The sequence below is a fragment of the Armigeres subalbatus genome, chromosome 1 (assembly GCF_024139115.2).
Source record: "Armigeres subalbatus isolate Guangzhou_Male chromosome 1, GZ_Asu_2, whole genome shotgun sequence".
Taxonomy (NCBI): domain Eukaryota; kingdom Metazoa; phylum Arthropoda; class Insecta; order Diptera; family Culicidae; genus Armigeres; species Armigeres subalbatus.
The window spans coordinates 153,320,702-153,389,199 of NC_085139.1; the positions used below are offsets into that span (position 1 = coordinate 153,320,702).

The window sequence follows — 68,498 nt, forward strand, 5'->3', positions numbered from 1 at the left end:
ACTCTGAAATTGCTTAACCTTTCCGAAGCCACGATCGAAGAAAAGGGTTTAATGATGACAACGATGACACAATCGGGATTTTCATACAGCTGGACTGTGCGCTACCATAAAACTTACTCCAGAAATGGATTTGATGTATCGTTGGTCCTGTCGGTCACATGAGTAGAAAGTAATTTTAAGGAATTTGGTCCAAATTTCAAACTATGGCCGCCACAGTGAGTGAAAAGTTTTCTCCAAGGATTGCATCGAGGACAACCAATCGGACAGCGGGAAGCCCACGATTCCCACCTCGTTGGTTGAGTATCGCATCCGAGCGACTGTATCTGCACATTGAAAAACTGCCGCCGGAGTTGGCCCAAGTGGTAAACACTGTCACTTTCCAGGGACTGCACCCGGCCCCATCCCTACCTGAGAAGACAGTTCGTAACAGCGCCATTCCCGATCATTTGTAGAGGAAAGGATCGCACGTATCGAATTGCTCTGCAGGTATCGTTCTCATCTGTCACTTGTGAGCCCAAGCAGGGAGATCTGGATCGTTGGTTATTTCAGATAATAGGAGTACGACATATTTTATTACTAAAATTCAAAAATACTCTGTTTATTAATAATTGAATTCACTGAAATGCCATGGTGATCTATTTTTTTAGGTACAGTATTTAAGCTTCTAAAACAGAAATCGTCTAAATAAATCCCTATCATCCTCAAGGATCAAAACCTTAATGCATGGTTTCCCAAACTGTGGATCCCGACCCCCAGGGGGGTCGCGCAGAACAAATATTAATTGCAGCTCGAATGCCGAACCTTTTGATCGTGTTTTTCAGGAACATTATTTCAAGTTCAAACCGCATTTTATTTTAAATATCCATCACCACGCTATTTTATTCAAACATTTATGCCTAAAAGCTGTCCCCTAATGTAGTAAAATAAAAACGCTAACATTTTGACAAACAATACCATGTTCGTCATTTTTTGCATTTGTACAGGTAACGTGAATATTTTGTATGTGGAAGAAGCCGAAACAGATGACATTCTGATTCAATTAATGCCTAATACTACTTGGTAAAATGCCTTTTTTATAGGTGGGTCGCGAGACATATATAATTTTGCTAGGTGGGTCGCATACCCAAAAGTTTTGGAAGCTCTGCCTTAATGTATTCAAAGATTGTATTAAGGATTTATATCAAAATTATATTTTTGAGAAATATCTGAGAGGTGAGGTGAAACGGGCACGTTCCCACACGTGGACGTGGACCATATTGTTGTTTGATACATCAACAGACGACTCAGGTCCTAACGATGTTTATTCTAATTAATACTAATAAAAGTCATGATAATGAAAACATTGTTAAAACCTGGGGCAACCTCGTTGGCGGTGGTTGATTTCTAGAAGTTGTGCCTACCTCCTTTCTGCTCATAATCTTCTGTATTGTGGTCAGCACTTATAAATAAATAATGTGGGGGGCATACGAGAATTGAAATAATATTTGAAAGAAATAAGTGCCCAGATCAGGTGTCCGCCGGGCGAGGACAAATAAATCAACGGATATACCTATATAATAGTTTGATTGAATCGTTTTATTTTAATCCAGGAATTTCGTTTTTGAAGCCTTGCTTAATGTAATATCCTAAACTTAGGGAAGATCCATTAATTACGTAACGCAAAAATTGGCCACTCCCTCTCCCCATGTCACACTTTTGTATGAAGCATCTGAAAATTTATGGATTGTCACATTTCGAGCAACCCTCCCCTCCTCAAAGTGTTACGTAATTTATGGATGCTGCCTTATAATAATATCAAATCTATCTTCGAAATATCGCAAGAGAGGTTATAACTAAATATGTTTGTGGTATAACTCTGCGTTGTATTTTGTCGACTTTCTGTGCCGCTAGGTTTTATTTTCTAAGCATAAGATAATAAGGAGCTTGTTTCCAGCATCGCATAACGCAAGACGGGGTGTAAACTCTGCGTTTTACAGTATATTGTGGGCAGCTCCCGATTCGGTGTATTGCTGATTTGCTGCACTGTCGCGTGAGGCATGGTTGTCACGTGTTTCCCTTATGTTACCGACAGGGTAGTCAGGTACCTTTTTCGTTTTCAAGTGAAATTTTGAAGGTCGTCAAGGCGGTGGAGGGGCATCGCCCATGGGTGCCATGTGGCGGCGGTGTGGTGATAACTGTTCCGGGGCAGTTGGGATTAGGTTTTGACATTTATTAAAATGTTTATCATATGATTATTTGTATATGTACTTCATTCATCATTTGTGTTCACCATTTTTTTTTTCAAAACCTAATAACCAATAGGATTCATTCGTTCAGAAAATCGTTGTATTAACTAAATTTTCAAATGGCTATATCTCATAATCTCAACCGATTTTGTCACTTGTCATAAGACGAGTTTGTACAATCCCATTTAATTCCACCACTTAATTGTACCTTGACAGATACGTATTTCGACCTCAACAGTAAGGTCATCTTCAGTGTCTCGTACTTGACTCGACTTAGGTGCCCGCCAGAGTAGACGCGACGTGCGATGCGACGCGACTCACGTAAAAGAATAACAATCATTATCAACAGGCTGTCAAATTGCACTGTCGCGTTTCGAGGGGGAGGGGGTTTCGAAAAACCCAGAAAAATTGCTTACGTAATAAGTGTACGACCCCGAGATATACTCATATTTCATTACCAAAAATAATATCTATTCATAAAGTGATGATAAAAATATTGGAATTATACATAAAAGACATCACCTGGAACATAAGAACACATTTTGAGCATCCCTACTATCCATACGATGATAATTCTGTGCCTGATGGAACCACTTTATATTACCGCCATCGGGGGTGACAATGCATGGGTATGTGGGTATGTGGGATGAGAATAGGTCATCGCTCTCACCGGCAGCCTGGAGGTCGGATAGCAAAATGGTTCAAGGTATCTACACACTCAGTTTTTTATTTTGCAGCTCGGCAAAAATCCGCACAGCCGTCTTCCCAGCAAAATAAAAACTGATATCTCGGCAAAAATGACGTTTGTTAGCTGATTTTCGGCAAATTATTTGCTGATTTTCAGCAATTTTGACAGAAATCTCGGCAAAAAACATGTTTGCTGGGGCACGGCTGTGCGAAACTCGGTAAAAGTTTAGTAAAAAATTAAGTGTGTAGGTCTCAGATACATTTAATCTATTCTACAAGCATTTTAAGTACTTGAAACAGTGACCCATTATCATCCCCATTTGACCCGTTGTCACCCCCGACGACGGTACAGGATATATGAGTCTTCAGAAAATGTTTTCAAGCATGTTGTCTTCCGTGAACTTGTTAAAATAAATGAAAACTATATACGAAGCATGTGTGATAATAAATTATGATGTTCTAGGATCTCAAAACTGTCCTGGAATTTGAATCAAACGGCACACCAAGTCAACCAAGGCTTCCATGATATTCCCCGTTGCGGTATCAACCCAATTATGTCCTCCGAATATTTGTCTTTAACTTGCATCTCAATTCCAGGCATATGAGATATTGTAAGATCTCCAAATTGTCTTCGAGTTTGAGTAAAATGGTCTATCGAATCAACCAAGGCGTCCATAATGTCCCCCTGCCGCGGTATCAACCCAATTATGTCCTCTGAATATTTGTCTTGTACTTACCTTTCAAAAGCAGGCATATAAGATGTTATAAGATCTCCAAATTGTCCTGGAGTTTAAGTCAAATGGTCTACCGAATCAACCAAGGCTTCCATGACGTCTTTAGCCACGATATCAACGCAATTATGTCCACTAAGGGCCGATTTCTTCACCTCCGCTTAGTGCCTAAACCAGGTTTAGGCATATGGGTAAGCACCGCTTAAGAGTTAAGCCCCAAACGCAATACAACGGAACGGCGACGGAAACGGAAAATTTGACAGTTAGCCCATATATTTTCTGTCAAATTTGCCGTTTCCGTCGCCGTTCCGTTATATTGCGTTTGGGGCTTTAAGCGGAGGTGAAGAAATTGGCGCTAAGTGTATTTAGATTTCTTACCAAATTAACCCCGACTTGCATGATGTCCTTAGCAACGTTATCACTCCAATTGTGTTCTCCTAGTATTTATGTTTTACTTGCGATCCTCCGAATTGCCCTAGAGCAGGAATCAAACAGTCAATCAAATCAGCCTTGCCTGGAACTATCTCTCCCGCGAAGGTGTGTTTCCATTTGCGTCATCCGAGCTCATGTACAAACTTTGTTCATGAAAATGACATGTTCCAAGTCCCTCAAAATGCCATGTGTCCTAGCAAAAGTGTGCAGCCAATCGCGTCCTCCAAGCCCATGCACATGTTTTGTACATGAAGATGCGAGATGCGATACTCGGAGGATATAATTGGATTGATACCGTGGCTGGAGACATGATGGAAGCCTTGGTTGATTCGGTAGATCATTTGATTCACACTCAATGACAATGTGGAGATCTTACAACATCTCATATGCCTCTACTTGAGACGCAAGTGAAATACAAATACTCGGAGGACATAATTGGGTGTACACCAGGGTTTTGCCTTTCTCGTATACTAAGTATACGGTAAAGGCTATATGATCGCTCCAAAAACAAACTTTTTATAGAAGGCCCGGAGACCCATAGTGTTATATACCAATCGACTCAGTTCGACGAATTGAGGTGATGTCTGTGTGTGTGTGTGTGTGTGTGTGTGTGTGTGTGTGTGTGTGTGTGTGTGTGTGTGTGTGTTTTTTTTTTTTTTTTCTTCCTAAACAATGGAGGGGGAATCTGCTCAACAGACATCCTGGGTTGACCAGGAAGTGCTGGGTTAGGGGCCACCTCCAATGAGGGAGGCAGGACTGCATCCCCGACCAGCTAAACCGTTTCCATTGCCGCCAAGCCCATCGTCCCTTCGGTACAACCCAGAAAGTAATGCTTCAAAGGGGGCCAGTGCATAACGCACCCTCGAGGTTAGCTGTGTCCTTGCAGCATCGAACATCGTGACTCGCTTTTTAGAAGAACACCATGGTATCGTCCAGCGCATTGCCGGCTTTCCAGGTGGCCTTACCGCCCTATGTCACTCGGAAGGTGGGCAGGGTCGACTTCGCGCCTGCTTCCCTCTGCACGACTGGTATCAAGAATGATGATGCCGCGTGCACCTAAATTGACCTTTCTGCGATAGGGCCTATTCGCCAGCACACAGAGGACTTGCCGACGCGGTGCCTACGCCTGCCCCAGCCTTGACGAGGACCCTTTCCGTCCTCGGGCCTGGAACCCACCTGGTTGACCGACGCCGCGAAGCGACGATACCATGTTGTTTTCACGCGGCCACTTGTTCGATAAAGGATCGAGTTCGACCACAGGGCACCGGTATGACCCATGAAGCCGACTCCGAACCCTTGGACCACCTATTTTGCGCCTGAACTAGCCATCCCTCGAGTCCACGCGCCACCTTCTGTGTAGCTCCGAGACGATTTGGACGATAGCCGATAAAACGGCGTTCCAGCCAACTTCATCTTTACACATCCTCCGAACTAGGGTTGTCCGGTAGTGTCCAGACCATGTGGCAAGCATGTGGTCACGCATTGTGCGAAAACGCGGGCACACTTTGAACAACACGTGTTCCGCCGTTTCCTCTAAACCAACACACACCGGACACTGCCAGGCGAAGGCCGAGTGTCCGAACCGGTGTAGGTACTGTCTGAAGCAACCATGGCCTGTAAGGACCTGGGTCAGGTGGAAAGTGATTTCCATGGCGCCTCTTGACCCACGTACCTATCTCCGGTATCAACCTATGTGTCCATCTACCCTTAGTGGAACTGTCCCACGCACGCCGCCATTTGACCATTGTGAGGCCAACCTGACAGTCCTGCGGATGCCTCTCGTGCCGCGCATTTCAAAGCACCGTATGTTCACCGATAACGATGTCAATAGGCATCATACCGGTGATGACGCAGAGTGCATCGTGCGACACGGTACGGTACGCGCTCGCAACTCTTAGGCACATGAGCCTATACGTACTTTCTAACTTCGTTCTGTAGCAGTTAATACGCAGGGCTGTGCCCCAAGCTGGCCCCCATACCAGTATGGACAAGAGCAACGCTAGCCAGAAGCTTGCGCTTGCTGGCATAAACCGCAGAGCTATTGGACATCATCCGGGACAATGCCACTATAGCTGTGGAGGCACGCTTGCAGGCGTAATTGACGTGGCTACCAAAGGTGAGCTTATCGTCGATTATTACCCCCAAGAGTTTAATTGAAGCGTTCAGAGGTGACCGCGCAGTTGGCTGCCCTTATCACCACTTGTTGCTCCGACTTTCGGTTCTTAACAACAACCACCTCAGTCTTGTGGTGAGCCAGTTCTAACTTCCTGGAACTAATCCACTCTAATCTAATCCTCCACCTTTTTGATCGATTCGCCGTAGACCTCCAGCGTAATATCGTCAGCGAAGCCGACGATTACCACGCCCACCGGGAACTTCAACCTCAAGACACCGTCGTACATGACGTTCCATAACACCGGACCCAGTATGGAACCTTTGCGGAACCCCTGAGGTTATGTCAACGCACCTTCGACCTGCCTCCGTGTCGTATACCAGTACTCGATTCTGGAAGTAGCTTCCGAGAATCTTGAACAGGTACTCGGGAATTCCAAGACGCAGGAGCGCATCTGCAATAGCTGCCCAACTGGCACTATTGAAAGCATTCCTCACGTCGAGAGTCACTACTGTACAATAGCGAACTCCCCTCCTCTTACGCTGGTTAGATATCTCCGCGGATTTGGTAACCGACAAGATAGCGTCTACGGTCGACTTACCCTTTCGAAAGCCAAACTGGTTACTCGATAGACCATCCGCACCCTCCGTGCGTAACAACAACCTGTTGAGGATGATCTTCTCGAGCACCTTCCACGTCGTATCAAGCAGGCATATTGGTCAATATGCCGACGGATCCCCCGGTGGTTTTCCCGCAATAGGCAATAGGACCAAGCTCTTCCTTTTCCATGCTTCAGGGAAGACTCCCTCGTCCAGGCATCTCTGCATGACAGATCTGAACATCTCAGGAGCCTCGGCAATGGCTGCTTTAATGGCCAGGTTCGAATACCATCCGGTCCTGGCGCCTTACCCACTAAGGACTGTGCAATCCCTGCAAGTTCCACCACGGTTACTCTTCCCTCGTCGGCCACCCTGGCTGCTCCACAAAGTAAGGCCAGGGACTTGGGTCATGACGTGGGAAGAGCCCCGCGATGATCCTCTCCAGCATCTCCAATCACCAATATCTGTGGGGGCCATCGCCCACGTGTCTTGGCCATTACGACCCTATAGGCGTCACCCCATGGATTCGCGTTGGCACTTTGACACAGGCCCTCGAAGCAGACTTTTTTGCTTGATCTAATCTCAGTCTTCAGAGCGGCTCTAGCAGCCACGAACGCCACCCGTCGTTCAACACGCTCCTCTTCTGTGCGTGCTCGCTGCATCCGCCTCCTTGCCCGTAGGCAGGCGCGGCGCAGGTTCGCAATTGCTTGAGTCCACCAGTAAGCCGGTGGTCTCCCATTCCTAGGGTGGACTTTCCTAGGCATGGTGGCATCGCATGCACGCGAGTACTGTTACCAGCTGCTCGCCACTCAGACCGAGAGTATTGTGCTGCGGCGGAGCGCTTCCTTAAACACCTCGTCGTCGAAGTATGATGTCTTCCATACGAGGACCAAGCCTCGCCCTTCTTCTTCCGTCCGCTGAATGCTGGTCGGTTAGTCGATACTGTAGCGAACCGCCAGGTGGTCGCTGTAGCCATCATCTACCCTCCAGTTCGAACTACTCGTTTGGCCAGGGCTCCAGAACGTAACGTCGATAATCGACTCGGCACCGTTCCAGCTGTAGGTATTTTGGTACCGACATTAGCCAAGTCCACATCCAACATGGCCAGTGATTCCAGCAGGATCTGCCCCCGTTGATTCGTGGATCGGCTTCCATTCCACGGCCCCAAGCGTTGAAGTCCCCGCTATCACCACCGGCCTACGCCCCATCAAGTTAGCCGTCAAACAATCTAGCATTCGACCGAACTGCTCGATCGACCATCGAGGAGGCGCATAGCAGCTGCAGAAGAAGACCCGTTGATTTTGGCAATGACGAATCCCTCGTGTGTCGAAGACACCAACTCTTGAACTGGGTATTTCCCGTTGTCCATATCGCCGCCATTTGAGACCCATCGGTGACCCAATTACCGTTCCTGGCGGGTACCCGGTAAGGATCTGCTATGATGGCGATATCCGTCCCCCAGTCTTCGACTGTCTGACACAGCAGTTGCTGGGCTGCATCACAGTGGTTCAGGTTTAGCTGCGTTACCTGCACTGTGATTTTGCAGCACGCTTAACACGCCGGCACTTCGAACCCCCATGGGGTGCTTGCTGTTGCAGCTTTGCTGAACAGATCAAACAGTTGGGAGGGTTCGTGCAGCATTGCGCCTTATGTCCTCCAATCCGCAGCGTCGACAGAGCTTGCTTCTGTCAGGGCCTTTGCAGTCCCATTGCTTGTGCCCCGGTTCCAGGCACTTGAAGCAAACTTCGGGTTGCTCGTATGCCCACAGGGCATACCACCACCACCTTGACGCTCCCTAACTTGACTACCTTGAGGCGTCAGCTGCAGGTAGCCGAACCAATGCTACCTGTGTCCTGCTGGACCTTTCCGTAGCCGAACGGCTGCGGTGGACGCCTCCACTTCACTGTCGCCGCAGTGCCGTGAGGAGCTCTTCGACTTCGGTGATCTCGTCCAGGTCTTTAACCCCTTAGATTCACCTCCATCGTGAGTCCCTCACCTTTGACCGTCTCGCCCTGGGACTTCCTCCGCCAACTTCTTGTAGGCGGCGCCTTTTGCGAGACGCCCCGCTTTAGCTCGAGGATCATCTCGCCCATCCGGGTACGTCTTATTCGACGTACGTCGGCGCCAGAGTTCACCGAGCTTGACGTCACCTCTCATCGCCTTTTCAAGACGTCCGAGTACTTAGCCTCGTCCGTTTTGATGACTAGGGCATCGCCCTGGAGCGATTGGCGCCCACCCTGAGACTTTCTGCTACCCTCATTCGCCTGGGCCTTCTTTTTCGGCCCTTGACGTCTTCGGTTTCCTCTTATTCTTGACCAGGGTCCAGGAGCGTCATCCCTCTATTTCCCTGGTCTGGGGCGGCTGAGAGCTCTCAGCCTGCAACCCCTTACCACCGTCTTTCCTGGGTGGACGGACCTTTCCAGGTCCTTCCTCCCCGGTTTTGAGGTACCTGGCCGGGGTTCGGCTTCCCAGCCCCACTACCTCCTTGTTCGGGGTAGTAACCCTCCGCGTTTTGGGGCGGCCCCAGGGAGCTCATCCCTGGAGACTGTCTCCCCGTTTTGTGTCTGCTCCGTTGGAGCATTTCCCCCGACGTGCCCGCGAATACTTGAGCCTCGGTCTGATGAGACTTTGGCACCACTGTCTTCGCTGGCACGTCCTCGGTCGATTCGACCTTGCCCAAATCCGCGAATTCTTGGGCCTCAGTCTGGGTGCAGACCTTGACTCCATGGATTTCACGGTTCGCACTTGGCCGTCCCGACCGCCGTTTCCAGCTTCTGGCGTCCAACATCGACTTTCGAAGTTTCATCAAGCTCCTCTTGAGGTCCTTACTGATATTATGCTTCGATGACGCAAAGTCGATGATGGCGTCCAGCTGTTCCGTCGCCACCTCGAAGGCCGAAAGGCCATCGCGTTTGCGGTTCATCGCCTCCACAAGCTATGGGTCGTCAATAACCTCTACCGGCGTTCCTTTAGCCGAGATGAAGGTTAAGTGACCCACGCTAGCGCTGCGCACTGAGCTGCCGACTATTGCCTCTGGCCTCCCTAGGCGGAGACCTGAACAACCCACCTCTTGCGAAGGGGTTGTCGCCTCACCACTACTACTAGTTGAAGAATTGCCTTGGTTTTCCATATTGGTCCCACGAGTTGCTCGGGAAAAAGGTCCACCACGCCAGAGCCCAGCATGACGCGGTGAGGACAATTACTGTGGAGGGTGCCCAGGTACCCCACAGGCTCCGTTAAAGGCCTAGCTTATTATTTCACCCCCTGGCCATGCATCCCTCGGGTCGTCGCTTGACGCCTTGGGATTAGGTTAGGGACAATGGTCCTGGTCTGACTGCAGTGGCCATGGGGAGGGGTCGTCAGCCTTGGACAAAGTCCCTGCTGCCCCTGTGTGTGTGTGTGTGTGTGTGTGTGTGTGTGTGTGTGTGTGTGTGTGTGTGTGTGTGTGTGTGTGTGTGTGTGTGTGTGTGTGTGTGTGTGTGTGTGTGTGTGTGTGTGTGTGTGCGCAAAACTACTCAAAAAATGTCACTCATTTTTCGGGCACTTATCCTTAACCGATTTGCTCGCAACAAGTTGCATTCGACGCAGAATCCTGTCCCATTGATTCCTATTTGAAATTGGCCATATCGGACTATGGGATCGAAAGTTATGGCCAAAATACAAATTCATACGAAAAAATCGCGTACAAAATGTCACTCATTTTTCGGGCACTTATCCTCAACCGATTTGCTCGCAACAAATTGCATTCGCCGCAAAATCCTGTCCCATTGTTTCCTATTTGAAATTGGCCAGATCAAACTATGGGATCGAAAGTTATGGCCAAAATACAAATTCATACGAAAAAATCGCGTGAAAAATGTCACTCATTTTTCGGGCACTTATTCTCAACCGAATTGCTCGCAACAAGTTGCATTCAACGTAGAATCCTGTCCCATTGTTTCCTATTTTAAATTGGCCAGATCGGACTATGGGATCGAAAGTTATGGCCAAAATACAAATTAATACGAAAAAATCGCGTAAAATATGTTACTCATTTTTCGGGCACCTATCCTTAACCGATTTGCTCACAACAAGTTGCATTCGACGTAGAATCCTGTCCCGCTGTTTCCTATTGATAATTGACCATATCGGACTATGGGATCGAAAATTATACCATTTTTGCCTTTCTCGAATACTATTTTATGGGAAAATCGCTAAAAAATGTCACTAATTTTTCAAGCACTTTTCCTCAACCGATTTGCTCGCATTAAATTGCATTCGACGCAGAATGTCTCATTGTTTCCTGTAGAAACTTGGCCGGATCGTACAATTGGGTCAAAATTTATAGCGAAAATACTAATTTTAAAACTATAAAATAAAATGTCATTTTTCTCTCATGCTCATCCGATTTGTTTGCAACAAATTGCGTTTGGCGAGAAATTTTTTTATGCATATAAACAAATATGAAAAATGAGACCAATCCACATATTAGTGTTATTTTAGATTTTTCCAAACCTTTTGAACGAACGAGAAAGGCACCATCACCGCTAGGTGGATTAATCAGGGTTTTTTTATAAATATTAACTTACTATATTCGTACCTTTTCGCTTGCATAACTTCTGTGTGGTTTTTGATAGTTAATTAATTCATGCTATACATAAGTCCTAAATCTTGTACTTCGCTAGACCAATTAATTGGAACCCCATTCATAGTGACAACATATCTGTTGGAAGATTTCAAATAGCACTCGGATTATGTGGGAGAAGCTGAGTTTCGGAAGGATTCGGAGAAAAATTTTCTTTTTGGCAAGTCAATGGAAAATGTATCCAAACTTTTCTACAATCCAAACATGTTTTGGATCATGTAGTAATCTAAGTTTGATCATTTAGTTTGTCGATGACTCATACCAGAAGTTAAATTTTAAAACGTGTTTTATGGTGAACTTCTGGTGTGAATATTTTTCGACATTTAACCTCTGGAATGAGTTATTGACAAACTACTAAATTATCGAACCTATATTACTAAATGATCGAAAACATCCTTGCTATAATCCATAACAAATTACACTAATAGCCTATTCAGATTGGGCTATTTATGACTTTGTTAAGTGAGAGGGTATCCAATTATTACGAGGTGTTCAGACTGCAGCAAGATAATATATCTTGACGTTTCCATGATTCCTCATTTGCACGCTAATACAGGGTTGAATTCAAGGAGAGTTTTAAAATTTAATTTGCGAAATTAAGCATTTGTGTGGCGACAATCGAACTTTTTTTCTGAACAAAGTTTCTACGAAAAAAAAAAATTTAAAAAAAAATATGAAAAGGGATTTTCGAAGAATATTTGAAGCTCTCATTAAGGATAATGAGCGAAGCTACATTCATTAGTTTTGAGCGCCATTCTTCGGGGAATCAGACTATTCCTCAATTTATGTTTAAGTTTAAAAAGTATTTTGATTCTGTACTATGATCGAACGGAGATTTGATAGAAAAATTTAGATACTTTTGGGAATTCTCACAAATAAATAAAAAAAAGGACGATTGGACCAATTTTCAAGAAATATTACCGAACTAAAATGTATTTCCACCAGTATCTCCATGTATGAAGGGCAACTCAGCAATTTAATTTTTTTTTCAAAAATGGAAACTGAACCATTGCGTTCTACTCGACAATCAATGATACAGCTTCTAACAAAATCGAATCGTGTGGATGTGATATAATTTAAACTGGATGTTGGATGAATTAATGCATTACCAATCCATGTTTTATTTAATGTTATTCTACTATTATATGTATATACCCATTCAAATCGTAAAGTTGTCCCGTGAAAATGTTGAAATCCAAAGTATATTAAGCCATTCATGAGCAGAATTGAAACAATTTATGAAATCATGTTTATCCATCAAATATATTCGTTTTACAACCATTCCTACGTTTTAAATTGTCTTCCGCATTGGCCCTTGAACTTAGAAAATTTATTCGATTGGTTCTATTAAATCTAGGTTTAAGTTAAATACTTCATGTTAATTCTAGAGAGCATCTGTTTTTTAAACAATTCATGCTGAATAAGTGGAGAATAAATAATTATCATCATTATTTTTCATCTTATAAAATGCTTTCCACAAAACCATCACAATCCGAGTTATTCTTCAGCGCTCTGTAGATTTCCATCTAACATGCATTCGACCCTGGTGCGACAGAAAGAGCATGACTGTCAACTACGAAACGAAATGAAAACAGAGAGAATTTTCTCTCTGGCAAAGAGAGCGTGACGCTTGTCAGTTTTGTTTTGTTGAATTTCTCCCTGCATCCCAGTTAGAACGAAAGCTCTCTCGTAATAATTGTTCGTAATAAATTCTTTTTAGAGGGTATCTTTTGACAGCGCAAAATGTATGGAATATTACGTAAATAATGACATCATAAAGCGTATTTACCCTGAAACGCCAATTATTATGTCATTAATGGCGTAATCTGAATAGGCTATAAGGTAAACAACGATTTTTGATTCCCTGACACATTATTGACACAAGTATGCTGATTTAGGTAACACCAGCTCTGTCACGAGTAATTTATCAAATTTTGTACAGGAGTTTACCTGTAGATCTGAGTGATCTGATAAATAAGTTTAGTTCAGTTCAGTATAATAAATACAAAAGCAAATTAAAATTAATCAACTTTAATCAAACCTTCGGTTAATCACTTCGAAATTTTCTCCATATGAAGAAACGAAACCCTAGTATCGAATTTGATCCGACTTAATAAAATCTGAAGAGAAGATTTTATTAAGTCGGATCAAATTCGTAAATTTTAGTTGAAAAGTGGTTAAATATCAATGACAAAACCGGAACTGCTCATCAGCAAAAAATTAATTCTTATCTATATGATGAAGAATCATACTATTCCAGAAGGTGCCAGAAGCCTAAGCTGGATTCTGACTTCAAAACGGGAAACACTCGAAAATTTGTCATTTGACCAAAATTATGGATCATATTACTGAAGTTATGGATCATATTACTGAAGTTATGGATCATATTACTGAAGTTATGGATCATAATCACGATAAAAATTGCGCAAAATTGTATTTTTTATTAAATGTAGTTTTCTATGGATAATTTTTAAAACATTTATAGATCATTTGTCATACGCTCATGGGAAAATAGCAGGAATGATATTGTTTTTCTTGATCATGTTTAAAGGTACATACTTATTTTCCAATTATTTGATTTATTTTTTTTAACTTAGTTATGCTTAGTTATGGATCTTAAAATTATTCTTTATGGATAAGCCTGAACTATTTTATGGATTTAAGGTGGAACATTCAGATGTTATTTATGGATCGTTGTTGTGCATTTAACGGTACAAAGTAAGGGCTGCCATAAACAAATGTGAAAAATAAGCCCTATTTAGTGTTATATTAGACTTGTATAATATGTTTGTCAACCCTTTTGAACGAGCGAGAAAGGCATCATCACCGCTAGGTGGATTAATCAGGGTTTTTTGCCAAATGAAAGCAGTGTTCGATTGTATTAGTGAGAGACCACCGGAGTCACTGAGCACATGAGAGAGTTTTTCATGGCAAGTGCATATGATGGGGAAGATTCATATTGACTCTGTTGTATTTAGTGACTGTTGCGATTACCTGATAGGCAAGCAGCAGGAATCCGCAATATTTGTGTTTTTCTCGAGATGCATAATAAATGCATGGGTGAATACTATCACTTGAAAGTCAAAGACAGGAAATTTGTGCCAAATGATCATCAGCTTCAGCCCTCTGTTGGCTAACCGAGTTGGCTAAGCTATTTCTGCTTTATCTTTCTAACTGAAAGGCATTATCATAGGCAAAGAGTAGCAGAGAAAAATACAAAACAAAAGAATCACACTCAGCAGGCATTGCTGATAAATTGCACCACTGCTTATGATTATTCTCGCACTAGGTAAATAGTTTGCCCTCGTCGGTGGTTTGTCTTTAACCACGGGCAAAAAAAATACCCAAGGCTGAGTTTAATTTACCTAACGTTGACCTTAATCTACTCGAAATTGAGAATATTGAATTAATTTAAAATTTGATTACTTTGTCTGCAACTCGATTATGCATATGCACAACGTGTGAAAGATTTAGTTCGAAAAAGGTATTGGAGGGTAACCGATCCCTTCGGTGGGGTTTGATCCCAAGAAACCAGTACGCTAGGCAAGTGATTTGAGTCTCGGTTGCATGCCCTGATCAACTATCTGGCTCGATTGGCAAAGCGCAGACGCAATCAAGTCCTCTAGATTAGGACTTTGCTAAGAGTGACAAACGTACAGGCAGGCCAACACATCTTATGCAGCGTACACTCCAGTCAAGCAGTTTGACGAACATTGACTCCGCCCCCAAGGAAACGCTTTGGTTGGTGCTTTGTTTGAACGTGTGTAGTTCGAACAACCATTTGACAGTTGGCGGCTCGGTTGGAAAAAATTAAAACGGTTAGATTTTGGTTTGAGTTGTCGGGGCCGCCCCCGAGTCAAGGTTCGCCGAACATGTTTGAGGATTTGTAGTGAAGTTGCACAAACCCCCATATAGTTTTTGATGGTTGGTGCTCAAGTTGGCCCTTCAGTTGTTCGTGTGTGATATTGTTGGTCGAATAAATTAATTGTTCGTGCCGCTGTTGGTAAAACTTGCTGGATGTTTGAATATACGGGAGGTGGAGTTAATGTTGGTCGAACTGCTTGATCGTGTGTACGTTCCATTACGCAGATCGACAATATACGACTCACACTATTGGCACTCATCAGCAACCTAAGACACAGAAGGCCATCAATAGAAGGCCTTTAATTCACAGCCTTGCATTTGAGTAGGATGTAGGATGAAGTAGGATGAGTATTTAGTTATGTCTGGTATCACACACAGTTGAAGGAGCTGCTGAACAGTACCACCAGAAGCTGGACGAGCGGATAGGAGATTTCGCCGGATCTGACGACGTCAACAGATTGTGGGAAAATATCCAACGAAATGGTTGGTTTAATGATTTGGTTGGTAAACGATTAACGGACGGGAAAAATGTTGCTAGGAGTCGAATGCGGTACAGTGTAGCAAGGGTAGAAGAGAAACGAATCCACCGCAGAAAAAAGGCATCACGAAGATAGTGTGATAGCGCAGGAGAACATGGATAGAAACGATATGCGGAGGTTTTACGCAACTTGTTACAATTTTTGAGATATTGCCGACAACATGTACACAAAATTTCCAGGAGTGCAATCTGGTTAAGAATAAACGCAAACAATCGCACGATATCGTCTCTAATTTTTTTTGCACACAAAACACGTGCACTAATAGCTCGAAGCCGAATTGAGCACATCGCACAGTAGCCAGATCAGAGTGCTTTAATCGATCGAAGTGTGAATTTGGATGGTAGAGGAGTGTATGTAATCCCGAAAAGTGGCACGTATTGCAAATCTCTCTCTAAAATCTGCAGCATAAACGGTTTTAGAAAACAGAGTAACGGGCTTCACACTCCAACCACGTGCAATCAGTCAACCTGAGTGACAAGTCATAAAAGGTAAGTCTCGGTTGCATGCCCTGATCGACTATCTGGCCCGAATGGCAAAGCGCAGACGCAATCAAGTCCTCTAGATTAGGATTTTGCTAAGGGTGGCAAACGTACAGACAGGCCAACACATCTTACGCAGATCGAAAATATACGACTCACACTATTGGCACTCGTCAGCAACCTAAGACACAGAAGGCCATCAATAGAAGGCCTTTTATTCACAGCCTTGCATTTGACGGTGCATCGATATTTGTACGCTCGTTAGGCAAGCATCGCACGGTGATTTCTGTTACCTCGGCCGAGGTGGTGCATGTGTGAGGTTGCATGGTATCGACTAGGGATTCTATATTAAGAGATGTGCGAATACTTTTCCAGACGATTTAGCAACGCTGTTACTTTCGTAAACAAACGCTGCCATCACTTGCCGCTGTGAAAAATGTTCAGGCTTGCACATGACTTTACATTTGAAGACACTTTTTGATTATTCTGTCTATCCTCTAACAGTGCATTTTTGCTAAAATAAAAGAGCAATACGAATGAACACGATATAAGGCATCAACTAGACTACTTTTACTTACGAAAGCAGAACAAATTGGTTTTTCGATAAAACTTTTCTATAATTAGGAAAGCTTTGATCACCGCGTGACTTTATCGAAATTAATTTATTGGCTTTTTTCGGTGATAATTATACTACTAAAACTTTTCATAAAATTTATTTCACCAAAATCGCAATACCTTTCGATCTGCAACAATAACGATGTTCATTTGGCTCAGATTTTGACAGTTCTCAATGCTCGATTGGCTCAAAATGACCGCTTTCGCATATCTCTGAATATAGGATCCCTAATCGTTTCATTGGCGCCCAGACTAAAAAACCACCCACTAGTGAGTTTGATCGCTTCGCGTAGTAAAGCTGTCAAATAAGTGATCAGTGTGTAAAGGCTAATTAGTGATATCCGTGACACATTCGCTTAGTCACCTCTCCCCGGACGAAATAGAGTTCGAACTGCTTGTTCGGAAAACGACTGGTACGAGAGTAAAGAACTTGGAGTGCGATTTATTTTAAGTGTGCAGTTTGGGAGTGTACTCAGTGATAACAAAAAAGCCGTTATGCTGGCGGTTCTCGTATCAACAAGCCAATTTACAGGACCAGAACCTTTTTGTAGCTTATCAATTTCTTCTCTTCGTATAGAGCTAGAGGCATGGGAAACGTTTTATCACTTCAAATGTTTCTATGACTCGCAACATTTTAGAATTATCTGAAAGAGACCTAAGCACGTATACGAGTCTCATTACAGGTCATTGTCCAAATCGATATCATTTAAAGCTCATAGGAAAACCTCAAAATGATATGTTTTGCTTCTATGGCACAGAAGAAGAATATTCGGAACATTTGTTATGCTGTTGTCCGGAAATTAAAAAAAACAAGACAAAACCTAACAAATATTTGAGGTGGGTGGAGGGCTTACATGACCAAAAATAGTCTTCTTTAGCTTGAGCTTGAGCTTGATTGACTGCTCGTAGTTGCTACTCCATTATGACCAGATCAGCTGTTCTTGCACAGGGAACCAACAGATGTTTGCTTGGGACTAGCACACATCTTCAATTCACAAGTACTGGTGATCTCATTTGTTAGGTCATACTGGCGCCTGCCACGTCAGAATGCAAGTCAATGTAGGGAAGGGGGAGGAAATGATGATGCAATCACTCGCCCACTGCAAGCCGAATATACCTCTGCACTTGCCACGAGTTCATGCGGAATTTGTTGGAATTTCTGGGTTAGGTTGGAGAGGCAGAGGTCCGTCTTGGTTAACGAGCTGCCAATGTGATAGATAGGAGAAGGTAACTGATGGAATTTCTAATTGGATGTAGGAAACGAGCTCTATAGTTCATTTCCAATTCTAGCAGATTACTGTTAGAATACTCAAGTTGAAGGTATAGGAATAGTAATGGAAACGGTATGGAAGTCCATTTCCAGTTCTAGCGATTGCTAGAACATGAGAAATAAAGAGAAAGATACTAAGTAGGAGAATGGAACGGACCTGGGATTGAACCCACGACCTCCTGCGTATGAGGCAGAAGCAGTAGCCATATGACTACCAAGCTCGATAATGACCAAAAATAGTTAAATGAAAAACTAGCCTATTCAGCAGGTTTGTTTGGAAGTTTTAATAGAACAACTAGAAGTTGGTAGAACGAATCCCAATTTGGTGGTGGATTTCATTAAAAAAAAATCATTCTAAAAACCATTGATTTGTAAAAATGACCATGATGCCCCATTCTGTTGTCCATGCACAACATAAAAAATATTGCATGAAATAAATAATGTGGCTCAACGCAAATATGTTGCATAACATGTACAATGCGTCATTCTTTTTATCGTGCAACATTTTTATCACGCGCAGCATGTCTTAAAACATGTCATATGACATGGTCAAAAAATGTTTCGTTGTACTTCATGTTGCATGATATAAAAAAATGTGGCGTGGCACCGAACTGCTTACGGAGACAGCATTTAACAGATATTTTAAATTGTATAATGATTGATTTTAATGTTAGTGAACTTGTCTTCAAAAATACGATTAAACTAGCGTAAAATGTGAATAAATGAATATTAAACATAGTTTTCTAATGTAATGTGATATAAATCATTAGGAAAATGAAAAATAAAACAAATTTTCTGTTCTTCGTGAAAATTAGGTAATAATAAATAACTACAATAAATTAAAATAAATTAAATAAATTAAATAAATATGAATGGTCTCGTTTCTAGCAGATTTACAAAGTTTTCTTAAAATATGTTTGTGATCCATTGGCGATCTGTCGTTTCTAAAAAAGAAGCAAAGTGATGATATTTCGAGAAATTTACGCGGCGAAATACTAGCCCTTTTATGTATTTCTACTTATTTTAGCTGTATACCGCAGACAAACGTGTGGTTCAGGAAACACCATCTAGTACTTCATTTTTCAAGTATGAATTTGGATACAAATTATACTAGAACGTGTTATCGGAATCCAAATCGAATCACACGTGTGTCTTAAGTACTAATATCCTCTACTCATGTTTCGCCGGATAAATTTGAGCTAAATTTATCGCTCTGCTTCATCTTATCAACGAGTTGATTAACCGCTAATGAAGTTTCTCATTTGTCTGTGCCTAAGAAATTATTCGGAACAATCTTGTCAAATTATTCCAATTGAAGCCGGTATTTGGCTTCTTAGACTGCTTAGTATTCGCAATTTCTTCATCTGTGTCAACATCATTTTCTTCTTCGCTTTCTCCATAGTCGTCTTCTTCAGTGGTAGTTTCTACGAATAAATAGATCTGTATAATATAACAATGCCATATTAAAACTTGTTCAATTACCTTCGGTAACTCCTTTTGTTTCTTTGGAATCATCTTCTTCTTCTTCATCATCATCGTCTTCATCGTCATCATCATCATCTTCCGCACTGTCATCGCCTCCAGTCACGATTGATTCCACGATGTCCGCTATTTCATCTGAACCGTCATCATCCTTGTCCTTCGTATTCGTATTATTAACTTTTATTGCTTCGGCAATTACAGCATTACTTTGTTTTATTGAATTGTTTGCGTCTTTGCTCAAGGCCGGAGTGGTACCAATTTTGTTAAGAGCCGCTTTCTTCTTTTTTTGGTTGGTGGTACCAAGTAGGTCTCCTAGAAAATCCCCTTCCAAAAGACTGAATCCTGTATATCCTGGTTCAGATGATTGTATTTCTGGTTCCTCCAGCTCAGTGCCGTCTTCTTCATCATCATCGTCGTCATCATCATCGTCGTCATCTAAAATGAAAGCGCTGTTAATGTGTTCCATAAATTTGCATTGTAAATGTTACCATCGGCAATTCCCAACGTTCCGAGTAAATCATCAGCTTCATCGTCATCATCGTCGTCATCATCATCATCATCGTCATCTTCATCTCCATCAACATCGGCAATTGGTGGAAGTGGCTCTGGCTCGGTTACCGACAAGCCACGTGGTCCGAACTTGAAGCATGAGACACGCAATACCGCTTCTATTTCATTATCGGCTCTTAGTTCTAGACCAAGACATGCCTTAAAATGATCATCTGCTCTTCTGTTAATGCCATATATACGTCCGCAAAACCGGTTGAAGCCACCTGGCAGTGGTATACATACCGGAGTAGCCTTCCGACCTATTCAAAATTAGAAAAGCTTGAGGTCATTTGGTTAATACATGTTTCAAATGGTGCTGACCTGATATAACGCGACTTGCCAAAACTCGATCTCCAAATTTCACGCCAATGGACATACGATTACCTTCCAAGTATTGAACCGTGGCGCAACCGGGTCCTTTTACAGGGACTAGAGGGAGTGCAAAGTCTCGGCAACAGTTACATTCGTACGTGGTGCATTTGCAATATCGATTTATGGGATTAGCATCATCGGTGTTAACAACTGGTGCTTCGCTGACTGGCTCTTGAGGGACCTGATTGATCTCTTGTAAGACTTCGTTGTTCTCTGAATTGGTTTCTTCATCAGCATTAACATTGCTACTAGCTTCATTGCAGTTAACTTCGTAGCAGTTCACTATTTCACTTGCATCCGCCTCATCAACGGCGTTCGATTCTGAAATGTTACCATCCACTGCATTTTCGCTGTCGCTGTATTCTTCAACATCTTGTCGTAGGACGATAGGGGATTTATTTGTGATTTTGGTACTCTTTTCTGAAAATGCAGAACTGTTAGTTTACTCTCGAGGATGGTTTAGACCAGTATACATACTTTCCAAAACTCTCGCCTGTGAGAGACTCACTACAGCCAATAGAAGTATTATACTTGGGAGCCTCATATCTGCATTAAAAAAGTGAATAAGAGAGTTATAAAACATTTGCTACTGGTCTCCGTAAGGTCAAGAGGGGGGATAATAAAAAATACCAAAATGAAAATTAAAAAAACAAAAACTCGGATTCGTTAAAGATTTTTTTTGAAAATCATCATCTGCGAATCCGTTTATTTTCACGCTGACCAGGAGATTTAAACGTAATACTGCGTTTTTTGTTGACCCCCCCCCCCTTAAAACTTATTATTTTTAGGCAAAAAAAAATCCCTGATAGGAGAGGTATAATTGTTCTTCAATATTTGTAGCGGCCTGAATGGTATGAGAAGATAATATCGTATGTTTCCAAAAGAAAGGTTCAATGACATTAAAGATATGAACTGAAGACGTGACCTCTTTAATAATATAAAATTTGCTGAGTTCGAATCCCGCCTTAATAAGAAGGAAACGGGAAAATTCTCCACTGGACCACTGGGTTGTTCGTTGTGTGTGCCCTGTCCGTTGTGTATGGCTTGGTGACAGTTTTACGACAGAGAAGCTGTTGTGTATTGAGCATTAGTAACCCACGATATTGATGCACCGTTAGGCCTAGTAACCAAGCGCTGCTTAGTAGCAACCTATGCTAGCCAATCAGGCGAAGGTGATGGACCGGCTGCAAGCGGAAGCAGCTAAATGTCATTTGGAAGCAAAAAAAAAACGCTTTATGCGTTATCTCAAAGGCTCATCAAATAACCGTCTAGAATATTCCTTGAACGACAACCCGCAGTTGACTGTATACACGGATGTGGATTGGGGAGGAGATACAGATAATAGAAAATCTCCCACTGGCTACGTTTTCAAAAAAAGGAAGGAGCGATCTCGACAAATTACAAACGACAAGATGTTGTGGCGTATGCCGAATACATTGCACTATCAAGAACCACACAAGAAGCTCTCTGGTGGCAGCAGATGTTGGAGCAAATTAACCGAAGCTGTACTGTACCAATCCTATGTGATTACCAATCAGCATTATGTTTAGCAAGAAATCAAGGTTACAACCCTCGTACAAAACATATTTCGATTCGTTATCATTTTCTTCGCGAAGCATTGAATCGTGGCGATGTTACACTGGATTATGTTCCCACCGATCAACAACCAGCGGACGGCTTTACGAAACCACTTACAAGATACAAACATGAAGCATTCAAGAAACTTCTTGGAATCGTAGGTTAAGGAGGAGTGTTGTGTATTGAGCATTAGTAACCCACGATATTAGTGCACCGTTATGCCTAGTAACCAAGCGCTGCTTAGTAGCAACCTAGTTTGTTTAATTGAAGTAATTAGTTAAATAAATTTTAATTAGTCTCTTTGAGCCCAACCAGTATACACGCATCTTATTAATTCGCAAGAGAAGCAGTGTTATGACAGACGGAGATTTCCATGCTACAATAGATCTAATAACTAACTGGTCACTGTGGCACACCCGAACAAGAAAAAAATAGACGAGGATACCTTCGAGCTGGTCGAGAGATTCGTCTACCACAGATCCTTACTAACTGTCGATTGAGGTGTCAGCAGGTGTTCCACAGGTATCGATCATCGGGCCGGTACTGTGGAATATCAAGTATGAAAGAACAATACGTTTAAATCTTCCGGTCGGCGTGGAAATAGACGGATTCGCGGATGATGTAATGCTTGAGGTTACTGGCCACTCGATGAAGTTGAGCTTGAAGCTTCATATGCGATAAGCAGAGTCGAGGAATGGCTCAACTCAAGTAGGTTGGCGTTAGCACATCACAAGACGGAAGCCGTAGTGGTGCATAACCGCCATGGGTTGCAGGAAGCCAAAATAGCATTTTGAACAAATCAAGCAGCTGATCTTGTGATCAGGATGCATTTATTGGGGGGTTTCTGACTTTTCAATATCCCCAACTTAGCCATCTTGGATTTTTGTATGGAGTTTATGCTCGTTTGTTTACGTTTTGCACTGAAAATTAATGTTTCCCCCCACGCTGATTATTCCCATCTAAGGACGAAGGCGTTTAACGGTTTAACCTATACATACGAAAGGGCCTTGTCTGTGATGCTGTGAACACCTTTTTCAGCCCGGCAACCAACATGTCGCGGATGGGCTGCGAGAACCTCAGTATGTAAAAATAGAGGTAATTGCGGTCCATGCGTGATTGTTGATACGGGGGTGCTCGTCTCCTACGTGAGTGACTGATAAAGACCGTTTGGTTACTTTCGTGACAGGCGATCGACGGGTGGTGAGGTTACCAGCTGTGAAGTAGATGTGCTTTTAATGCCTTGTGCGTTAGCATAAGTGTGGGCATTCTCTATAGTCTTCCCCTGAAGTATTGCTTAATTGCGGGCTGAAAGGTACGGACTGGCGAAAGGGTTTTGGTTTTAGTGGGTTAGGTGAGCCCATCCCAACACTGTCATATACTCAATTAGGAATATATTATATTCAGTGTGTCCCAATTCCTATCCCTTGTATCGATCTGTTAAAGATGACAGCTGTCATCCTTCTGATAGTAAGTACATAAGAGGAAATTGTATATAACCACAAGAGGTTTGCTGTTGTATAAAAGTAATAAAGAGGCTCTCTTCTATTTCAACTGTTAACCGGATCAGTTCGTTTTTTATTGACTTAACAGTGGCGACGAGAGTAAAAAAGTAGTTATTCGCGTGTGAAAGTGATAAAAACGTACAGAAGTTCACCTGTCATAAGACGAGTTTATACAATCCCATTGAATTCCACCACTTAATCGTATCTTGACAGATACGTATTTCGACCTCAAAAGTAAGGCCGTCTTCAATGTCTCGTACTTGACTCGACTAAGTCGAGTCAAGTACGAGACACTGAAGACGGCCTTACTTTTGAGGTCGAAATACGTATCTGTCAAGATACGATTAAGTGGTGGAATTCAATGGGATTGTATAAACTCGTCTTATGACAGGTGAAAACATTCCACTAAAAAGCTCAAAATAATTTTCTTATGTACAGAAGTTGTTGGCTGCTCCGGGTTAGCTTGTGTCGGACGGTAGCAAGGGTATACGGAGGCGGATTATATTCGGATTAAAGGTAATTGGTGACCATTTTTTTTGTGCCTTTCCAAAGTGTATCCGAGCTGAGAACTTGAAATTGAAAAGTGTTGGAAGAAGTCAATTGTTTAGTGATTGTTTTGTTTGACAAAGAATGCTTGCTTTGTGAATTGATAGTAAAAGTTTCTATTCTCTTGTTTTCATTTATAGTCGGTCGAAAGTGACGCTAGTTTCGTTCTTTTGTTTGGGCATTTGAAAGCGAGCCAGGTTGAGTTGATTCCCTGGTACAGGCAGTAACGGAAGCAAGCCAAAGAGCCTCTGAGCAATAACGCTAGGCCAGTTAGTCGATATTCCGAGAACAGAGGTGGAAAGCATTAAAGGCATTCATCGGTGCGGAAATCTTAATAGTTCGGATAACAGTGAAGGATAGCTGAGAAGATACGTGGCACATCGGTGCGTATCGGGATCGATTCGTTTTGGGAACATCGACCGACCAAGAGGATAAACACGAGCGTTGGAGGAGACGGTAACTTAAGCGTAAGCGGACAACCAGCGGCGCAGGAATCGATTGGATCGAAGGCGCGGGAATCGATCGATCCGAGGCGAGACCGGCAACAATAGGAGGGTTTGGCAAGCAGCAGTTTGCTAGACAAAGATTGCTATCGGAGCCCATCTCCTAACGGCCCACAGGGGGCAGATAAAGCTAGTCAAAACCAATGAACGAAGGCGAAATGTTTCGTTTCATGTGGGAGGAGATGAGACAACAGTACGGACACACAAGCGAAAATTTGTCGATTCTGAGGATGATGAACCGTTCCACGGGTTTGACGTCGAGGCCACCCGCCAGAAATGAACTACACCCGGGAGCGTTGCAGGAATGTGTTGAAGTTTTTCCATCAGGAAGTTCGAAGGCGCCATTTGTGTTGAGGCGTTCGAATAGAAAGAAACAGAAATCTAGCCATAATGAATTTCTAAGTAGTTTCGAGTAAAAAAGGTATTGAGTTCAGCTACTAAATGCAATCGAGAATTATAGGTATAAAATACAACATGATCTAAATATATACGAATACAGTCGTTTGTTTATATTATCAAATCGATGTTATTAGATAGTGATATAAGTATGAACTAAATAAGGGAGGAGTTGTCATATACTCAATTAGGAATATATTATATTCAGTGTGTCTCAATTCCTATCCCTTGTATCGATCTGTTAAAGATGACAGCTGTCATCCTTCTGATAGTAAGTACATAAGAGGAAATTGTATATAACCACAAGAGGTTTGCTGTTGTATAAAAGTAATAAAGAGGCTCTCTTCTATTTCAACTGTTAACCGGATCAGTTCGTTTTTTATTGTTAAAAACACTACCAGAGTTAACCTCCTCAGGTGTCTGTTTGCAGATTTCCGTTTAACCTTGCTAAAAAAAAAGATCCTTATTAACGGCTGATAATAATGTAAAAAAGGGATCCGAAGGCGCATCATCTGTGGAAGTCGAGTCAGAAGAAACTGCGGTCAAAGAAGATTCACATCCGCACCTAATGTATCATGTACAAAACGCTCATAAGGCCGTTAGTCTTCTACGGAATGAAACTGGAAACATACTTTTCGGAAAATGTAAAAAATCGTTGTAAATAGTTATAAGAAAAATAATATTCAAATGAGGTTTCCGCATAAAACGTTTGCTGAAGTAGGTCGCTGGGGATGCGTTTCGCGTAAATCAAAACCTTATTTACCGGACATTGGAGAAAAAGCACCCCCCATAGCTGCATAAAAACACATACTCATATACATAAAACATAACACATAAAACATAAAACAAATCGCCATACCAGCAACGGCCTTCAAAATCTTCTGTTTTCTACGATTCGAGATTAGTCAATCTGCTAATTTCAGGAGAAAAAGCACAGCACATGTTTCCCTCAATGGGTGCAAATACCGTAAGCCGCTCTCTGAATCTCCAGATACACACCCTTGCGGTATCCAGTTTTCCGCGAGCGGTAATGGCCGCCAGCTTGCCTGCGGGTTAGTCTCTGATTTGACATTTCTGGAGGTCAACTGCACCCACCGCTCCGAGCATTCTGACCAATGTGGCATAAAAGAAGGTGCTGATTAAGTGAATTCAAGCCTTTTTATATACTACATTGATCAAAATTCTCGAACGGTGGGTGCAGTTGACCTCCAGAAATGTCAAATCAGAGACTAACCCGCAGGCAAGCTGGCGGCCATTACCGCTCGCGGAAAACTGGATATGATGAGATGTCTCGACGTTGACCGTTTGTGACCGGAGTGCCGGTGGAGAGTTACGAACGAGCTAAGATTCGAGAAAGACAACAAAATGAACCGGCATCATAGACCTGTGCAGGAGTTCATCAAATTTACTCACCCGATGGATTTTGACATTTGAGCGGGTCGTCCACTCGAACAAAAGTTCATTTTGCGTTCATTATGCGACCCGCTCAAACGTCATAATTTCTTGGGGGAGTTCATTTTGCGTTAGTCTATAACGCGATATCTCTCTCTTGGTGTGGTAAACAATCCGTGTAGTGTAAGCCCAAAACTGCGTATTATTTGGTACCCAGCAGCAAAATTACTAAGAACAGAATATCTCTCAACGATAGCTGCATAAATCCATCGAAATGGCCGAAAGGAATCCAATGTAGAGAGTTCAGGGAATTCTCAAATACAACAATGCTCTACATAGATATAAGTTTTCAATAAGACAACATTATGTCAGTTGATCGTTGTTAGGAGTGCTATGTGGTTTCCGGCAGCGAATTTCGCAAGTGAAATTAAAAAGAAGTATCGACATTTACAGTGGTTTCTTCACGAAAGCGATCCATCAAAGAAACCCGATGATCACCTTTGACACTACGTGGATGAATATCTTGATAGTCGTGATCAAGATGTATTCACCACTAGGTGTTCCAATAAGCAAAATTCACTATTCAGCCATCTTGGATTTTAGTATGGGAGAGCCAGCGGGTTTGTTTTCGTTTTGCACTGAAAATGAATTTTCCACCCCCGCCTTCTTATCTTCCATAAACTTGGCAAATTGGAGCACCTAGTAGTGTATTCATCTTGGTCGTGATACAGAAGAAGAGATGGCGAAATAGACTAACGCAAAATGAACTCCCCCAAGAAATTATGACGTTTGAGCGGGTCGCATAATGAACGCAAAATGAACTTTTGTTCGAGAAAACGACCCGCTCAAATGTCAAAATCCATCGGGTGAGTGAATTCGATGAACCCCTGCATAAGTCTATTGGCTACGGATGCAAGGAAGTTTCAAGAGCAGGAACTTTTCTAGTTCGGATCTGGAGATCAAATTCGCAGGAAATGTTGCTTAGTGCTTAGGAGAACGCGCAGAAAAGTCACTTCGAAGGATTTCAGTATCGAACAGAAGTGTTATGGTTTATTTTATCTTACTTGTAAGTGACAAATGTTTGAATGTAATTGTGCATGTACCATTACTGAATGTTCTGTGTTTGGGCCAAAAGATAGGCATTAAAAATCTATATACAAAAAATGCATTTCTGTTTGTCTGAACCTTATAAACTCGGAAACTACTGAACCGATCCGCGTGAAACTTTATATGTAGAGGTTTTTGGGGCTGAGGATGGTTCTTAAGATGGTTCGGGACCCCTCCCTCTTGGAAAGGGGGGCTCTCATACAAATGAAACATCAATTTCTGCATAACTTGAGAATCAATCAAACAAATGTAACCAAGTTTGGCATGTGAAGGTTTTGGAAGGAAAAATATGTTTCAAAATCCCTCCCCCTTCTGAAAAGGGGGGCTCCCATACAGCTGAAGCATATATTTCTGCATAACTCGAGAACTAATCGGAGAATAAATAAATTTTAGACGAAACAAAGTTCGTCGGGTCTGCTAGTTATAAATAGAGTAGAGTGGGGCAAGAGTGCGCGTGGGGTAAGAGTACGTTTTCGATTTTTTGAAGTAACAAAAATAGATAAACTAGCAGCAATGCATCAGTTTGACAGGTATTCTGGCCAACTATTATCATGTGTAATTGTAAACGATTTGAATAAACAACAAGGGAGATATGGAGTTAGATAACTTTTTGATCATTTTGCTAAAAATAATTTGATTTCCGCAACTAGTATTTCATTACCATATATACGTTCAATCAGGTGAACATTATACCATTTCAATAACCTATTGTATAGAGTACTTTATGGTACAGAACACCAATCCGGCTAGTTTTCCAAGAAGTCAAAACCATTACTTGAATAATTTTTGGGACTGTGGGGTGAAAGTACGCAGGAACCGGTGGGGCAAGAGTACGCATATGAATCTTCAAGTTATGATGTCAAACCCGTATCTCCGGCCGAAATAAGACTTCTTCCAAAGCGTAAAGATCCACAACTAAGAAAAAAGGGACAGAATTCGAATTTATCACAAGTTTTTAGGATAAGTTGAACTAATTCAGTGTTAGAAAGGAATTAGCGAACAAAGCACTGAAGCGAAATAATGAAATTGTATTAGGACTTGTTGTACACCTAAACATAGTACGAAAACACAATTTCATCTAAATGATAATTTCATTTAATCAAAAGAAACATTCATAAATTACGCAACGTTTAGCTGGGAGGGGTTGCGAGATATGTGACGATCCATATAATTTTTAGAGGATTCATACAAATAGTGTAAGATAGGGGGAGGGGGGATGAGTGATGAAATAGCCAAATTTTACGTTACGTGATTGGTGGACTTTCTTTAAGGAAAATGCCTTTGTATACGCCACGCGAAACCTGATAAATATTTTTGTATATATGTATAAAAAACAATGGTTGTTCGACTGAAAGTGCCCATTTTTAGGACCCCCTCCCCCTCTAAAAGTTACGTAATCTTTAAACATTCCGTAATATATGCTCATTAAACATCAATTAAATGTTATTAACTTTTATTTGTGTTAATATATACTTAAAGCACATGATTGGATAAATGCGTACTCTTACCCCACCCGATGCGCACTTTTACCCCACCGGTGGGGTAAGAGTGCGTTTTTCACTTGTCTTGCAATAAGGGTTCTACAAAAACGAATCTCAATAATTCCAATATTTTTTCCACTGGGTAACATAAAGGAAGAGTATAAGAATCATCGACACTGATTTGATATGCAGAAGCTTGCTTCATAAGGGCCACATGATCGATTGAAAACTAAGTGCGTACTCTTGCCCCACTCTACTCTATAGATTCCCAGACGCAGACTCTATATTGCTGGAACCACATGGCACAAATTAATTCAAGGTGCCCAAATAGGATCGGAATCCTACACACTTAACTCATTTTACAGTATTCGGTAAATTTTACCGAAATCTCAACAGCAGAACTGTTCGGTAATTATTTTACAGATTTATTGTAATATTTTCCATTGTTCAACTGTCAAAATCACCGAAAATCAGTAAAATTATTTACCGAACAGTTCTGCTGTTGAGATTTCGGTAAAATTTTACCGAATTCGGTGATTTATTTTAAGTGTGTAAGCAAAAATAAGGCTATGGCTACAGCACCTAATTACTGTAGACAAAAATGCGCAATACGCAATAAAATTATATTTGCGGGATTTGGCTGATGGGCCAAGATCTAATATGAAACCTTGTCATATCCCGTAATGGGCAACACATTGGACGTTTCTCTCGGGGCACAGAGAGTCTATTATTTTAATTTATTGAATGTGTGGCTGTTTGTTTATTTTATATGTCCGTGATTTTTGACCCTTCCTTCGGAAATGTCTATAATTTCGCTTTGTATGCGTTACGCAGGCGTGTTACGTATTAATCTATTAATAAATCTCTTAAATTATGAAATAAAATGTATGGTATTTGGAACAAATTCACTTTAATATTAAAAATATAATTATAAAAAATGACATGACATGAAAATATACTTATTTTCCTGATTTTTTTCAAAGAAATAATTGATTTTAATTGAAGAACATATAGAAGCATGTACCAAACAGTCTTCTCAGAAAAGCAAAAACGTGAAAATTTGAAGAGATTTCAAAAATTTCTTCAGTGGGAGCTAGATAGCAAATGTGAGCATGTTTTGAGACACTAATAGACCACTTATATGCATGTATGTGTGCGTTTGTGTGCAAATTCTGAAATTTACTAACATATAAATCTCACTCATTTTTAAGATATTAAACTAGATTAGTACCGTCGTCGGGGGTGACAATGGGTCAAATGGGGGTGAGAATGGGTCACTGTTTCAAGTACTTAGAATGCTTGTAGAATATATTGAATGTATCTGATGGCAAGAAGACTGAAATGTAAGAGACCTTTTTGAACGATTTTGCTATCCGACCGCCAGGCTGCCGGTGAGAGCGATGACCCCCCGGATAAAAATGTACTATTGGTTCAATAGTGAAAACAATTGAATTACCATACAATGTACGGTATACAATAGGATATATTGTTTCTTGATGGTTGCACAGATTGTATCCACACTGAGGATACAATACAACAACATATTTTTCTAATGTAACAATACTTGCAATTGTTTTTGAATCATTTTCGTACATAAGATTCATACATTGATAACTTTTGAAACGTTTCTTTACATTGCATATAAACTATATAACAATATTTGCCTCGTAGCGCCAAATATGTATTTTTTCCCTTTAAATTGCATTGTTGAACAGTAAAGCTGTCACAACTGAGATATGAAAAAATCGTATTGTTTTACTATACAAATACAATACAATCCAATGTATTTTGAACAGTTTTGTTCGGATATTTCAACAATATATTAACCATACACTCTATTGTGTGACGAAAAATATGTATGGAAAAATCTCAGATTTTGTATAGTTACGATACTTAACAACCCGTACATTCTATTGCGAAAACTTCATTTACATTTGAGTAAATGGTTCATAGCAATGCATTCTAATGTATTTCTATGATTTCAATTCTCAAGAACATCCTCGGGAGACACTACAGACACCTATAGAGTTCCGTTTGAAAATACTACGGAGTTATCTTTGGAGTTGGTTTCAAGCTGTATCAATTTTATTCATCAATTCCAATAAAATAAAACGCACTTGCGTTACGGCTACAAAGGGAAATCAATATGAAACTGTGCGTCGATCAACCAATCATGTCACATTTTTTGTATGCAATATGCGACTACAATGGTGACCAAAATCAACAATGATCAACTGCATAACTTTCCCTCTTGACAATTTTAATAGCTGGAATGCGAAACATACATGCAAACAGACATAAACTGACGTAACAATGATTCGAATGTCATGCTTTATTCTATTGTAAAAACTTCATATTGATAATAACCTCGTTTAAATTATGATTTTAACAGAATTAAATTTGCCAAAAAGAAAGATGTGACACGTTTATCAGCAGGTAGATAGATGCAGAGAGAGGCGCTAAATTTTTCTGTTCGGAGTGAAAGTGGAGGCCATATGAATCGTTTCATGCGGACACTGCACTGGCACTGATGATCAAAATTGGTTTTGCCCCGACGACTCACCTCTCACGGATGTGTGTCATACGCATGCATTCAAATTTTAGGTATTGTATTTGTTCCATTATTAATGACATGTTAATGTTAAAACAGGATAATAATGTTCGCAAAAAGGACAATTTCGGCTTAATCAATGTTTAAAAAAAACTATAAACAAAGCATTTTGCGCTCCAACTCTTTGATTTTGATATGGCTACATATGTTATGAATTCAAGGAGCAGTAACCCTGTTGATGTGTCTGCAGAACTACCAGATTCATCTCCAGACAGCGGGTTGTATGTCAAGGCAATTGTATGACCTAATTTCCGATTTTACTAATGCTTTCATGAGCTGTTAAACAACCTCACAGCATAAGGTCAACAACAACTGTTCATGATACGTTGATCATATGATCCTAATCATCAATACACTATGAATAGCATCCAGACAACTTGAAATAATTAAAATAGCACAAAAGCTGAACTTTTTATGAACAACTCAATTATACTCAAGAGTGCATACTTGTAGATGTTTAACGGTACAAACGATGAGTAAACAATCGGATGCATACCATACACTTAATGCTCTCATTAGAAAAGCATATAGCATTGCATGGAATGGCAGCAGTCGTACCATTTGTTTTTTTTTAACTCTTCAAACATCGATTTATTGCTGCCTAACTTTGCTTGATACACATTATTGCATTGGTCATTCGATAAAAAGAAAGTGATTTACAAACAATTTGTCGAATTAATTCCAAATCCATAGATTCTCATCAGCTGTAGCTGAGAAAGTAAAAGCTATGGCTTATTAATGCTTCGAATCTGGAATTTAAATTGGCCTTTGCGAAGATTGTCTCTTTCGTCTTCACCTTCGCATAGTCTTTTCCGGAACAATATGATAATTTTGTGCTACATTCTCTGGTGGGCACATTTTTATGTCGCGTTGTCTCTACGCCAATTCATTTTGGGATCTTAATTAATGCATACCTTCGTAAGCACGAGTTACCTGTGGGAAAGCGCCTACAATATCAAAATCGATATGTCGTGAACGGAAAGCAAAAAAGTAGGCGCAGACAAAAAAGAAAACTGTACTATATAGGAATAACGGTTCCTTTTCGCGAAGCTACCGTTTTGTGTTGCCTATATTCGATTGGCTTAAGTGCGATGCACTGGGCTTATGCTCGCTGTAGTATCCGGTGGCCTACTGCTTTACTCTGCGATCGAACTATTGGAATTTCAGATGCAGCAACCAAAGAAACTACACGAATTGTCCCAATTACGTACGCATTATGTTCTCATTTGAGTAGGATCAGTTGATTCACTAATTCATTATATTTTTGATAAATGTTTTTATTTTTTTCGTTTAACTGAAATCACAGTCATCCAAACTTAAACTGATTCCCTCATTTAAATCACTTTTTCAACGTTTCACAGTTATCTAACCTTGGGCATGTGCGTAGATCGCTCCGTTTAAATATCCTCACGCAACACTTTCTTTCTTAAAATCTTCCCGTAACCGAACACTATCTTGGCCTTGAGAATCGAAGCAACCTTCTTCGGTGGCTTTTCGCTCACGACTGGACTGCTCGATCGCGCCAGGTGTAAAGCTAAGGTATCTAATATCGAAGAATAAGACGAAAGAGGATTCACCCATTGAGCTATGTTCGTCTCAAGGTGTATTCCGCAGAAGAAGCGTTTTGTCCACTTAAACTGGCGCGCAAGTCCCGCTGCTTTCTGTTTATATTTCGTTTCGGTTTCGTGGGTATCGATTATCCGATCTGTATCGATGAAAACGATACCATGGCAATGAAATTGAGAGCAAAATTTAGTTATTGTCCGCATATTCTGATGACCATATTCTGATGATCATCTGAATTGCGTGGATATCCATTTTTACAGCGCTTAGTAAGAGAGTTTTTCCATCATTAAATTGTTTTCAAATTATGCGAAAGACGCACATTTGATGCACGTTTGTCAGACATGATTTCACATGACCCATAACGGGGATTTTTGTAGTTCAGTGGCGAGTGGCGCGGCTGCGAAGCAGATCTCGTTGGATTTGAATCTCGATTAGGTTTATAGGTATTAATTTTGGATGGGAAATATTCATGATTTGTGTGTAGATCGCAGGATCTTCCAGAGCATAGCGGTAAGAGCTTTGCTAATAAGAAAGATCATGTAGAAGGTGGGTGGGTTCGGTTTCCGCGGTCCAGTCTAGAAAATTTTTGGTTGGACATTTTATCAACTTTCCTCAGAATAAGAGTATCATTGTGTTAGTCTTCTGAAAAATATACGAATTTGAAAAAAAAAACTTGGCATAGGTTTACCCAATTAATAATTGTGATTTTCCTAATATACATTAAGCTGTCTTGGCGCAATGTAGGGGATGTAATGCTAACTAAAAGAGCAAAACGATATTTCGTATTCTTCCTATACCTATTTTTCAGCATTTATGAATTCAAAACGAAAGCTTTATGTTCTTAACTGCAGCAGTTTAAGCGCCACTCTCTTTTAGGAGATACTGTTGTTGTTTTCAAATAGATGTCCGGCTTGAGACACTCGTTCGGGCTGGTCAGGTTAAACAGTGATCGAATTCAGTGTTACCAACAGACCGTCAGAATTTCCGGAAATTTACAGTAGCTAAATTATTGTGGATGAACTTAATAAAGTATTAATAACAAAGCAAGAATGTTCACCGGAAAAACTCACAACCACCCTGAGTGGAGGCGAAAAACCAAGTTAATTTAGGTAACAAATATGGACATAATAATATTTTCTTACGTTCTTATTTATTCTGGTGCCTTAAGTAACGTCAACCGTTTTACATCGAGTTCATTGATTAAAAATATAGATATGACCTGGAGGGAGTCGCAGTGGCTCTGGATATCAGACAATCCTCGAGCAAGCAGCATGTCGATGATGTCAGCAGCAAGCACCGTTTCCCATTGGATATGCCTGGCTGGTGGTACGTGTTTTTGTCTCTCTCGTACAACAAAGTTGTACCGAAAGACTATCATTTCACTTCAAAATCTATTTTTGCCTTTCTCGTATACTAAATATACGCACGGAAAGGCTATAGGACCGCTCCAAAACAGAACTTTTTTTATAGAAGGCTTGGAAACCCAACCATCGCAACAAATTGCATTCGACGTAGATTGTGGCCTGGTTAAACCCTATTGAAAAATAGATCGATGGGCTATTGCGTTCCGGAGTTATTAACAAAACATAGTGTTTCGTCCAGTGTGGGACGACCCTACGTTGTGTTTATTTTTTATTTGGGTGATTCTCCGGGCGACGAATAAAGAAACTACTGCTTCAACTTGACTTGATTATTTTATTGCCTCCGAGAGGCAGCGTGCCAGCTCGGAGGTTACTTTCCAGACACTGTATGGAACATGATTTCAGAGTCGCCTTTTATAGGCGACTTTTAGTACAGATACAATACAAATTATATTTTGGCGACGTGCGCAAAAACATTCAAATTTAAATCTAATTGGACTATTTGGGCGCCAAACGATCACATTGCGAGCAGTGTTGGCGCGCAGGATGAAACAATACACAGAACAGAAAACGAATAACAGTGTACGCTGCTCTGCTTGGCGCGTTCCTCTTCACACTCAGCAGCACTGCACAGCGTCTATGAAGACGGTACGAAACAGTGTCTTGAAAGTAACCTCCGAGCTGGCACGCTGCCCCCACTCTTCCTATCTAAATCGCTTCAATCGAGAAGCACAAGGCGCAGGAATGCGAAAGGCCAATAACCATTGTGCATCTGCACAGCAGCTGCTGTGACAGTCGGTCGTCGAGGACCGATGTCGCCCTCCTGGTCAACCCGTACAAATGTCCCCGCCGACTGCGCCAACTGGGTGGCGGACAGGTCTACGACGACGGCAATTTTCACGTCGCAGAAGTGGCGGAAGCCCGGACAAAACCATTTTTTTTTCGTTTTTTTCGCGAATTTATCTCAATGAATAAAATATTTTACACATATATTAAATGAGCTAAGTCCAAATTTGATGATTGAAGCTTGTAAATTTAATTTTTGGTGACTTGTTAAAGTTGATGTTATAAAGCGTATCCCAAATCACTATGTATGAAATAAGGAAATTTAGAAAAACTAAACTTTTTTCGGGAATGATTCGGATTGATCTAACTCAGACAAACAGCTTGATGAAAATCGCTACAAAAAATCTCGTCATTTCTTGACACACTAACACTGAGCAATCTACTCGAATCAACGAATTCTCAATTTGACACTTAAGACATTATGACACTCATGTTCATGTACCCAAGGATGTTATCGATCATTTAGTAATCTGCGTTCGATCACTTAGTAGTTTGTCAATACATCATTCCAGTGGCTAAATTTCAAAATGTGTTGTATGGTGGGCTTCTAGTGCAAAGGTTTTGCTACAACTCTGTCGAACAGGTCGATGTTTGAATTCAACTTATAACGGAGCTATAGCGCTAGTAGCAGTAACTTATACTAAATGATAACAAAATTTCAATCATTTAGTATAAGTTACTGCTGCTGGAGCTATAACTCCGTTATAAGTGAAAAACATACAACGAACTGTTAGGTAGAGCTCTAGATAAACCTTTGCACTTGAAGTCCACTATACACCACATATTGAAATTTAGCCTCTGGAATGAGTTATTGACAAACTACTAAATGATCGAACGCAGATTTCTAAATGATCGATAACATCCTTGCATGTACCAGCATCCACATAGTCGACGAAGCTTCTATGGTGACGACCTGTCTGACAGATGGAGCTAAAAGTTTATTTTTCAGTTTGATTACTTTACTAGCATCCAAGTAGTTCATTATTTAGCCAAATATTATATTGCTAATTTGTGTGAGCAGAAACTCGGATGATTAAAATCCGTAACAAATAAGAAAGTATACTGCTGTATATTTTTATTTTATGAAAAAGATGCCAATTTGAATACTTAATTGTATTCCATTAGAACTAACTAAAGTTACGCTTTCGGACAGCAACACCAGTCATAACTTTGGAGCCACCATCGTCATCTGGCAATGTTAGATAACCGCATAGGCCCTGCACGTTTTAATGCTTCCGGTGAGCAGCTCAGCAGACCACACACGAAACCAGCATGCAACATCCATTCGTTTGGCACTTCGAGAACTTTTCTCTTACGAAAAGCTTTGCAACTGAAGTAAGAATCGAACTAAAACTCAGCAGCACAATGCGATTGAATGCAAGTTGACAATAAGCGCATTGCCACGAAGTCTAGTTATGATATTACATTTAAAGTAGTGTCACGTTGCAATAAATCAAACATTTATGTCATTAGAGTGAAATCAGTAGTGATTCAGTTTGGTTGCAAATTTTCGAATACTATTCTAGTTTGAATATGAGCCAAAATAGAACAAACTCACAGGCTTCCACAGCAGTGTTCTATTCATGTTTGATTTTTTTTCCATTAAATGAAATGATTATGTTGCTACTGAGGAAGGTGCGGTAAATGCAAAGTGGATTGATCCGTACATAAAATGACGCATTCATACACCAAAACAATTGAAAAATATCTGAATCTCGTGATTCATTCGTAGTTCAAATCTGCAGAAAATAGAACTGAGCAGTATAACAGTTTTAAGCTTTTGAATTTCGACTGTTATAAAAAATGAATCTTGAGCCACTGCTGGGAAAGTACATGATTCAGATTCATATTCAAACTGACAGCCCCAAACGATTTGAATCACTGCTGATTTTACTCTTAGTTTCCAAATATACACTCCAAATAATCTGAACGTCGTTTCCACCTGAATTTTCAGGTACATTTTACGTGCACACGTAACGGAAAATGCTTCAGAAAATTCAGGTGAAAGTTACGTGTCCAGTGAATTCTATCTGCTAACTCAGGTAGAACTTACCTGATTATCACGTAGATTGAGAATTCTACCGGAAAATCAGGTAAAAGTTACGTGAATTTCAGGTGGAAAAAATCTACGTGTTTTTTTCAGGTGGAAACAACGTGCAGATTTTTTTGGGTGTAGATATTAGTTCTTATTCAGAATAGAGATAAGCTCAAGACAAAAATTTCAAAACGACTTATCTGCTTTTGTAAACAAAGATTCAAACGACGATTTGACGAATCTGATAGCTCTCCCACGCAAACCAACACCATCAACAGGTAGCGGAAACCTTCACCTACCTATTGGTGATGTTGGTTTGCGTGTGAGAGCTATCAGATTCGTCAAATCGTCGTTTGAATCTTTGTTTACAAAAGCAGATAAGTCGTTTTGAAAATTTTGTCTTGAACTATAAACATTCTCATGAAAGAAATCCCATGTAAGAATTCAAACGAAAAAGCTGTTTCTCTCGCTGGGGCCTGTCTGAGGTAAGGTTTAGAAGAACAGCAGTTCTCGAATGTGTTCACCGACGATTCTCTGGAATTACACCAAATCAATGAAGCCGCTAACAACGTCCCTGTTCGCCCCCAGGTGGAAACCACTCAATCGTCGATGCAGACACAGTAGCTGATATTTGCTGTACCGTAAAAGCTTCGACTAGTTGTGGACCAGATGGAATTCCTGCGTACGTCTTGAAGAAATGTTCTAAGAGTCTATCCGTACCTCTAGCCAGTCTTTTCAACGTATCGCTTCAAGTCGGAACGTTTCCGGAGCAATGGAAGAAATCTTACCTATTCCCGGTCTTTAAAAAGGAAATAAGCGTGATGGCAGCAATTACCGTGGTATATCCGCACTTTGCGCCTTCTCAAAGCTGTTTGAGAAAGTAGTCTATAAGTTCTTATTTCACAATTGTCAAGATTTCATCTCCGAGCATCAACACGGTTTTATGCCAAGGCGTTCAACGAATATGAATCTGACTCTCTACACGTCGTTCATCGCCCAATCTTTGCAGAACAGATATCAAGTTGACTCTATCTACACTGATTTTTCGGCTACCTTCGATAAGATCAATCACAGGGTTACAATTGCCAAGTTTGAACGCCTAGGTTTTTCCGGACCCTTTCTGTTATGGCTTGAATCCTATCTAACAGGTCGGGAAATGGCTATCATCTTTGGAGACTCAACCTCGCAATACTTTGGTGTTACGTCAGGTGTGCCACAAGGTAGTCATTTAGGACCTCTGATATTTCTAGTATATCTGAATGATATGAATCTTGTGCTCGAATCCTTCAAGGTTTCTTTTGCCGATGATTTCAAATTATACTGGGCTATTAATGATGATCAGGATGCTCTGTTTCTACAAAGTCAACTCGACATTTTCGTCAAATGGTGCGAGATCAATTGCATGGTCCTCAACGCCGATAAATGCTCTGTAATTTCATTTTCCCGCAAGCGGTCTATTATTGACTTTTGTTACAAAATCAGATCTACAGCTATTAGACGAGAATCTGTTGTTAAGGATCTAGGCGTTTTATTAGACTCTAAGCTGATTTTCAAAGACCACATCGCCTTTATCACATCGAAAGCGAAACACTTGGATTTATTTTTCGCATAGCGAAGCACTTCGATAACATTCAATGTCTAAAACCGCTCTACTGCGCGTTAGTGAGGTCATTACTAGAATATTCATTAGTTGTATGGGCTCCTTTCTACCAAAACAGCACAATACGAATCGAAGCAATTCAGCGAAAATTCGTACGTTTCGCTCTACGCCGTCTTCCTTGGAATGATCCAAATAACTTACCAATTATGAAGCACGCTGTCAATTTATTGGTTTAGATCTGAACGTGAACGTCGTGACGTTTCCAAGGCGCTTTTCATTGCAGATCTCCTGCAATCTAGAATTGATTGCCCGGCCTTGCTCTCTCAATTGAACTTTAACATCCCCTTTCGTCCACTTCGGTCAACATCTTTCATTTTCATGAGAGGTGCTCGCACAAATCATGAGCAAAATGAGCCATTCACTAGTATGTGTCGCATCTTCAATCGCTGCTCCACCGCATTTGATTTTCACCTTTCACGGGGTGTTCTTTGGAAACGGTTTACTACACTCCTCTCAGCTTCCAGCAGTATCACACATTAGTATAGGCCATTAAGATATATTCTATAATATTAAGTAATTTAACTCAAACAATGTATCATTTGGAATTACATATTGTATTTCTGTTGATATGAAAAGATGAGGAGGTTTTGCGCCCATTTGAAAAAGATTCCATGGTTCTACTCAAATGGGCCTTTCCCTGCTCCATAAATAAAGAAATAAAGAAACATAAGAGCAACTTCACCAGTGATAATCAAATTGCAATAAATCAAACATTTATGTCATTAGTTTCCAAATCTAGATAATAGTTCTTATTCAGAATAGAGATTTTTATTCTATTATTTTTATTTTATAGATTAACTATAAACATTCTCATGAAAGAAATCCCATGTAAACGAAAAAGCTGTTTCTCTCGCTGGGGCCTGTCTGAGGTAAGGTTTAAAAGAACATAAGAGCAACTTCACCAGTGATATAAATCATCGATTTAGACCAAACTTTGGACCAATGTAAAAAAATTGATCTGGTCTGATTTTGAACCGGGTCTAAAATCGTTTTTGACATAAAAAACCCAGATTAATCCACCTAGCGGCGATGATGCCTTTCTCGTGCATCGTAAAATGTACTGAAAAAATCACATAGGAAAGGTCAAAAAAGCACTTTAGGGGGATAGATCGCATATTTTCTAGCACTTTGCATGTTTTTGCATTAATTACTTTGCATTCCCACCATTCTCAAAAAAATTTTTTTTCGATTTTGAATTTTTTTTTCCAAGGGGGGACCCTTGGGAAAAAACAATGATTTTTCAATAATTCCGAAATGCAATGTCCGATCAGGCCAATTTTCAATAGGAAACAATGGGACCGCATTCCCCGTCGAATGCAACTTGTTGCGAGTAAATCGGGTAATGCTATGTTTCAAAAAGTGTGTCTACAAAATTTGTACACATACACACATACACACACACACACACATACATACATACACACAAACAGACATCACCTCAATTCGTCGAGCTGAGTCGATTGGTATATAACACTATGGGTCTCCGAGCCTTCTATCAAAAGTTTGGTTTTGGAGTGATGTTATAGCCTTTACGTATACTTAGTATACGAGAAAGGCAAAAAACCCAAATTAATCCACCTAGCGGTGACGATGCCTTTCTCGATTCAATCGTTTGGTTTTGCCTCAGTGTGATACACATCATAAATAATTGCCTAAATTACGGCTCTTGCAAACGCTGTAAGGCGAGTCAACCAACCAACCGTATATGGCTTAACACACAATTTTCTTCGTAATTTTTGAACGCAATGACCGATCGTGAATATATTCAATAGTGATCAACTACATATCCTTCCCCCTTTGAATGCACTTTGTTGCGAGAAAATCGGCTAAAAACTACTATACGAAAAAGTGGCTGATGTTTTCGGTTTTCGTGTGCACACACACCCACATATATATACACACTTTTCCAACACCCTCTCTCCTCCCCCTTTAGGCGTTATGTAATTTATGGATGCTACCTTATATCACAGACAAACAGACATAACACATTGAACAGTTACTCATCAAATTCATCGTCGTTAAAACACTAACGGCATCTGTTGATTTTAGTTAGTTGGGCAAACCACAAACCAGATGGCGATAGTGTGCAAACGTCAAACTCAAGCAAATCCGATGCGCGCGCCATGAGTGATCGCTTGGCCAACTAATGATTATTCGAATTGACCAGTAAATCAGTGAACGATGGAAATTTGTCGAGTGTTATGTCTGTTTGTCTGTGCTTATATATACTCTGGAATTAGTATTGTTTATTGCACAAACAAATAATTTTTATCAATCAATTATAATTATTTGAGCAAATTACATTAAAGTGTGCATATAGCTTTTAATTTTGTTCAAATTATGACGCACCCAATTGTTGCGTTTTGACAGGTCAAGTTAGTTAAACAACACAGTTCGATTCAATTGACTTGCCAAAAGTTGTGCATGTTCAACTTTCTTGTCGTGCTCGAATCATTTTGCAGTGGGAGTTAAGTGGGGGTGGGTATAGCGTAGTTTATGAGCAAACTGGTAGCTTATTAGGTAATACAAAGAAAATAATCACTAAGAAATGTTTTTGCAAGAAAACTGAAGCGGAAAAGAAAAGGAATTTTGGAAGAATTGAGGTCTCGCCGGACTGATTGAGCTTCAACTCGATCTTTCCCGTGCAGACTGCCGAACAGTGAAGTCGAGAAAAACTCCAAAGTGAATTTTAAAAGTGATTGAAACCCAATTAAAAGTAAAAGTAATTCTATTGTTAAACTTAACACTGGTGAATCTAAATTAATTTAAAATATTCTTAAAGCTATTTTCACAGTTTTCTAAAGTGCTTAAAATTCCCCTAAAAGTCGTGAGTCGTGTTTATAAGGAATTCCTTAAACAGTAAGATTAGGTTACAAGTAAAGGATAATGGTTTTTAATCGATTTTAATTATTATGGAAGCAATGGAAGTGTGTCGTGAGTCGGAATAAACGCTATATTACTAAATAATTGTATTAGAAAAAAAAACGTGAGGTAATTATGAAGAAAGTTGGTTGGTGCTATTCGGTGCTAAATATCTTTTGTTATAGTCTCTAGCTGTGACCACGTTTGAGCATTGGGTGTTGGTGGTGAATTCGTGGAGGTCAGGACCGCTGGTCCTCTCGGAGCACAGGCAAGCGATCTATATGCCGGCTCCCTGTGCCTAGCCAAAGTTAATTAACGTTGTGCAATCGATTAGACTGTGGGCGATCCCCTGTGTATGTTCTCCGCAAGAACCACCCGTTACACAAGTGGTTCACGAGATCTGCGAGAGATTCTGCATGGGGAAAGCTTGCCACAGCCAGTGTGTATCGCCCTGACTTACGCACCGGGATAGAAAATTCAGATCTAATCGCACTTCGAATCACCTCCCCGCGCACACCCCACTGGCTCCATCATCAGTACGTCGGACCAAGAACTCGGTGCTGACGATAGCATCTACAGTCGCGATTCGCTGGTTGGGCCACAACCTCGACCCAACTAACGAATTCGATTTTTTAGTTGGGCCAACTGACAGCCATTTGAACACATGTGTATCGACTTGAACATCACAAATGATGTCCAGTGACGCCCAATCCCGTTTTCCGTGTTTACATTGAATTTTGACGTAAGGTTGCTTTTTAGTTGGGCCATGGCCCAACCAACGGAGGCCCAACTAAAAAGTGACCCAAGTATTAAAATCCCAACCAGCGAATCACGACTGTATCGGCGCACATGGGCGGCCAGTACAACCGACCGCCAATCGTCGTCCTCTCCATAACGTGCTAGACGTCGATCTCTTCCGCCATCCGCAAGCCGGTGACGACGCAATAACCGATCCCTAGACGGGTCGACTCGCTTTCGACGGAATAATCTCAGCGAAAACCCGATGGCCACATCGGTGCACTTGCTACCTAGCCAATGGTCAGCACAGACAAGCTCAACAGTTGTAAGTACCCGAAACAACCTACACCTACACGATCAAGCACTCTCGCCTCTATCGTTAAAACCGATAATTGTAAATAGAAATTAAGAAGAAGAAAATAGCATGCATAAATAACTAACGACTCACAGAGCACAAATAGAACATAAATGTTTAAGTGACGTCACATTAGGAAAAATTTAGAATTTTGAATGCAGTCAGACTGCCTTGAAGTAAATATATGGTACCCAATTACCGAAATTCCCAATTACCGCCGACCGAAATTCTGACAAACGCCGCCGCCGGAGAATATCAGACCGGCGCACACCTCTAATTTCACGAGAATCTGTTTTTAAGGATCTAGGGGTTTTATCAGGCTCTAAGCTGACTTTCAAAGACCACATCGCCTTTATCACATCGAAAGCGTCGAAAACACTTGGATTTATTTTCCGCATAGCGAAGCACTTCGATAACATTCAATGTCTAAAACCGCTCTACTGCGCGTTAGTGAGGTCATTACTAGAATATTCATTAGTTGTATGGGCTCCTTTCTACCAAAACAGCACAATACGAATCGAAGCAATTCAGCGATAATTCGTACGTTTCGCTCTACGCCGTCTTCCTTGGAATGATCCAAATAACTTACCAAGTTATGAAGTACGCTGTCAATTTATTGGTTTAGATCTGTTATGTGAACGTCGTGACGTTTCCAATGCGCTTTTCATTGTAGATCTCCTGCAATCTAGAATTGATTGCCCGGCCTTTCTCTCTCAATTGAACTTCAACATCCCTAGTATGTGTCGCATCTTCAATAGCTGCTCCACCGCATTTGATTTTCACCTTTCACGGGGTGTTCTTCGGAAACGGTTTACTACACTCCTCTCAGCTTCCAGCAGTATCACACATTAGTATAGGCCATTAAGATATATTCTATAATATTAAGTAATTTAACTCAAACAATGTATCATTTGGAATAACATATTGTATTTCTGTTGATATGAAAAGATGAGGAGGTTTTGCGCCCATTTGAAAAAGATTCCATGGTTCTACTCAAATGAGCTTTTCCCTGCTCCAAATAAAGAAAATAAAGAAACATAAGAGCAACTTCACCAGTGATAATCAAATTGCAATAAATCAAACATTTATGTAATTAGTTTCCAAATCTAGATAATAGTTCTAATTCAGAATAGAGATTTTTATTTTATTATTTTTATTTTATAGATTAACTATGAACATTCTCATGAAAGAAATCCCATGTAAGAATTCAAACGAAAAAGCTGTTTCTCTCGCTGGGGCCTGTCTGAGGTAAGGTTTAAAAGAACATAAGAGCAACTTCACCAGTGATACAAATCATGGATTTAGACCAAACTTTGGACCAATGTAAAAAAATTGAGCTTGCACCAGTGTTCCAAATGTTGATCCATATCAGTTTTCTGGTCTATTTTTTTGGGGCTGGTCTGATTTTGAACCGGGTCTAAAATCGTTTTTGACATAAAAAAACCCAAATTAATCGGCTGTCACGGTTTTTGTTCGTTTCCGCAAGAAATAGATTCGGCTGATGTAGATATTTTGCATATGTATTAGAAGAAAAAAGTTAAAGTAATAGTTAGAGTTAGAGTTAGAGTTTGAGATTTAAGAGTTTGGTGACTTTTACTCAAGTGTATTCTTGTAGTGTATTTGAGCGTGCGACATCGTTTGTGTAGATTGAATACGGGGATGTATTTGGAGAAAATATGTATGAATGTGTGATAATACCAGGAAAATATGGATCAATAAAGAATTGCTCGGAATAGCGCTGGAAGAGTAGTGATTTTTTCGTGGACACTAGTTGTGGTCTTCTCTTCCTCAGTTCATTTATCCGGAATTGGATCAATTTGGTGAGATTGTTTCAATATATTTTTATATGATTCCAAAACTAAATACGCGCTGGATTTAAAAATCCGGAAGTTTGTTTATGGATCCATTATCCAATTGATAATGGTAGCATAAACATGCGGGGCTTATTGCAAGTGAAAGTGACCTCGGACTGGACGTGAGTTACCAGGCAATCTGAAATGGGTCACTGGAGCTGCAGTAGAGCTAACACCTTCTAACTCCCGGGCTAAAGCTGACTTTATTAAAGGCAGCTTTCTTCCATAATACCACTGCCGGACAGTGGGGGTTAGATTGAAGATACACACATACACACAAAAAATCCCAAATTAATCCACCTAGCAGTGACGATGCCTTTCTCGATTCAATCGTTTGGTTTCGCTTCAGTGTGATATACATCATAAATAATTGCCTAAATTACGGCTCTTGCAAACGCTGTAAGGCGAGTCAACCAACCAACCGTATATGGTTTAACACACAATTTTCTTCGTAATTTTTGAACGCAATGATCGATCGTGAATATATTCAATAGTGATCAACTACATATCCTTCCCTCTTTGAATGCACTTTGTTGCGAGAAAATCGGCTAAAAATTACTATACGAAAAAGTGGCTGATGTTTTTCGGTTTTCGTGGGCACACACACACCCACATATATATACACACTTTTCCAACACCCTCTCTCCTCCCCCTTTAGGCGTTATGTAATTTATGGATGCTCCCTAATATATACTCTGGAATTAGTATTGTTTATTGCACAAACAAATATTTTTTATCAATCAATTATAATTATTTGAGCAAATTACATTAAAGTGTGCATATAGCTTTTAATTTTGTTCAAATTATGACGCACCCAATTGTTGCGTTTTGACAGGTCAAGTTAGTTAAACAACACAGTTCGATTCAATTGACTTGCCAAAAGTTGGGCATGTTCAACTTTCTTGTCGTGCTCGAATCATTTTGCAGTGGGAGTTAAGTGGGGATGGGTATAGCGTAGTTTATGATCAAACTGGTAGCTTATCAGTTAATACAAAGAAAATAATTACTAAGAAATGTTTTTGCAAGAAAACTGAAGCGGAAAAGAAAAGGAATTTTGGAAGAATTCTCGCTTAACTTTTCAAAAGGTCCTAAGTAACATTTTTTTCATGAACTAATTTGAGTACTGCAATCAAAAGCTTTCATGATTTTGTGTTGATTGCGCTATTCAAATTAAATCATGAAAAAAATGTTACTTAGGTCCTTTTGAAAAGTTAAGCGAGAATTGAGGTCTCGCCGGACTGATTGAGCTTCAAATCGATCTTTCCCGTGCAGACTGCCGAACAGGGAAGTCGAGAAAAACTCCAAAGTGAATTTTAAAAATGATTGAAACCCAATTAAAAGTAAAAGTAATTCTATTGTTAAACTTAACACTGGTGAATAAGGTGGCTCAAAAAACACTTTTTCAAATTTGTTGATGGGCCGCCATCTTATTCGGTTCTATTTGATGCCCTGATGCTCTGGACAAAATTTCAGCCAAATCGGTCAACGTTTTGGCGGTGCTAAACGCGTTGGAAGTTTATATGGAAAAATGTATGCAGAAACATCCCAAAAACAGTGATTTGCAGTTGGACTGCACAATTTACGATCAAGAACCATGATACTCATTCGGTCTTTGAAGAATTAAATACAGAATGTTATGCTGAAAACCGCGAGAAGATTAGAGTTTATTACGCAAAGATATTAGCATTTTACTGGAGTGTTGTAGGGGTGAATTTATTTCTTTTCAAAGGTAAAAGAAACGAAATTTGCTCAAACCCCACTTCAGAGAAATGCTAATAACTTAGCCGGTGAAACTCTAATCTTCTCGCGGTTTTCTGCATAACAATCTGTATTAAATTCTCCAAGATCTGAATGAGTATCATAGTTCTTCATCGTAAGCTGTGTAGTCCAGCTGCAATTTACTGTTTTTGGATGTTTCTGCATACATTTTTGCATATAAACTTCCAACGAATTTAGCACCGCCCAAACGTTGACCGATTTGGCTGAAATTTTGTCCAGAGCATCAGGGCATCAAATGAAACCGAATATGAGGGCGGCCCATCAAAAAAATTGAAAAAAGTTTTTCCCATACTAATTTGAGCCACCCTACTGGTGAATCTAAATTAATCTAAAATATTTTTAAAGCTATTTTCACAGTTTTCTAAAGTGGTTGAAATTGCCCTAAAAGTCGTGAGTCGTGTTTATAAGGAATTCCTTAAACAGTAAGATTAGGTTACAAGTAAAGGATAATGGTTTTTAATCGATTTTAATTATTATGGAAGTGTGTCGTGAGTCGGAATAAACGCTATATTACTAAAGAATTGTATTAGAAAAAAAACGTGAGGTAATTATGAAGAAAGTTGGTTGGTGCTATTCGGTGCTAAATATCTTTTGTTATAGTCTCTAGCTGTGACCACGTTTGAGCATTGGGTGTTGGTGGTGAATTCGTGGAGGTTAGGACCGCTGGTCCTCTCGGAGCACAGGTAAGCGATCTATATGCCGGCTCCCTGTGCCTAGCCAAAGTTAATTAACGTTGTGCAATCGATTGGACTGTGGGCGATCCCCTGTGTATGTTCTCCGTCTCGTGGCTGCGGCCACTAAGAGCATATGCAAAGAGCGTGGTCATCGAAGGAATAGTTTTGGCCTCGCAAGAACCACCCGTTACACAAGTGGTTCACGAGATCTGCGAGAGATTCTGCATGGGGAAAGCTTGCCACAGCCAGTGTGTATCGCCCTGACTTACGCACCGGGATAGAAAATTCAGATCTAATCGCACTTCGAATCACCTCCCCGCGCACACCCCACTGGCTCCATCATCAGTACGTCGGACCAAGAACTCGGTGCTGACGATAGCATCTACAGTCGCGATTCGCTGGTTGGGCCACAACCTCGACCCAACTAACGAATTCGATTTTTTAGTTGGGCCAACTGACAGCCATTTGAACACATGTGTATCGACTTGAACATCACAAATGATGTCCAGTGACGCCCAATCCCGTTTTCCGTGTTTACATTGAATTTTGACGTAAGGTTGCTTTTTAGTTGGGCCATGGCCCAACCGAGGGGCGATGCACTTATGTATTTTTGATTCAGTCCGGCGTATTGAATAATATTTCGATGTATTTTTCGTGTATTTCCGCGTATTGAGTGTAATAATGTATTAAACTGAATTAGAGTGAATTGTTGTGTATTAATGTAATATTTGTGTATTTTCTTCACATAAACGGATTAAAATTGAATTTTCGTATATTTTGACCACGGTTTTGACATTTCAGTGTTTACGATTGATTTCAAGAAAAAAAGAATTTATTATTTTATGTACATCAAAATTTTCATCGATGTTTTTTTTCAACATCGTTTGATTTAAACCATTTTATTATAAATTTCGCTTGTCATTTCGTCGAGCAAAGGGGTAGAATTCAATCCTTCCAATCTGGAGATTCGAATCCTATTCTCGCCCCGGTGTAGGATGTTTTAGAATGGAAAATAGTGTCGACTCTTTAGGCGTAATGTATCCATTTCGATATCCATTGTGCTTGTCAATCGAATTTTATATTCATGGCATGGAAAAACTTTCAATTATGAATTGTGGAAATGGATACTAATGCTAGTATAACACTATTGGATTCAAGAAGTATATTTTATTATTTGAAGTTAAGCTTCTATGGAACCTATAAAGATAAATTTTTATTATGAACATAGACGCAATAATTTTAGATTTGGTTTAAACATGTTCATTATATTTCCCATCTCTCTGTTCTCATATTTATGTGGTATTGGATAATTCAATCCAAGTCCTGAATATGTTTACCGAATTAATATGGTGAATATGAATCCCCCTGCGATGCATTGATGTTTGTATTAATCACGTCTCGGTGAAAATGCGACAGTCGCATATCCAATGTTTTTAACATTTTGGACCTCGGCTGTTGATATCCGACAAACCAAATTGAGGATCACTACGTGGTTTGTCGAATGTTTGAGATGATTTCTTGTCTGAAATGCAAGAGGACTGACAGGTCCTCGAAATGTGTAGCAAATATTGGTTTGAAAATAATGAAGAGGATTCTCTCGCACAGCATGAACAGACGCTACCAAACTGTTATTTTCTTTGAAGCGTGCGTTTTCTTGCGTAATGACGATTGTACTTGTATTTAGATGCATTTGATTATATTTTTCACACTATTTACATTAAAATATGATGTTTGATTTTTCGTGTAATGATGTGTATTTATTTGTATTTTTGTGGATCATTTGAATTTTTTGTGCAATATTTGTATTTCCGTGCATTATTTGTGTTTTGTGCATTATTTGTATTTTTATGCATTATTTTTATTCGCGTATTTTTGATTCATCATTCGATAGCAGTGAACTGCCCCTCGGGCCCAACCAACGGAGGCCCAACTAAAAAGTGACCCAAGTATTAAAATCCCAACCAGCGAATCACGACTGTATCGGCGCACATGGGCGGCCAGTACAACCGACCGCCAATCGTCGTCCTCTCCATAACGTGCTAGACGTCGATCTCTTCCGCAAGCCGGTGACGACGCAATAACCGATTCCTAGACGGGTCGACTCGCTTTCGACGGAATAATCTCAGCGAAAACCCGATGGCCACATCGGTGCACTTGCTACCTAGCCAATGGTCAGCACAGACAAGCTCAACAGTTGTAAGTACCCGAAACAACCTACACCTACACGATCAAGCACTCTCGCCTCTATCGTTAAAACCGATAATTGTAAATAGAAATTAAGAAGAAGAAAATAGCATGCATAAATAACTAACGACTCACAGAGCACAAATAGAACATAAATGTTTAAGTGACGTCACATTAGGCAAAATTTAGAATTTTGAATGCAGTCAGACTGCCTTGAAGTAAATATATGGTACCCAATTATCATCTTTGCCGGTAATAAACCATGTTTTTTTAAGCTTGAAATTAGCATTAAAAACCTACCAACTCTATAAATTAAATTACTGTTTTTATGAAAATTTTTCTTTTAATAGGTTCATTACACTGGCTCTGTCTCATTTCCCGAATTAAATTTAATTTTACTTAAAACTGACAGTTCAAAAATTTTAAAATCACCCGGCCATAAGAATGGCTGCGTGCTACCCAGCAATTCCAATAAGACATCTATCAAGAATGATTCGATATCTGTCAAAAGTAATCCTGCTCATCCAGCAGGGTTATTCGAAAATTATTGAACTGTCACTTTTAAGTTTAATTTGAGTTTATACGGCTGTTCGGCCACATTGAGAGTTGACGTAAAGTCAATGTCAACTTCTCTTCCCGAACAGCCAAGATAGCTGTGTGGTGTCGGCAGCCAGATATCTGGCTAAGAATAACGCTACAGATTGCCTGTTCCGGTGGTAGAAGTCCACCATACAGGTGACCCCAAATTCTTGGTGTGATGCGGCTTTATGCTTACCGTGCCTACGAATGAATGGTTAGGGGGTCTAAAAAGAACCTAACCGCTAACGGAGCCTGTGAAGCACCAGGGCACCCTTCACAGTATCTAGCCCTTACTGCGCTAACCGGAGCTATGGCGTAGTTGACTTTTTGCTTCTCCGAAATAATCGGCTACTCTTATTCAATCTCAACTTGAGGTTAAATAAGGGTGGGATTATGAGCATGTTTTTATTTAGTTTTTCAACAAATTGTCACCTATATGGATTCGCTTTATGCGTTATACACATTGTACTCTGTGTTTCGTCTTTGACTTTCTTGATAAGATACCAATTTGGTTTCATCATTGCTGTTCATATTAATGGTGAAGTTGTGGAGTGCATTATCTTAATTTGCAATGGCTTCAGTTAAGATAGCTCAAATCAATCTTCAGCATAAAAGAACAGCAACGATTAATCTTTGTAGACTTATGCAAAATGGCAAATCCCAAATGGCTTTGGTGCAGGAACCCTATTTTCGCAAGGGTAGCTTCTACCTAGGTAACCTAGTGAACCCGGTTTTTGCTGCTTTCAGTAAAGAAATGGAAAACTCTCGATCAATGCCGCGTGCATGTGTGCTTGTTAACAATGCTATTGTTGCTACACTTATCTCTGAACTAACAACCAGAGATGTATGTGCTGTCACAATTGATGCAACTGGCGGAACCCCCGTCAGGAAATACGTCTATTGTTCGGTTTATTTACCACATGATGAACCATCCCCTACGGATGCTTTCAAACGAGTTGTCATATATTGCACTTCAAAAGGCCTTCCGCTAATTGTCGGCAGTGATGCTAATGCTCATCACATCATCTGGGTATCTCGGATATCAATCTGAGAGGCTCTAGCTTGATGGAATACTTAAGTAGTACCGAACTTAGTTTACTTAACATAGGCAATCGCCCAACCTTTATGGTATCTAATAGAGCAGAGGTGTTAGACATAACCCTTTGCTCCAATAGAATCAGTCACGAGTTGACGAATTGGCATGTGTCAGATGAGGAATCGATATCTGACCATCGCTACATCTACTTTGATCATTTGAATGTTACTTCGCAGACCTTGCGTTTTAGAAATCCTCGTTCAACAAACTGGGATCTTTACACAGAGTTGCTCTCTACCAAATTTCATGGATATCTGCCTTCTATAGAAACTCCTACCGACTTGGATGATGCAGTTGATACTACAACGTTGCACATCGTGGAAGCTTTCGAAGAAGCTTGCCCTTTACGTTCTGTAAAAACCTCAAGAGGAACCCCTTGGTGGAATTCCGATTTGGCTAAGCTAAGGAAGCAGTGCAGAAGGAGTTGGAACAGACGCCATTCAGCAGGGACGGATTCTTTCAAGTTGGCTCGCAAAGCTTACAAGAAGGCTCTACGATCTGCTGAACGATCCGGCTGGAAAAACCTTTGTGCAAATGTTTCCAATTTGAGTGAAGCCAGTCGGTTGAATAAAATTCTTGCGAGATCCAAGGATTTCCAAGTTGGCGAAATTCGCAAGCCAAATGGCGACTACACTTCTTCTGATGAAGAATCGTTAGAGCACTTATTTGATACGCACTTCCCTGGATGTGTCGATATAACATCTTCGGATGATCCTGATGTCTTTTCATGTAGCTATGGGTCTTGGGCTCAAGCACGTAGAATCATAACTACTGAATCGATTCAATTGGCACTTAACAGTTTTGCTCCCTACAAATCTCCAGGGGAGGATGGGATTTATCCCGTTCTACTTCAGAAAGGTTTTGAGCATATCAAACATGTTTTGAAAAAGCTTTTAGTATGCAGTTTTGCTACTGGGTATATTCCCATATCCTGGCGGGATGTCACTGTAAAGTTTATCCCAAAAGGAGGACGTGCTTCGTATGAAGAAGCAAAGAGTTTTAGACCCATCAGTCTGACCTCATTTCTTCTGAAATGCTTAGAACGTATTGTCGATCATCACATTCGTGATGACTGTTTGGCAAACATGCCTCTTCATGTTAATCAACATGCTTACCAATCTGGAAAGTCCACCGTGACTCTCCTACACAAGGTTGTGTACGATATCGAGAAAGCATTCGCTCAAAAGCAATCGTGCTTGGGTGCTTTCTTAGATATTGAGGGTGCTTTCGACAACGTGTCTTTCGATGCAATATTGGAAGCCGCACGTTGTCATGGGCTACCTAATATTATTACCAAATGGATTCACCAGATGCTTAAAAACCGACATCTCTACTCGACATTACGTCAAGCAGCGATTAGGAAATTAAGTGTCTGCGGATGCCCTCAAGGGGGAGTATTATCACCACTTTTGTGGAATCTCGTTGCAGATACGCTATTGAGGTTACTCAATAATGGCGGTTTTCCTACCTATGGATTTGCCGACGACTATCTTACATTGATAGTGGGTTTGTGCATTACTACCTTATTCGACCTGATGCAAAATGCTCTTCAGGTAGTTGAAAGTTGGTGTCACCAATATGGCCTTTCGGTCAATCCGAATAAAACATCTATTGTTCTTTTCACGGAAAAACGTAATCGTAATGGTATTCGTCCATTACATCTTTTTGGTTCTGAAATCAATGTAACTGATCAGGTAAAGTACGTGGGTCTAATTTTGGATTCAAAGCTTTCCTGGACTCCTAACATTGAGTTCAGAATCAAAAAGGCGTGTATGGCTTTCGGCCAATGCCGACGAACCTTTGGTAAAACTTGGGGTCTTAAACCCAAATATATCAAATGGATTTACAAAACAGTTGTACGACCAATTTTGGCTTATGGATGTCTTGTGTGGTGGCAAAAGGGGGAAGTGAGGACAATTCAGTCTAAATTAGGCCATCTTCAAAGGATGTGCCTAATGGCAATGACTGGTGCGTTCTCTTCAACTCCCACGGCTGCTCTCGAAGTTCTCTTCGACGTGGCCCCACTACACATACATCTCAAACAAGAAGCACTTACTTGTACTTACCGACTATGGGTACTCGGTTTTATGGAAAAGAATCCTGTAAACCGCAGTTCTACACACACTTCGTTGTTACCGCTTATGGTTAATTGGGACAAAATTTTCCTTGCTCCAAGTGATCTCACACACGTTAGTAGTTTTCCTTATAGGACATTTTCAACACAATTCCCCTCGCGGGATGAGTGGACATCTGGCTATTTGGAGAGAAGTATGTCGGACAGCATTGTTTGTTACACTGACGGCTCCCTCCTCGAAGGTAGAGCAGGTGCAGGCGTCTATTCGCGTGAGCTGAGATTGGAACAGTCACACTCACTGGGTACACACTGCACTGTCTTTCAAGCGGAAATATTTGCCATCATGTGTGGAGTGCAATGTGCACTGCAGCAACGCATTATGGGCAAAGTAATATACTTCTGTTCAGATAGCCAAGCAGCTATTAAAGCTCTCGCCTCGGCCAACTCAAGGTCGAAGTTAGTGATCGCATGTCGAACTCAAATTGAGGAACTGAATTCAGTTAATACTTTACACCTTATATGGGTACCTGGCCATTCTTCCATAGCTGGAAACGAATTGGCTGATGAGTTAGCTCGTAATGGAGCATCGCATGACTTTATTGGTCCTGAGCCAGCTATTCCAATATCCAAGTGTTGGGTGAAGCTTTTGATCAACTCTTGGGCTGTCACTCAGCACAAATGGCATTGGAGTAGTCTGGATTCATGTCATCAAACAAAATTGTACATCCGGGAGCCATCTCCGGTAGTAGCAAGCTATCTAGCTAATCTGTCTAAACAGAATTGCAGTGTCTTAGTCAAGGCCTTGACAGGTCACTGCCGACTGAACTATCACATGGCAAATATTCAACGCGTTGAATCATCTGTTTGTGATAGTTGTGAATCCGATTATGGAACTTCTTATCATCTAATATGTAACTGCCCAGTCTATGCACAATTGCGCTTCCAAATATTTGGTAAACACTTACTTAGTGAAATTGACTTCAGAAACCTGAACCTTCAGAGTATTTTGTTGTTCATAACCCGTTGTGGTAAGGAGTTATAAGCTCTTGTACGCTTATGCGTTGTATGCCCTCTTCAAGGGCCCTTTTCCAAACATTCCCTTTGTTCTCCCATCCACATTCCTTTCCTTTTGTTCACTTCCTTTTCCGTCAGGTGTGTGATGAAAAAGGCTGTGAAGGCGATGGCACAAATCTCCCAAATTGAGGTGAACGTGCCCCTGGAGCCGACGTTCTGATACCTGATACCTGATACCAACTCTATAAATTAAATTACTGTTTTTATGAAAATTTTTCTTTTAATAGGTTCATTACACTGGCTCTGTCTCATTTCCCGAATTAAATTTAATTTTACTTAAAACTGACAGTTCAAAAATTTTAAAATCACCCGGCCATAAGAATGGCTGCGTGCTACCCAGCAATTCCAATAAGACATCTATCAAGAATGATTCGATATCTGTCAAAAGTAATCCTGCTCATCCAGCAGGGTTATTCGAAAATTATTGAACTGTCACTTTTAAGTTTAATTTGAGTTTAATTATCCATTTGAGACAGACCCTAAAAAAATAATTTATGAATAAATCTAATGTGTCAGAATAAAACGATAGGACTTTGGAATTTTTATTTATTGAAGCCGATGTTATATAAATTCTGAAAATAGTCTAATGCTGTGAACCATTCCACCGATTCGTTTAACTTTTAGTTAAAATTTGACAGTTCGATAGTTATTTCGCCGTGGTTAAAAATAACCTTGCTCCGGAGCATAGTTAGATTCAATAAACTTCGATAGTTAAACTTTGTTCGCGAGAAAATTTGTGCCAAAACCATTTCGTTCCGAATAACTATCAATCTGTCAAAACTTAAATGGGCTAAGATCGGCTTCGGAGTAAAATTTTAAACACGGTGGTAAACCATCAAAGTGTCAAATTTTAACAAAAAGTTAAACGAATCGATGGAATGGTTCACAGCCTATGTCACCAAGTGAACCATCAGCCCAAAACGTCAGGTCCGCATTATAGATAGTAGAATCTATAGATTGTGGAATATATAGATGAGCGAAGATAAATCCTCTGTCTCCAAACGAACTGTCAAACGTGTCAAACGTTTGACAGTTCGCTTGCAGACAGAGGATTTATCTTCGCTCATTTATATATTCCACTATCATAGTCCGCATATACTAACTGTCAAAGATTGAGTCAAGTGCCCGCGGTGTTTTGCTAGTGCGTTTGAATCATATTATTCCGTACATTGAACAAGACCGAAAATGTCGAGGAAGCATTTTCCATTTATTTTTTAATTTAAAATTGAAGAATGTTCCTTTCGATTTTTGAGTCAAAAGAAAAACTGACGCGTTCAGGCTGATTAACCTCATCGTTCCATGGTTTTACACTTTGTACCAGCATGGTACAAGGTGACACACTAGTGGTACAACTTGTGCCATATGGTACGAATACCACTAGTGTGTCATTAGTAAAATAATTTATTTTTGTTTTTGCTGGCTTTTGGGATGTCTGACTGATATTCTAGTTACTAGATAAAGATTGTCGCTGTCGTCGCTGTCCGGAACATCTTTTGCTGGCGAGGATAGGGGAGCTAAATGTCAAAGAAGAAAAATCCATACGATTTGACAGCTTGGTACCCAACATGTTCCGGACAGCAGAACAAAGGGAACCGAAGCGACAATCTTTATCTAGTAACTAAAATATCTTTTTTAGTTCTAGATAGAATTTACCGGACACAAGCTTCAACTGAATTTTCTGAAGCATTTGCAGTTAATTGTGCACGTAGAATGTACCTGAAAATTCAGGTGGAAACAACTTTTAGATTATTAAATTTTTATATTTAATTTTATTGGCATATCGGTCTCGATGCTGCTCGTATAGAGGAAGGGAGCAGCGTGTGTGAGAAAGCAGATGGGAAAGAAACGGAGTCTGAATGTTATCGCTAGGCAGCGACAAGTGTGAAAATGGTTTGAAAGGTGTTGAAGTATGCGAGGGCCATTTGAGAATAATTAAATTATCGAAGCGTCCGTCTTTGCCGTACATCCTTTCTGGGGATGGCTCGGGCAGTGAATGAAAGTCACTGTTACCGAGACTGGCAAAAACGGAGGCAACGATTCGCATATTTATTTATTCGGCTAATACTTAATTAGTTCTAGCGATCGATGTTCATCTTTTGGAGAATCATCGATGGTCGTGTATGGTTTGTACACATTGCACCGAGTCTCTCCCGATGCCACCATATGATGCTATTGGAACCACAATTCTTATTTACGCGCCAAATCATTTCTTATTAGACAGAAGCTGTACGACCGTGATCAGTTAAATTTAATTTTATTGGCATATCGGTCTCGATGCTGCTCGTATAGAGGAAGGGAGCAGCGTGTGTGAGAAAGCAGATGGGAAAGAAACGGAGTCTGAATGTTATCGCTAGGCAGCGACAAGTGTGAAAATGGTTTGAAAGGTGTTGAAGTATGCGAGGGCCATTTGAGAATAATTAAATTATCGAAGCGTCCGTCTTTGCCGTACATCCTTTCTGGGGATGGCTCGGGCAGTGAATGAAAGTCACTGTTACCGAGACTGGCAAAAACGGAGGCAACGATTCGCATATTTATTTATTCGGCTAATACTTAATTAGTTCTAGCGATCGATGTTCATCTTTTGGAGAATCATCGATGGTCGTGTATGGTTTGTACACATTGCACCGAGTCTCTCCTGATGCCACCATATGATGCTATTGGAACCACAATTCTTATTTACGCGCCAAATCATTTCTTATTAGACAGAAGCTGTACGACCGTGATCAGTTAAATTTAATTTTATTGGCATATCGGTCTCGATGCTGCTCGTATAGAGGAAGGGAGCAGCGTGTGTGAGAAAGCAGATGGGAAAGAAACGGAGTCTGAATGTTATCGCTAGGCAGCGACAAGTGTGAAAATGGTTTGAAAGGTGTTGAAGTATGCGAGGGCCATTTGAGAATAATTAAATTATCGAAGCGTCCGTCTTTGCCGTACATCCTTTCTGGGGATGGCTCGGGCAGTGAATGAAAGTCACTGTTACCGAGACTGGCAAAAACGGAGGCAACGATTCGCATATTTATTTATTCGGCTAATACTTAATTAGTTCTAGCGATCGATGTTCATCTTTTGGAGAATCATCGATGGTCGTGTATGGTTTGTACACATTGCACCGAGTCTCTCCCGATGCCACCATATGATGCTATTGGAACCACAATTCTTATTTACGCGCCAAATCATTTCTTATTAGACAGAAGCTGTACGACCGTGATCAGTTAAATTTAATTTTATTGGCATATCGGTCTCGATGCTGCTCGTATAGAGGAAGGGAGCAGCGTGTGTGAGAAAGCAGATGGGAAAGAAACGGAGTCTGAATGTTATCGCTAGGCAGCGACAAGTGTGAAAATGGTTTGAAAGGTGTTGAAGTATGCGAGGGCCATTTGAGAATAATTAAATTATCGAAGCGTCCGTCTTTGCCGTACATCCTTTCTGGGGATGGCTCGGGCAGTGAATGAAAGTCACTGTTACCGAGACTGGCAAAAACGGAGGCAACGATTCGCATATTTATTTATTCGGCTAATACTTAATTAGTTCTAGCGATCGATGTTCATCTTTTGGAGAATCATCGATGGTCGTGTATGGTTTGTACACATTGCACCGAGTCTCTCCTGATGCCACCATATGATGCTATTGGAACCACAATTCTTATTTACGCGCCAAATCATTTCTTATTAGACAGAAGCTGTACGACCGTGATCAGTTAAATTTAATTTTATTGGCATATCGGTCTCGATGCTGCTCGTATAGAGGAAGGGAGCAGCGTGTGTGAGAAAGCAGATGGGAAAGAAACGGAGTCTGAATGTTATCGCTAGGCAGCGACAAGTGTGAAAATGGTTTGAAAGGTGTTGAAGTATGCGAGGGCCATTTGAGAATAATTAAATTATCGAAGCGTCCGTCTTTGCCGTACATCCTTTCTGGGGATGGCTCGGGCAGTGAATGAAAGTCACTGTTACCGTGGTTCCAATAGCATCATATGGTGGCATCGGGAGAGACTCGGTGCAATGTGTACAAACCATACACGACCATCGATGATTCTCCAAAAGATGAACATCGATCGCTAGAACTAATTAAGTATTAGCCGAATAAATAAATATGCGAATCGTTGCCTCCGTTTTTGCCAGTCTCGGTAACAGTGACTTTCATTCACTGCCCGAGCCATCCCCAGAAAGGATGTACGGCAAAGACGGACGCTTCGATAATTTAATTATTCTCAAATGGCCCTCGCATACTTCAACACCTTTCAAACCATTTTCACACTTGTCGCTGCCTAGCGATAACATTCAGACTCCGTTTCTTTCCCATCTGCTTTCTCACACACGCTGCTCCCTTCCTCTATACGAGCAGCATCGAGACCGATATGCCAATAAAATTAAATTTAACTGATCACGGTCGTACAGCTTCTGTCTAATATTAAATTTTTATTAAATTAGTTCAAAAATAATTAAATTACTAAAAATTAAAATATGAAAAAAATGGAGTATAGTGTTAAAAAATGCCAAAACTGGATAGAATCAGATTTCCGTGTACGCAGTCTTGCATGCAATCGATGCAATCACATAAAATAATTAAGATTTATAGAAAAGTTCTGACGGGGATTACACAGATTACACCGCGTGCGCAGATGGTGGACCCCTCGACCTCTTCGTGCCGGCAGCATGAACAAGGAGATCGCCATATTGAATTCAGTGCGCTCCTCAAAAACACGACACGTGTAGAGCAGAATTTGTGTTTTAAGTGAAAAATTCGGGAAAAATCCGTTCAAAACTAGCAGCAGTGCATTCGTCAATAACATTTATTACTCCGGAACAGTGAAAATGTAAGTATTGGTCGGAATTTCGTGAAGATAAGAAGAAAATTACGTTCTCGAACCAGATTGAAAGTGGGAGAAAACCCCAGACGTTTTTTTTCTCTGCGCTGGCCTTGTGTGGGGAGGTGCTGCATGTGGATTTTTTTTAGTGCGCTGGCATAGTACAGATTGGATCCCGGTTCGCCGTGGCGGATGTAGCTTTTTTTTTGTTGTGGTTTAGTCCAAGTGATACAAAACTCGAAGGAATTTGTGAATTTATTGGCCCGGCTTTGTTTTGATGGTGAAGAGATGAGTCGTTGGTGATTTTTACATGAATAATCTATGTAGGTATTTTGAAAATACTTGATCAGGAATAGCAGTGATCAACGGTAAGTAGTCTATGATATTCATATGTAGGACCTATCTTTTAAATTCACACTCTGATGGTTACATTTCTAGACCAACATTTGAAAAGGGCGTAACAGCCAAAATTTATTCCTTCTGATTCTTCGTCCACATACAGAGCTTTATATGTAGACGAAGAATCAGAAGGAATAAATTTTGGCTGTTACGCCCTTTTCAAATGTTGGTCTAGATTTGTCTAAATTTTTCCATGTTAAGGAAAAACCCCTAAAAAACAAAAATTAAAATATTGATTGTACATCTAAATGTTCCTATTTATTTATAATGTAGATACTCCAAATGTAAGTTTCCTTACTATTGGGTTATCGGGTTGGCGTGAGATTAAAAATACAATGATAATTAAATTTACAGAAGTATCAAATGATATTGACTAGTTCTATTAGTTTAATATCCTTGACCTGATACAAAGTATTAAAGTAATAAGTTTTCCTGTCCAATAAAATAAACAAATTACGCAAAATTCGCTTTCGATGAAAAACCAATGCATCGTAGTACGACTAACGTTGTGTGTTTTTTTGTTTTGAGTGACAGATCTGTATTTTTGAAATTAGGGTAATGTGGGGAGATAAATATTTTAGAGATAATATGACTTTGTTTCCTATCTGGGATTATGGAATAAAATTACTCAATCACTCTTCCTTCCATACTAGCCTTTCTTAATTGCATGCGTTAATCACGTGATTTTTAATATATAAGAAGTTTGATCAATCAATATATAAGGACAAGCCCCCCTCTCACTAGAAGCTTTACGTAATTTATGGATGCATCCCAATCAAATAACAAAATTATAAATCAAACAGAAAACTGAGAAGATGTTACAGTTATCAAATTATTCATATGTGAGAAAATAACTTATTCAGCAAAAGACCAAAGTGGGATGTGGGATGGGATGTCATAAATGATGAAATACGATTTTGGGCGTTAATTTTTTCACGCCCAGATTGTTATTTGATACCTGTAGTAGTACAGCTTCTTATCCCAAAAAACTGCCTGCTACACAATGATTTCTGATGTTTCCATTTCAAGATGAGTTGCTGCAATACCATTATTGTCGGTCAACCAGGTATCTTCTTATTACGAAGCATGGATTGCTTACCTATCGTTTCAATCGCAGGTTGTTCCACCTGTCTCTTTGTAATTCTCATCTTCCGTTTCACAAGTTTTTTTTATTCAATTTTTATTGTTTTGTAAACTGGCCATTGCGTCCTTCGTCCCATAGTAACAATCAAAATCAATCTCATGGGTGCTCAATGACTAGTTAGTACTAAAAAGCATTGTCATAAATTTACAGTTTTTGCAGATGCTGACAATCATATCTTCTTCTTATTCAATTACTTTACATTCAAACTGAAACATTGCCTGCTTTTCAACTTATTGTTCTATTAACATTTTCACAACTTTTCTTTGCCTGCCATTACTATGCCCAGGGAGCTGAAAATGTTTCCCACCCGCAAACATCCTAGACCGAACTCACTAACTCTGGATTGGCAATCTTACACCTTTACTTGCAAGGCTGTATAAATACTAAAAGCATTATTTTTGCCATAACACTTTTCTAAATAAATATTTTAACCATAATGTTTAACCCGATTGTCCGATCCAATTATCAATAGGAAACAATAAAAGAGGAATCTCCGCCTAGTTCTGTGTAAAACTGCTAGACGATGAGGCGAGTCGTTTGGTATCTAACACAGATGGTCTCCAGGCGTTTTATCAAAAACTCGTTTTCCAAGTGAGCATATTAGCCTTTTCGTTACAACTTGGTGCACGAGAGAAGCAACAAATAAATGTAATAATTAAAACATCCTGTGAGCTCTTTATCTGTCACAGTCTTTCACGCATTGCTCATACTCTGAACATTTTTCTTGAGATTTTGCTCCAAATAAATCGCACATGGGAGCAAAACAACAAGACGACAACACAACCAATACTGCCACAATCCGGCCGGTTGTCCGGCAGGTATGACACATACGTCCAAAACTGCGGCGCAACGAGCGAACCGAACACCTCTTTATTTATGTCACTGTTTAGTGCTTGTCGAGCTATCAGAGCCTTTCGTCCGTCTCTGATCCTCGGGTTGGTTTTTCGAGTTCGCGAGCTTAGTACCAAGTGCCAAGAGATTGACTGCCTTTCTAATTTCGTGTTCGATACGATTCGATTAAGATTGTAGAAGTTGTAGCAAGAAAAAATAAAGCATTTCTTAGTTTCGAAAGTTTATTGCAGTGCATGAAAGGAGTTGTCGCGTTACCGCATGGCGGATGGTTTCAAGAAAAGCGTAATTTTTTTTCGAACGTGATTCACGCCTCGAGGAAATAGTCTTCTTCATATTCGGTTCTTGCCATCAATTTCGAAGTGAAGTGTGTTTTGTGGTGTGAATTATATAATCTAAGGGGTCGTACACTAATTACGTAAGCACTTAGGGGGGGAGGGGGGGTCTGCCAGTTTCTTACGCTCCATATAAATAAAAAATAATTTGTATGGGAGAAATCTTACATGGGGGGGAGGGGGGGTTGAAAAACCCCGAAAAAATGCTTACGTAATTAGTGTACGGCCCCTAAAAAGGTGTTGTATCTCTTAATGTGATAAGCTTGATAATATTATGAATGTTTTGTTTCTTCTATTGAATTGCGACTTGCTTCATGGGCAGTATCTAGGAACTGCTGAATTTGGTTTTAATCGCTCACAATAATAATAAATTGAATTTTTATCAAGTTGTAGTAGTTCGGCACCGCACCGGTGGTACATTTATTCTTAGAGATATGTGTGCGAGTCTGCTTATTTGGCACGGTGATCAACAGTTTGTTACATGCTGAGCATGAGTACCTACGTAATCTATCTACGCACCAAATATAGGGGATTGAGGGGCCAGTTTTTTTCTCGCAAAAACATTCGTTCACATTGACCTTAATGAAAATGCATGCATGCTTCTAATTTGGTAAATACTGTCATCTCTAACTTCTTTGTTGATGTTGCGCTGTTGCATTGTTTGCTGAATACCATCCATTTATTTGTTACGTGATTTCTAATCACCATTTCCATTTTTTTAGTCATAATGCGCAGGCTCATATGTAACATGTATAAAGGGTCTGAGAAACAAAAACATTCTCTACTTCTTGAGCGTTTCCATTGTAAATACTAGCCGGACAAGATACAGTCTCATGCAATGGCTAGTGTAGAACAACTTGTTGAAAAGCAGGCCAAGTTCCAGTTGGAATGTTGAGCCACAGAAGATAAAGTATAAATTAAAAGTTTTCGAATTGCAGGAGAAAAAGCTAGAGTTAAAATCTGTTTTTAAAAGGTTTTGCCTTTCTCGTATACTAAGTATACGTAAAGGCTATAATTTCACTCCAAAACCAAACTTTTGATAGAAGGCTCGGAGACCCATAGTGTTATATACCAATCGACTCAGCTCGACGAATTGAGGTGATGTCTGTTTGTGTGTATGTATGTGTGTGTGTGTGTGTGTGTATGTGTACAAATTTTGTAGACACACTTTTTGGAACTTAGCATTACCCGATTTACTCGCAACAAGTTGCATTCGACGGGGAATGCGGTCCCATTGTTTGCTATTGAAAATTGGCCTGATCGGACATTGCATTTCGGAATTATTGAAAAATCATTGTTTTTTCCCAAGGGTCCCCCCTTGGAAAAAAAAATTTCAAAATCGAGAAAAAAAAATTTTTTTCAAGAATGGTGGAAATGCATAGTAATTAATGCAAAAACATGCAAAATGATAGAAAATATGCGATCTATCCCCCTAAAGTGCTTTTTTGACCTTTCCTATTTGATTCCTTCAGTACATTTTACGATGCACGAGAAAGGCATCATCGCCGCTAGGTGGGTTAATCTGGGTTTTTTTTTTTAACTTTTATAAGTGTTGTCTAAGACTAGTAACCAGTTAGTCCTGCGTTAGATCTATTTGAGCGAGATTGTCAAACGAGTTCGATTCTCGGTAAGGACTAGGATGTTTACGGGTGGGAACATTTTCAGCTCTGTGAGCCATATGCAAGGACAAACAAAAGTAAGCTGTCAACTAATGACTGTGAAAAAGCTAACAAAAGTTAAAAGCAGGCTAAGTTCCAGTTGGAATTTAGAGTCATTGAAGAAGAAGAAGCATCAAGATGTGTGGTACGTTTAAGAACAATTATAACAGAGTTCGAAAACAGCTATCACAAAGGTTAGTCTAAATTTTATCAAGCATTTTGTACGGCACAAATATTAATCAATTGGCTCTGACGAAAACAAAAGAGACCCAGAATTACGTCCTTCGGTATGATAGGGGCGTCATTCCAAAGTTTCAAATTTAGGACAGTCACGAAAAGAGGTCAGGAAGTAAGAGCCAATAACTCAGCCGTTTTTCAACGTATTCTGGAGATTTTGGTATTAGTCGATCAGCAAACTCTCTGAGATTCCAAACATCTAGTGTAAACAATAATTGATTCAAAGCATTTAACTTAGAAAAAATCAATTTCGCCTGTCAGTGCTGAAATTTTACTTTAACAAATAAATTTCCTACATTTCGTCTATTAGCCATCCGGCATGAAAATGCACAAAAATGTTGATGATCGAATTTCGCATCCACTATCCCACTATACGTAATTTCCTGATACAACCTGCTACCTTCATTTCACCCGGCCAGACATATAGGACGTCAATTTTAAAATGCTTATTAAAACGTTAAAACACATTTTAGCCGAAAACAGTTTGATTTTTCGGATTTGAAATTTGATTTGAGGGCGATTCAAATATGACGTCTACTACTGTTTGAGATTACTAGACCTCCCCCCTCTGTCACGCTTTTTTGTATACCTAGTATATGTACTGTCACAAAATAATAGTATCCATCCCCCCGTAAGACCTGTAAGGCCGTTTTTGACCCCTTATACTAATGACACACTGGTAGTATAAGTACCATGGTACAAGAATCTTGAAATGAGTGCCATACCAATTATTGTCTTTATCAAAGATAGACTTGGAATAATTTTCTTGTTCTCTTGTACTATGATACAAGTACCACAGGTGTGTCCTTAGTATTACTCTATTTGCCGAATAGATGACAGCTGAAAATCTTCTTTTTTCGTGCGAGCTGCAACGGAGAACAGTTTTTTTGCTTTTGTTTGACGCTTGGTTTTGTAGATCTGTTACTGTAGGCGTGATGTAGTTTCAAAAATGGATTGCGACGCGATCCACAGCCACCGCATCCTTGCCCTCCCTTATAAGATCTGTTCGCTTACATGCCTTGGTGTATGTTTGTTGAATTTTGCCGAGTGGTAGACTAGTTTTAGTGTTATGATGCGTGTGTAGATGTTTCGGGGGGACTCTTTTAAAAATATTCCGAATGAGACGAGCGCAGCGCAAGTCATCTGAACGAATCAAGGTGATACGGAAACGAAGCAAATGCGTGGCATATATTCGGCCCATGCGGTCACATGTTTTCTATATACGCACCTACAGGCAGCCGCTCAGCTAGCAGCTGAGATTGGTCAGTACGTGCGTTCTGTATTTTGGCCGATAGCTTAATCCAACGCATGGCCTTGATCGGAGGGTGTAGACGTTTCATTGATAGCACCGACAGATGCATGGTTTCTAACTTATCGGGTCAGGTTTTAGGAGTTTTAGCTAGGATCGAGTGAGTCGCAAGCAGTGAGTTTCTATCTGCGTTACCAGTAGCGGGGCCTTTTTTTGTTAACCTTGGTGTCACTGTTTTATGCGGCGTAATTTGCATCTTTTAAACAATATACTTTATAATGAAGATAATTTTAAAGATGACAACGCAGGTAGAACAAGAATAACAACGATGGTAGAAATTAGAATAACTTGCAAATGAAACTCATGAAAAGCGTAAGAGCCTCCCCCATTGTTTGTGCGGTCCAGTAAAGCCATGCGAGTAGTGTTCTGCTAACTTCGAATAAATTATAAACATTTTTTCTTATTTGTGACCCAGATTGCTGTCCTCAATGACGGTATAAGTATCATTCGACATCGTTCGTGCGTCTATTTGTCTACATTTAGCTGCGCAGCCTCGTTATGCTCCGTCTTGTCAAAATGTCAATTCGTGTCATTCGACTAATTTGCCAGGAGAACTGTTTTGTAACTCTAATACTGGTAGCTATTGGATGATGCTATAACTTCTTCGTGCGGTAAGACGCGCGGCTACAAAGCAAGACCCTGCTGAGGGTGGCTGGGTTCGATTCCCGGTGCCGGTCTAGGCAATTTTCGGATTGGCACGTAAACAATTATTTATGGCCGCTTAATGGAACGTTGCCAGCAGTGTTGTAAAATGTCATTTGCATTCGGTTGTATAATTTTCCCAGAACTTTTTTCTGAAGGTAGACATCAGCACTGGTGTCTTCAATTTTCGTTGTCCGCTTTTCCTCCAGAGAGGTCGCGAAACGTTATTCAAAACTTTCTTTGGAACGTGCCTATCGATGACGTACATCATGACATGTGAGAAGGCTTGAACACTTTCATCCAGAGCTTAAAATATTCATCGCTTCATGAACTTCGGTCCGAATTTTGACAATGATTTTGACGCATGATTATTCCAAACATAGAATGATAAGGTCAGACGAGTACTACACCAAATCATTCATTCGACGGTCAATGAGTGTGCTTACTAAGTGCAGAAAAAACTCAATAAGCATTGTTTATATGGATGTTTACCGTTGAAAGTGCCTCGCGGATGAACATCGGATTCAATTCTATGTGATAAATTACTTTTCTCATTTAAAACGTGTTCAGATTTCAAATAATTTACCAATTTGTAGAATCTGCATAAATATTCAATGACGATTTTTCAAACGAACATTGACAGTCTAGAACCGACTATGAATGTATCTGAAAGTGAGCTACTAAAAATTTCGATTATTTTACACTCTGCTTTCATTCACATCGGCGTTGAATTGATGTTGTTAGCTGGTGTAAATTGTTCAATGAACTACCTGCAAGTAAGTGTGTAAGAATGGGTTTTGGCCTAATCGAATTGCTGGTTCAGCAACAGTGAAAACGGTCCTTGTCAACCCAAGTAACCAAAAGTTCCTTTAAAAGCTGATTAAGCGGAAAACGTACTTTCAAAGTAACTTTTGGTCACTTGGGAAGTAACGGTAGCCTCAAATGTTTTGTTAGAGAGGCTTGCAGCCATGAGCTGGCTCGCCTCTCAAGCCTCAAGTGAATACAGATTTGATCAGCATCATTAATCAGAGGCCTATTATAAAGCTTAATACAAAATAGAGATAAAATGCTTATTTGGATATATTCTTTTTTTATAATTAAGAGGTCGTACACATATTACGTAAGCATTTTTTCTGGTTTTTTCGACTCCCCCTCTCCCCATGTAGAACTTCCCCCCATAAGTGCTTACGTAATATGTGTACGGCCCCTAGTAAGGATTTAGATTTGCCTCCGCTCTTATCTACGGCTTACGTTCGATTGACTTTATTGAAATCATCGCTCTCCGAGAGGGTTTAAACAATTGATTTTATCGAGTGCACTGCACTCTAAAGTATTTTGTTCAGAGAACCTTGATAATTTATATAACCAAATATAAGAAGTAATTACTAAAAATGTGGTTCAAATTAATACATGGAGTCCATGAAATCCAGTAGCTATAAAGAAAGTAGATCCATAGACATTATCGGCAATTGTAAAAGGTGATTCAATATATTCATATCCTTGTAAAATTGAAAAGTAGATTCCTAATAAAACAGTAAAAAATAATCTTTGAGTTGTTTGTGAATGATTACCTTCTATTAGACCAGCGGTTCTCAACCTTTTTCTTGAGAGGTACCCCTTCGAGCTTTTACATTAATTGAGGCACCCCTTAGGTTTTTCGCTGTAACTCTTAAGATATGATAAATGGGCCTGAAAACTAACGAAACATATGGCTCTGCATAAATAATTTCAGAAAATTTTCATTTACTTTGTAACTTCTCAATTCATATTAAGTCCATACATCGAGCTTCCTACAGATTTTTTTACTATTGAAGGCTTCCGAGCGTATTGAAAGGAGGCTTCCGACCCTCTTGAAAGTAGGATTCCGCGTCTCTTCCGAGAGAACCTTCCGAGCCTCTTGAAGAAAGGCTTCCGAGTCTCTTGAAAAGCGCTTTTCTATCCACTTAAAAGGAGGCTTCCGAGCATCTAAAAAGGACGCATCTAAGCAGAAAGTACGCTCCCAAGCCTCTTGGAATTCCGAATCCCTTGAAGAGAGGATTCCGAGTTTCTTGAAAGAAGGCTTTTAAACAAGGCAAGGGCTTCCGAGCCTCTTGAAAGACCTTACGAGCCATATTATGGTAGGCTTCCGAGCCAGTTGAAATAAGGCTTCTAAGTATCTTGAAAGGACGCTTCTGAGCCCTTTTGAAAATACGCATCTAAGCCTCTTAAAAAAATTCGGAGCATTTTGATGGGAGGTTTCATGCTCTTGAAAGGAGGCTTCCAAGCCTCATGAAAAGAGTCTTCCGAGCCTATTGAATGACAGTTTTTGAGCCCCCTGCCTGAAAGGAGGCTTCGGAGTATTTTGAAAAAGCATTTCTGAGCCTTCCGAGTCTCTTTAATGGCGGCTTAGAAGAGACATTGGAGAATCTTGAATGGACGCTTCCAAGCCTGTTGAAGGGACAAATCCGAGCCTCCTAAAGGGAGGTTTCAAATCTTTTGAAAGGAGGCTTCTGAACCACTCGAAAGGAGGCTTCCGAGCCTCTTGGAAGGAAGCTTTCGAGCTTTTCAGAAGAGCCCGACTAGTACACTTGTCATACACGAGGTTCTGTAGCTGATATACGACCAAATCAAGTAGTAAGCAGTAAGATTTGTGCTGTTAGGGAGTCTTCCAAGCCTTTAAAAGAAGGCTTCCAAACCATTTAAAAAGAG

General features: G+C 40.3%; 2 protein-coding genes and 1 long non-coding RNA gene across 6 annotated transcripts in view; 2 read left to right on the forward strand and 1 right to left on the reverse strand.

Moving 5' to 3' along the window:
• Positions 1–17,182: 17,182 nt before the first annotated feature.
• Positions 17,183–25,481, forward strand: LOC134205306 (uncharacterized). The gene is made up of 3 exons (XR_009978113.1): positions 17,183–17,321; positions 24,100–24,177; positions 24,348–25,481. It is a non-coding gene; the product is annotated as an uncharacterized LOC134205306 (long non-coding RNA).
• LOC134205305 (uncharacterized) lies at positions 18,970–33,225 on the reverse strand. 2 transcript variants are annotated; one of them, XM_062680449.1, is made up of 7 exons: positions 33,068–33,203; positions 22,605–22,702; positions 21,059–21,127; positions 20,531–21,001; positions 20,149–20,469; positions 19,661–20,095; positions 18,970–19,602 (listed from the first exon to the last, which is right to left on the reverse strand). In XM_062680449.1, the coding sequence occupies exons 3-7, from the start codon at positions 21,123–21,125 to the stop codon at positions 19,451–19,453; spliced, it is 1,446 nt and encodes a 481-aa protein (XP_062536433.1). In that variant the 5' UTR covers positions 21,126–21,127; positions 22,605–22,702; positions 33,068–33,203; the 3' UTR covers positions 18,970–19,450. The 2 variants fall into 2 exon arrangements, with proteins under 2 accessions (XP_062536433.1, XP_062536432.1); XM_062680448.1 differs by lacking the exon at positions 22,605–22,702 and having other exon boundaries at positions 33,068–33,225.
• Positions 33,226–59,087: 25,862 nt separating this feature from the next.
• Positions 59,088–68,498, forward strand: part of LOC134205307 (A-kinase anchor protein 1, mitochondrial) — a 25,890-nt gene continuing 16,479 nt past the window's right edge. Inside the window, exon 1 of one of the 3 annotated variants that reach the window (XM_062680450.1) lies at positions 59,088–59,246. The gene's annotated coding sequence lies outside the window, so the exon portion shown is untranslated. Of the gene's footprint in view, positions 59,247–59,279; positions 59,606–61,699; positions 61,997–68,498 lie in introns of those variants that run through there. The other 2 variants (XM_062680451.1, XM_062680452.1) reach the window with 2 other exon arrangements.

Coding starts and splice junctions, on each gene's coding strand:
- LOC134205305 (XM_062680448.1), bottom strand. CDS start 21,125: ATGAGGCTCCCAAGTATAATACTTCTATTGGCTGTAGTGAGTCTCTCA. Junction 21,002..21,058: donor ACAGGCGAGAGTTTTGGAAA/GTATGTATACTG, acceptor CTGCATTTTCAG/AAAAGAGTACCAAAATCACA. Junction 20,096..20,148: donor AACGTTGGGAATTGCCGATG/GTAACATTTACA, acceptor CTTTCATTTTAG/ATGACGACGATGATGATGAC.